Raw genomic sequence first — 72,089 nt, 5'->3', positions numbered from 1 at the left:
ACACACACTCTTTTTGCTACTGTAGAGAGACTGACAAACCCCCCAAGCCAGATTCCCAGTGAAATGCTCTCAGACAGCAAGTGCAGTGAGTTTGCTTCTTTCTTCTCTGAGAAAATCAATAATATCAGAAAGGTGATCAGCACATCCCTGAGTTGCGCTGGGGTCAGACAGATCAGACCACCTGAGAAAGTAGTTACTATGTCTGATTTCAAAAAAATGTATGGCAAAATTTTGGAAGAAACTAGGGCTGTAATGATACACCAAACCCACGATTCGGTTCGTATCACGATTTTATCACGGGGTGGGGTGGGTGAATGTTAATACCTAAGTAAAATAAATAAATAGCCAAAGCTATAACATTCATGTAACATGTAAGGGTGGCACTGCCAATAAAGCACCTAAAAGCTGTCACAAACAACTGGCAAAAGTAATGATTATGAATATGTAACATATAGCAAGGAGACATTTTAATTGTTTATTAATAAACAAGTGTTTTCTGTGTCAGTGTCAGCTGCAAAGATGAAGTTGATGATGCTGACTCGCGATCTTCGCAGTAGTGAACGCGCCAGAGAGAAATGCACATTTCATAGGGATTACATAGTTTTGTTTCGTTTTGAATTGTTCAAGAGATTTCAAGCTTTCTGTAGACAATAGATATATTTCTCAGGTCTGTCAGGCAAGTAGGCTACCTTATACGCTGAGTTTCGTATCATTTATGAGACGAGCTCCAGTTCACACGCCGGCGCCTCCGTGTCGTGATTATCTATTATCTGCTATATTTCTCATTTATTAAATCCAGGCAATTGGTTGATGAAATATTGATTAAAATTAACATACAATTAATACAAAACGAAATTCACTTTAAAGAAAGGCTTTGTGCTTTCTGTTTGAGGTCTCTGTGAAAGTTTTAAAGCAGTCTTTTAGTGCCGCTTTCAGAGCGCTCACGTCCGTAACCGGGAACTGACACGTCCGTAACATTGTTTTTCCTCATAAATGTGAACACGAAAAAACAAATATATATAATGTTCTGTGGAGAGCCAACCCTTCTTCCACCTAAAAGTAAAAAAAAAAATTTCACGTCCGTTACGCATGTATATTTCCCTCATATTAAATATAAAATGCATGTGTGGACTTATATTTTCTAATGTCTGGACTCCTTTATTAAGTGAGTATGGATATATAAACAGAAGTTTCAATATATTGGTATTAAATGCATTTTCTGAGAATTTATATTTCAAGTTTTGACTGCAAATGTCACGTCCATTATGCTGGAATTGGCCAATTTTAAATCAACTAGTTTTGTGGTGTAGGTCTACATATTTTATACTGTTAACTTCACATAATACTAATAGTAATTTGAAGATGTGGTAGCAATAGATCTGGATGGGAAGGATAACTCTGGGAGTTGGAAGGGGTGTGTCGTGATTCTGCCTTCTCACACCGCGACACAGGTTTGTGGATATGAGTATCGCGATTTCGGTTTTACATCGCGTATCGTTACAGCCCTAGAAGAAACCGAACAGCGCCTTAAAACATCAACCTGCGCTCTTGACACACTTCCCACATCTTCTTTCAAAAGTGTGTTAAACAGTTTAGAAGCAGATCTTCTAGAAGTGGTAAATGCCTCACTTCTGGATAACTTCAATCTGGATAAGACCATATTCAGCAACTATAGACCGATCTCAAATCTTCGACTTATGAATTTACACATGGTTTGTCTTAAAGCATATTAAAAACACCACATAGACACATAAACTACATTAAAAGCTGGATTTACACCACAGGGGGACTTTAAACACTCTAGATCAGTATATGTAGTGATCCGACTGGTGGGCTGGACAATAATAGAGCACAGATATTCACAAAAACACGCTAGTAATTTTGTTTTAATTGAGTGTTGGCTCGTAAACATACTTTGAAAAAAATTGAAATAACCTGTTAAACATGAATCATATGCAATCAATTAAGACATTTCTCCTTACTGTATTTATAAACTTTTTGGCATAAAGGGTTCTTTAAAATCAAGTCTAGAACCCTAAAGTTCTACACAGAAGAACCCCAGTGAGTGCTGTAGATGTGCTGTCTGTACACATGCGTTTAGGCTCTTTAACACTGAATTATTTAATGACGGCGGGAGAAGTTATAGATGGATTCCTTTCTGTCACGTGAAGTAGACAAGAGACGTAGATTCAAATGCAGAGTGATTTATTTGGATGCCAAACTGGAAAGGTACAAACTCCAACCCTAGGCATAAATGAGAGGCTACAAACTGGAACACGTAACAATACAACGAATCGGCACCAGACAGCAAACACAAGGAGATTAAATAGACTAACAAAGAAAAGAGGTAACAAGGCAGGCAGGTGGGGGAAATAAACCAATAACGAGATAACAAGATGGGCGGGGTTGACAATTAGACGAGAGCACATGGCACAAGAAACAACAAGACACTCATGTGCTCACACAGGACCAGACTGAACATAAACACATGACAAACCGGGCGTGTCACAGCCCTGTCACAAACCCATAAGAAAATCCAGACCGAGGTGACAGAACTGTGACACTTTCATTCTGATTCATATGTACATTTGTAAATTGTACTAAATTGTTTGAACCTGATGTGTAAAATTGTGTGATGCATTGTAAAATAAAATAAATCATTGAAAATATCTATCAATCAATCAATTGATCAAATCAATGATTGATTGATTGATTGATTGATTGATTGAAAATATGCAACATTGCATAAATGTCTGTGGTTATTAATTGAACATGAACGTGTTTCATGTCTTGTGAAATCTAAACTACACTATGTATAATAATGTTTAATTAACTTTGAATTGATTAAAAGTTAAAAAGGACAGTGTGCAGAAATATGATGTTTGTAATTGGATCTTTTGTCATAATGGTCTGTTGGGGTCGTCAATATGGAAGCTTGTTTCTGCCACAGAATAAAAGAATAAAGTCATTGCAACTTTTTATCTCAAAATTTTGACTTTTTCACAGATCAGATATAAAGTTAGATATGAACTCGCATTTGTGAGTTATAAAGTTAGACTTGTGTGATATAAACTCATAATTGTAACAAAATATGAATTGCAACTTTAAATCTTGCAGTTCTGACTTCTTAGAAATTAAATAAACTGGCAATTGTGAAAAAAGAGTCCGAAAAAGTTGCAATTAATTAAGTCGTAATTGCAGAAACATTTATGATTCTTCATCTCTTTTTTGTCCAGAAAGCTTATTTTATTTCATTTTGATGATATTTTTATATTTTGAATGCAAATTTTATTTACCTTTTAATTACTAGATTTGATAATAAATAATTTGAAATAATAAATAAAGTTATTTAAGCACATTCCTCACATTCTTTCAACTTAAATTCAAAAATAACTCACAATTTCATGCATAACCCTTTTAATTCAGCTTAGAATATTCCAACCTTTTGTTGAAAAAAATAATATAACATGATATTTCATTCATATTTCTCGATGGCCTTATAGCTCTATATGGAGCCAATGAGCTGTTCCTCTGGGTCCTAAAGTCAGTTCCTTCAGTATGCATTCAGATACACAAGTAGACATTACAAAAAAAGTTTGAGCATTTTTAGTTTGAATTTTGAGCATTTTTAGGTTTTTCTATGTGAACTGAAGCATTCCTCGCATTCCATTCATTCCTAAGGGGGTGAAATTGACCACAAAACTCCTTGAATCAATTAAAACATTTAAAAAAAAAAAATGTTTATGTATGTATTCGTGGTTCAAGTGCGACCAAAAGTCCTGATGAACACCCAATATTTTCCGGGTCAAAATGACCAGAGGGAAGGATGAAGGTTAAAACTAAATCCTAAAATGATCTCATAGTGGGAAAGCCTAAAATGTTCTTTATATTTTGAACCCTTTTCTTCTAAGAGTGTGTGTTTTCATGTCCTTCAGCAGTGTTTCCTCTATAGTTCGGGCTGTGTGGTGTTGAATCTCTCAGTGTTTCCTCTATAGTTCGGGCTGTGTGTTGTTGAATCTCTCAGTGTTTCCTCTATAGTTCAGGGTGTGTGGTGTTGAATCTCTCAGTGTTTCCTCTATAGTTCAGGGTGTGTGTTGTTGAATCTCTCAGTGTTTCCTCTATAGTTCAGGGTGTGTGGTGTTGAATCTCTCAGTGTTTCCTCTATAGTTCGGGCTGTGTGGTGTTGAATCTCTCAGTGTTTCCTCTATAGTTCAGGGTGTGTGGTGTTGAATCTCTCAGTGTTTCCTCTATAGTTCGGGCTGTGTGGTGTTGAATCTCTCAGTGTTTCCTCTATAGTTCAGGGTGTGTGGTGTTGAATCTCTCAGTGTTTCCTCTATAGTTCGGGCTGTGTGTTGTTGAATCTCTCAGTGTTTCCTCTATAGTTCAGGGTGTGTGGTGTTGAATCTCTCAGTGTTTCCTCTATAGTTCAGGGTGTGTGGTGTTGAATCTCTCAGTGTTTCCTCTATAGTTCGGGCTGTGTGGTGTTGAATCTCTCAGTGTTTCCTCTATAGTTCAGGGTGTGTGTTGTTGAATCTCTCAGTGTTTCCTCTATAGTTCAGGGTGTGTGTTGTTGAATCTCTCAGTGTTTCCTCTATAGTTCAGGGTGTGTGGTGTTGAATCTCTCAGTGTTTCCTCTATAGTTCAGGGTGTGTGGTGTTGAATCTCTCAGTGTTTCCTCTATAGTTCAGGGTGTGTGGTGTTGAATCTCTCAGTGTTTCCTATATAGTTCGGGCTGTGTGGTGTTGAATCTCTCAGTGTTTCCTCTATAGTTCGGGCTGTGTGGTGTTGAATCTCTCAGTGTTTCCTCTATAGTTCAGGGTGTGTGTTGTTGAATCTCTCAGTGTTTCCTCTATAGTTCAGGGTGTGTGTTGTTGAATCTCTCAGTGTTTCCTCTATAGTTCGGGCTGTGTGGTGTTGAATCTCTCAGTGTTTCCTCTATAGTTCGGGCTGTGTGGTGTTGAATCTCTCAGTGTTTCCTCTATAGTTCGGGCTGTGTGGTGTTGAATCTCTCAGTGTTTCCTCTATAGTTCGGGCTGTGTGGTGTTGAATCTCTCAGTGTTTCCTCTATAGTTCGGGCTGTGTGTTGTTGAATCTCTCAGTGTTTCCTCTATAGTTCGGGCTGTGTGTTTTCGTGTCCATCAGCAGTGTTTCCTCTATAGTTCGGGCTGTGTGGTGTTGAATCTCTCAGTGTTTCCTCTATAGTTCAGGGTGTGTGGTGTTGAATCTCTCAGTGTTTCCTCTATAGTTCGGGCTGTGTGGTGTTGAATCTCTCAGTGTTTCCTCTATAGTTCGGGCTGTGTGGTGTTGAATCTCTCAGTGTTTCCTCTATAGTTCAGGGTGTGTGGTGTTGAATCTCTCAGTGTTTCCTCTATAGTTCAGGGTGTGTGGTGTTGAATCTCTCAGTGTTTCCTCTATAGTTCAGGGTGTGTGGTGTTGAATCTCTCAGTGTTTCCTCTATAGTTCGGGCTGTGTGTTGTTGAATCTCTCAGTGTTTCCTCTATAGTTCAGGGTGTGTGGTGTTGAATCTCTCAGTGTTTCCTCTATAGTTCGGGCTGTGTGTTGTTGAATCTCTCAGTGTTTCCTCTATAGTTCGGGCTGTGTGGTGTTGAATCTCTCAGTGTTTCCTCTATAGTTCAGGGTGTGTGGTGTTGAATCTCTCAGTGTTTCCTCTATAGTTCGGGCTGTGTGGTGTTGAATCTCTCAGTGTTTCCTCTATAGTTCAGGGTGTGTGGTGTTGAATCTCTCAGTGTTTCCTCTATAGTTCAGGGTGTGTGGTGTTGAATCTCTCAGTGTTTCCTCTATAGTTCAGGGTGTGTGGTGTTGAATCTCTCAGTGTTTCCTCTATAGTTCAGGGTGTGTGGTGTTGAATCTCTCAGTGTTTCCTCTATAGTTCAGGGTGTGTGGTGTTGAATCTCTCAGTGTTTCCTCTATAGTTCAGGGTGTGTGGTGTTGAATCTCTCAGTGTTTCCTCTATAGTTCAGGGTGTGTGGTGTTGAATCTCTCAGTGTTTCCTCTATAGTTCAGGGTGTGTGGTGTTGAATCTCTCAGTGTTTCCTCTATAGTTCGGGCTGTGTGGTGTTGAATCTCTCAGTGTTTCCTCTATAGTTCGGGCTGTGTGGTGTTGAATCTCTCAGTGTTTCCTCTATAGTTCGGGCTGTGTGGTGTTGAATCTCTCAGTGTTTCCTCTATAGTTCAGGGTGTGTGGTGTTGAATCTCTCAGTGTTTCCTCTATAGTTCAGGGTGTGTGGTGTTGAATCTCTCAGTGTTTCCTCTATAGTTCGGGCTGTGTGGTGTTGAATCTCTCAGTGTTTCCTCTATAGTTCGGGCTGTGTGGTGTTGAATCTCTCAGTGTTTCCTCTATAGTTCGGGCTGTGTGGTGTTGAATCTCTCAGTGTTTCCTCTATAGTTCGGGCTGTGTGGTGTTGAATCTCTCAGTGTTTCCTCTATAGTTCGGGCTGTGTGGTGTTGAATCTCTCAGTGTTTCCTCTATAGTTCGGGCTGTGTGGTGTTGAATCTCTCAGTGTTTCCTCTATAGTTCAGGGTGTGTGGTGTTGAATCTCTCAGTGTTTCCTCTATAGTTCGGGCTGTGTGTTGTTGAATCTCTCAGTGTTTCCTCTATAGTTCAGGCTGTGTGTTGTTGAATCTCTCAGTGTTTCCTCTATAGTTCGGGCTGTGTGGTGTTGAATCTCTCAGTGTTTCCTCTATAGTTCGGGCTGTGTGTTGTTGAATCTCTCAGTGTTTCCTCTATAGTTCGGGCTGTGTGGTGTTGAATCTCTCAGTGTTTCCTCTATAGTTCGGGCTGTGTGTTGTTGAATCTCTCAGTGTTTCCTCTATAGTTCGGGCTGTGTGGTGTTGAATCTCTCAGTGTTTCCTCTATAGTTCGGGCTGTGTGTTGTTGAATCTCTCTGTATGGCTGAACAGCACAGCTGGAGACTGAAAAAGGACCATAATCACAGCTGTGTATCGCACTCAATCCTGCGATTAAACCCTTCCCGCCGAGATAATTTGCATCACCGTTTTTCCATTGTGCCGTACATTTTGCATCTTATTTTAAAACCACTGCATGTTTATCACTGCATGGCTGTTGTGGATGAATGCGTCTATACCGTATGTCTCTGGCGCTGTATATACAGACAGTAAATGCCAGTATCAGCCTCCTGCAGGGAGACTTAATCAAGCGCCAGGAAAAAACGCTCTAATGTGCGAGCTGGTTATGATTTCCCAATCACAGCAATCCAGCCCTTAATTAGCCCTTATTGTGCTCTTTAAACCTCTCTTTCAAAGTGATGCTTGAATGCACATCATCTCATCAAACTGATAATGCTATTAAAATAAGAGTCTTACAGTAAACCTGCATTACATTACATATCAACTGCATGACTTTACACTGACGCCTAGTGGTTGTTTTGTAATACTGCTGTATTTTTGTAGCTTGTCATTTATATACTGTATATACATTTTTCTGAATTATTTTGCATTGATTTGTTAAAAGGAACTGCCTCATGAGAGTCATTTGTTTGTGAATATTTAGAATAACATTTAAATTCAGATTGCAAGGTCAGATCCGCCAGACTGTCTTGTTTTGCTGTGATGTGATGTTACAGATTCAGTAGCAAAATCACAAGTTTTTCAGTTTTCCACCCCTTTTTGTGGAAGAACATTGTATTTGCATCTGGTTTTACAGTACGTATTTGTGTTTTTTGTACAGGAATCACTTTTCTTGAATGTTTGTCATCTGTTGATCACACAATCTTTCTGTATGTCGCTCTGACCTCTTAAAAAAAGGATTATTTGCATGGATGGTTCCATGAAGAACCTTTAACATCCATGGAACCTTTCAAATGTACCAAATGTTCTTTATAGTGGAAAAAGGTTCTGATTACTAAAATGTTCTTCATGCTAAAACAGTAGTTATTTTAAAGTCCCCCTGTGGTGTAAATCCAGCTTTTAATGTTGTTTATATGTCTGTGGTGTCTTTAATGTGCTTTAAGACAAACCATGTGCAAATTCATATGGAAGCTTGTTTCCGCCACAGAATAAAAAATAAAAAAGGTAATTGTGACTTTTTATCTCACAATTCTGACTTTTTATCTCAGAATTGCATGATATAAAGTCACATTTGCATGTTATAAAGTCACATTTGTGTGTTATAAAGTCACAATTACGTGATATAAAGTCACAATTGGGTGATATAGTCACATTTGCGTCTTATAAATGTCCCAATTGCGTGTTATAAAGTCACAATTGCGTGATGTATAGTCACAATTATGTGATATAAAGTCAGATTTGCGTGATACATAGTCACAATTATGTGATATAAAGTCACAATTATGTGATATAAAGTCGCAATTGCGTGTTATAAAGTCACATTTGCATGTTATAAAGTCACAATTGCGTGATATAAAGCCACAATTGTGAGATATAAAATCACATTTGTGAGTTATAAAGTCACAATTACGTGTTATAAAGTCACAATTGTGAATTATAAAGTGACAATTGCGTGTTATGAAGTCGCAATTACGTGTTATAAAGTCACAATTGCGTGATATATAGTCAGAATTGCGTGATACAGTCACAATTATGTGATATAAGGTCACAATTGTGTGATATAAAGTGACATTTGTGTGTTATAAAGCCACAATTGCGTGTTATAAAAGTCCCAATTGCGTGTTATAAAGTCACATTTGTGTGTTATAAAGCCACAATTGTGTGTTATAAAGTCACATTTGTGTGTTGACTGATCAACACTGCGCCTACGTCGCGTCTGAACGCGTTGTTGTCTTTGGAGCTCTATCGATTTGATTTATAATTCTTGATTTTTCTCTTTAAACTCACTTACAACGAACATTTTCTACTTTTCCTCTCTGAGAAGCACTACTGCTCAAACCTCATAGTTACAACACGGACTGTTGAGCAGACGCGTCTCAAGCCTTTAGTGATCCAACATCGGATACTCTTATAGGTTACTCCTGTGGATCACGGCTGAACGCGTCTTCTCCACACTCACTTACAAACAAACTTTTTTTTCGCCTATCGTGCGTCTACTCTACACCCTTACCACTAAAAAGACAGATTATATCCAAGACTTCAGTCATAAATTAGTATTAATATTGATAGCATCACTGGTAGCTTCGTTGCTAACTTACTGTCCATCTGTTAAAATGGCGAATATATCAGATGTAAGTAGTCTACCTTTTGATGCAGGTGAGGACACATTTGAGCTGCACGCACTGTAGTCTGAGCTGGAAGCTGTTGAGAAACAGATCCACGACCTTTTATTGAGACAAGCCGAGCTGATAGACCGGCGTTTGGCTCTTGAAACATCACGCACCGATGCACACAGATCAGTGATTAACGTTACTAACCCGCTGACTCCGACCTCGTCTACTCCGTGCGTTTCTCAGCATCAGTCCCGAGCGCCGAGGTCGCGATCAGCCATGGTCTCGTTCACTCCGGCTCCAACACCCAACCACGAAGCCTGGGTGGTTCCGCAGCGGAAGACGCGAGTCAGGTCTAGACCAAAGCCGCGTTTCCACCGCAGGAACTTTCCCCAGGAACTAGGGACTTTGGGCTGGTACTCGATGTGTTTACACCGCAGGAACCAGGGTCTAAATGAAGTTCCGGGTAAATATTTCCCCCTCCGATAGTCCCTGCTCATGAGGTAGTACTTTTTCAAAGTTCAGGAACTTTCAGGGGTGGGACTTGTGCGCTGCACAAGCTGATTGGTTGCGTTCACGCCGCATTTTGGTTGGATGATTCCACGCAGCATTTTATTTATTTTTAACCTCACTTTTTAAAAAATCTATTGCGGTTCGTGTCGTGGCTTCATGCAGTAAGAGTTGTCTGTCTGCAAATATGGAATTTAATAAAAAAAACTGGTGGACTGGCGACGAGTTTCAGGCTTTATTAAGGGTATTTGTGGAAGAGGAAACTTTCTGCGCGTTCGTCCCAGCCATCTCACGGTCAATGTCCGCAATAGCTGATAACATACAAATGTTATATCTAACGTTAGCATTACGAGCTTACTGAACACGCTTTATCAGTGCTCGTCTCTTTTCTGCCACAGCTTTTATTATTAAGTCATTATGTTTACACATTGTCATCTATTGCAAGGCACTCCAAACCATGTTACAAATTTACTATAACAGGATTGAAATAGCGCTTTGAGGTTAGTAACAAACAACTATTTACAAGACTATTCACTATTTATGATTGATAGACGGGGTTCGGGCTTTTTTTAAGCTTATTTGCGAAAGAGGATTTTTTTTTTGCGCGTTCGTCCCAGGCATCTCACATGATAACACTGATAACATACGTTGTCTAATTTTATACGCATACGAGCTTTCTGAACACGCTTTAGTATCAGTGCTCGTCTATTTTGTTTTGTGAATTACCTAAACCAATACATAACTGCAGCACAGTTTGAATCTCCTCCATACTTATAAATGTGGCGCTCAAAACTGATTACTGTCCGTCGCAGACTGGGAGGAGCAGTTGCGCGCAGTTTACCTTCCCGGTACTTTAGACCGCGGTGTAAACGCAAAAAGCAACCGGTCTGGGGCGAAAAAAGTTCCTGGGAAAAAAGTTCCTGGTACAAATTGTTCCGGGTAATTTCGGTGGAAACGCGGCTCAAGACTCTCTCCGACCCTCCCGGTTTTCGAGTTATCCACACAAAACCGCTTCTCCCCTCTTCGCGAAACAGAACGCGATGCTGTGATCATCGGCGATTCCATCGTTCGGCACGTACACGCTACGTTAGGTAAAAGTAAGGTGCACAGTTACTGCTTTCCTGGTGCTCGTGTTTCTGAAATCGCTGCTCGCGTTCCCGAGATCCTGAACGGTGACGAGCGCGTCGGAACTGTGGTCCTGCACGTGGGAGTGAACGACATCAGGCTGCGCCAGACGGAGGTTCTGAAGAAAGACTTCAGGAATCTGATCGATACGGTACGCAGCACATCGCCTGAAACAACGATCATTGTGTCAGGACCGCTTCCCACGTACCGACTAGGGCATGAAAAGTTCAGCAGATTATTTGCGCTAAATGAATGGTTAATGTCATGGTGCAATGAGCAGAAACTGCTCTTTGTAAATAATTGGAATCTGTTTTGGGAGCGTCCTAGGCTTTTCCGTGCTGATGGCTTACACCCAAGCAGATTCGGAGCAGATCTTCTGTCGGATAACATCTCCAAAATGTTAAATACCCTTTGACTAGTAACCAAAAGTCCAAATCATAGTCTCTGCTGCACCAATTTAACTGATATAAATACTAGTGTAGAACATTGCATTGAAACCGTGTCTATTCCTCGTTTAGTGAGATCAAATAATAAATCTACTGCAGGATCTAGGAAAAATCTAATTGTTATTAAAACAGAAAATGTTGCTATTAGTAAACAAAAATAATTTCTAAAGCTAGGTCTTCTAAACATTAGATCACTCACACCTAAGGCAGTTATTGTAAATGAAATAGTCACAGAAAATAGCTTCGATGTACTTTGCCTTACTGAAACCTGGCTTAAACCAAATGATTATTTCGGTCTAAATGAGTCTACTCCATCTGGATACTGTTATAAGCATGAGCCCCGTCTGATTGGTCGTGGCGGCGGTGTTGCAACAATCTATAGAGATATTCTCAATGTTACTCAGAAAACGGGTTATACGTTTATTTCGTTTGAAGTACTTGTACTAAATGTTACGCTTTTAGATGTTAGAAAAACATCCCTATTATCTCTTGCCTTGGCTACCGTATATAGACCGCCTGGGCCTCAAGCCTGGAACACACTAAGCCGACGGTCGGCCGTCGGGCAGTTTCCGTGCGTCGGCCGACTAAATCTTCTCAGTGTGTTCCGCACCGTCGGCTGAAATTGGTCCTCGTCGGCTTTGTAACGGCCGATTCGACATGTTGAATCGGCGTGGGGCCGTCGGTGAAAGAGGGAACTCTGATTGGCTGTTCAGCTTAGTGACCGAGTCAGTGCACGAGAATAATAGCAAAATAGCGAGCAAAGTCAAAACGGTACAGATAGAAGGCTGTTCTAATGATATGTCATCTTATCTGAGTGTTCCTTGGCGAATATTTCAATATTAACACGAGAGGAGTGGAATAAAGACAGTGTTTAGCAGGATTGATATTCAAAACGGTAAGCACGCACTGCTTTGTTTACGGTTTGTGTAACTGCAGCCGGCAGCGCCGGTTTCCCTTTTTGAATGACGAATATAGACGAATATATCTGCAGAAATAGACAGCTGTCTCATTTACACGCAGGCGCAGAACGCGCATTCTAGCTGACAGTCGGCTGTAGTTCTCTCGGTGTGTTCAAGTGCAGCTTTTTACCCCGACGCGAGGCGACAACACAGTCGGCTTTCATCAGCGCTAGTTCGTCTGCGTCGGCTTGGTGTGTTCCAGGCTTTACGCTGATTTCCTAAAATAGTTTGCAGATTTTCTCTCAGACCTATTAGTCAATGTCGATAAAGCATTTATTGTTAGAGATTTTAACATACACGTAGATAATCCAAATGATGCGTTAGGGGCTGCGTTTACAGATTTATTAAATTAATTTGGGCTCAAGCAAAACATCACCGGACCAACTCATCGTCTTAATCATACACTCGATTTAATTATATCACATGGAACCGATCCAACCGATATAGATATCATTCCACAAAGTGATGATGTCACTGATCATTACATGGTAACTTGCATATTATGTACTGCTGTAATATGTCATGCGGCGCCGCGTTATCAACCAGGCAGAACAATCCTTCCATCCACCATAGATCATTTCTCAAATTGCTTATCTCATCTGTCTCAGCTGCTGCCTGAACCCAAACAAACAGATGAACTAGAAGAACTAACTAGCACTATGAGCTCCATTCTCTCAAACTAATAGAAAATAACCAAAATAATCCAAGGTTTTTATTTAACACGTGGCTAGACTAACAAATAAACAGACGTCACCCGAACAAAATATCCCGTTACAGTTCAGTAGTAATGATTTCATGAACTTCTTCACTGAGAAAATAGAAAGCATCAGAACCACAATTGTAAACGTTCAATCTTCAATTGCGCCTTATAATTCAGCTTCAATTATCACCCCGCAAGAACAATTACAGTGCTTTACAACTATAGAACAAAAAGAGTTAAATAAACTTATCACTTCATCTAAAACAACAACATGTTTATTAGATCCTATACCAACTAAACTATTGAAAGAAGTGTTACCTGTAGTGGAAGAGCCTCTCCTCAATATTATTAACTCGTCTTTATCTTTAGGTCATGTTCCAAGAACATTTAAACTGGCAGTTATAATACCACTCATTAAGAAACCACAATTAGATCATAATAACCTAGCAAATTATAGACCCATTTCAAATCTTCCATTTATGTCTAAAATATTAGAAAAAGTGGTGTCCGCTCAACTGGGCTCTTTCTTGCAACAAAATGATATCTATGAAAAGTTTCAGTCTGGATTCAGGCCGCATCATAGCACTGTGTCACGGTTTATGAATTCACGGTCTCTCGTCTGACGTGCTGTTGTGTGTGTGTGTGTCTGTGGGCGTGGTCACTGATTATCAGTGATCAGTAGCGCCAGCTGGAACCAATTGTTTGTCCCTTTATATGTTAAGTAACTGGTGTCTCATGTTGTCAGATCGTTGTGGTTTCCCGGTGTGCTTCCCGAGCCTGTTCCTGTGTTCCTCGTGTTGTTTGGATTCCCGTGTCTTCGTCGTGTCATCTCTGGATTACCTGCACTCTGCACTGGATTATCGAGCACCACCACGAGGAATCATTCACTGCACCAGAGCACCGTCACGAGGGATCATCACTGGACTACAGCACCAGCACCTGTTGCCCACCGAGGTCCCTGCGTCACCATCCCATCAGCGTTTGTGTCCGCCCGCCTGTCCCGCTGTGTTGGCGACCATCTGTGCTCTGTATCCTGACCATTGTGTGTTTGCTAATAAAGAGCGTTATTGCATTTACATCCTGTTCTGTCATCCGTTACAGAACGATCTGACCATATTATGGATGTAGCAGGCGCCACGACTTGGGACGAGTTTGCAGCTCGAAGCATCGCGAGAATGGACACCCAAGAGGAGAGCATCTCCAACACAGGACGGGCGGTTCAAGCGCTTGTGACGCAGGTGTCCGAGCTCACCCAACAACTCCAACAGCTAAGAGTTCCCACTGCGCCGCCCACACCGCCCGTTCAGCCCAATCCACCGGAGCCGCCCCAGCAGCGCGAACCGAGACTACCGACACCAGAGGGATATGCAGGTGAACCGGAGTTTTGCAGAGCATTTTTGACCCGATGTTCTATGCACTTTTCATTACAGCCACTGACGTTCAATCAAGAACAGACCAAGGTGGCATTTGTACTGACGTTGCTGTCCGGCAAAGCGGCTCTCTGGGGAACGGCGGTGTGGGAGAATAAGGACCCATGCTGCGCCTTGTTCCAGGCACTCTCCGAGGAGATGAGAAGGGTCTTCGATCGTGCGGTGGCGGGTAGGGAGGCGGCCAGACTACTCGCCGATCTCCGCCAAGGTAACGGCTCGGTGTCGGAATATTCCATCCGGTTCCGCACCCTGGCCGCAGAGTGCCGATGGAACGAGGAGGCGCAGTGGGATAGATTCCTGCATGGGTTGGCTGACCGTGTCCAGAGGGAGATTTATATGCTGGACCTTCCTCGCAGTATAAATGGACTTATTGAGTTGGCGTTACGAGTTGATGCTCGGCTGAGCAGAATGGGTCGCTTCCAACAGAACCCTCCGTTTCGTGTCACGGAGACCCTGCGCTCTGAGAACCTGGACACGGTCAGTCCCGTTTGTGATCCCGAGCCCATGCAGGTGGGTAGAGCTCGGCTTTCCCGGGAGGAGAGAGAACGGCGGAGATCCCAAGGACTGTGCCTATATTGCGGGAAGGCGGGCCACTTCATCCATTCGTGCCCGTTAAAAGATCAAGCCCGGTATTAACAATGAGGCTACTATCGGGTGGGATCTCCGCCGAGAAGACCTCATCATCACCATCATCATCTACTCTCCTTCCGGTAAGACTAAGGTGGGCAACCCACACACACGACACCAAGGCTTTACTGGATTCGGGGGCAGAAGGTAATTTTATGGACTCAGAACTGGCTCACCGTCTTCACATCCCGGTTTCCCCTCTTCCGTACAAGATTTCCGTCAAGGCTCTAAATGGACAACAACTTCCTAACATTTCACACACTACTGAACCTATCACTCTCATCACTTCTGGCAACCACACAGAGACAATATCATTCCTCCTCATGAACTTACCCCTCGCACCTGTCATACTCGGTCAGCCCTGGCTTACACAACACAATCCCAGAGTCGATTGGGGTCACAACTCTGTTTCCATGTGGAGTAATAATAATAATAATAATACATTTTATTTATAATGCGCCTTTCACATACTCAAAGCGCTACAGCATACATAACAAAATAATCAAACAATCAAACAAACATTGCAGTAAAAAATCAGTATCATAAATACACAATTTATAAATTAAAAGCTTGACTAAAAAGATGTGTCTTAAGAAGTCTCTTAAAACAATCCACAGAATCAGCGTCCCTGATAGACGCAGGTAATGTATTCCATAACTTTGGCGCATTACAGGAAAAGGCCCTTCCCCCCATAGTTTTTAATTTACAACGAGGCTGACACAGAGAGAGAGAGCCAGCAGAGCGGAGAGAGCGAGCAGGAATGGACGGAGTAACCAAATCACAGATGTAATCTGGAGCCAGCCCATGTACTGCTTTATAAGTTAAAATCAGAACTTTAAAATCAATACGTGACTGAACTGGAAGCCAATGCAGTTGCTGGAGCACAGGTGTAATGTGATGGCGAGATGATGTGTGAGTCAAAACACGTGCGGCAGAGTTCTGTATATATTGCAACCTCTTAATAGAGTTTGCTGGTAAACCCGCAAAGAGAGAGTTACAATAATCAAGCCTTGACGTGATGAAGGCATGGATAAGCCTCTCTGCATCAGGCCTAGAGAGAAACGGTCTAATGCGCGCAATGTTTCTCAGATGGAAAAAAGCAACCTTCGTTATGTTTTTAAAATGAGAATTAAAAGTTAGCTGGGCATCAAAAATAACGCCCAAGTTACGAACCTGACCAGAAGGGGACAATTTGGTGTTGTCTACTGAAATACTAAAATCCTTACTTTTACTGACATTCAAAGGAGTGCCAATTAACAAGACTTCAGTTTTGGAGCAATTTAGTTTCAGAAAGTTGAGTTTCATCCACCCTTTAATTTCCATTAAGCAGTCAGACAGTTTTGAAGAGGAAGAATTAAGATCAGGCTGAGAGCTGATATAAATCTGGGTGTCGTCTGCATAGCAGTGATAGCTCAGGCCATATTTCTGAATGATCTGCCCAAGAGGCAACATATAAACACTAAATAAAATAGGACCCAAGACTGACCCCTGAGGGACACCCTGACACAGAGAAACAGTCTCAGATCTGTTTGAACCCAGGTAGACAAATTGTGAACGACCTGAGAGGTAAGATTCAAACCAGTTTAACACCGTTCCAGACAGACCGGTCCACTTATGCAATCTGTCCAATAATATATTATGACATATGGTATCGAATGCAGCGGTAAGGTCTAACATGACCAAAATGCCACATGCCCCAGAGTCAGCTATAATAAAGAGGTCATTCAGAACCCTGACCAGAGCCGTCTCTGTACTGTGTCCAGATCTGAACCCCGATTGAAATCTTTCTAATAGGCTATTCGTACGGAGATGAGTATGGAGTTGGCCAACAACCACACGCTCAAGCACTTTTGCCAGGAAAGGTAGATTGGAAATGGGTCGATAATTTGACATGTCAGTGATATCGCTACCAGCTTTTTTAAGAACTGGCGTAACTGCAGCCATTTTTAGAGCAGAAGAGACATTTCCTGTAATGAGTGAGGCATTTACAATGGTAGTGATGTGGGGTAAAATGACAGGCAGACAATTTTTTAAAACAGTCGTAGGGAGTGGATCAAGTATGCAAGTAGTAGAGTTCATAGACAAGACAAGTTTCGAAATAAAATCAGAGTCAACAGCACTGAAACTTGAAAAAACAAGACCAGAGAGATCAGGAGGATGCAATTCCACAACCTCAGAAGCAACCTCACAAGCAATAACGTTATGGATATTCTCAATTTTAGTTGCAAAATAATTGAGAAATGCATTACACTGCTCAATGGTGGAACAGTTAAAGTCACTCGGAGGTTTGATTAAATTATTGACTGTTCTAAACAGAACACGGGGATTAGAAATGTTGCTACTAATAATAGTAGAATAATATGCCCCTTTTGCAGCTTTGAGAGCATTTTGATACTCAATCTGATGCTGATTAAACATTAATCTATGAACTGTTAGACCAGATTTTTTGTATTTCCGCTCCAACTGCCTGCCTAATGCCTTCAATTTGCGCAACTCCGATGTGTACCAGGGTGATGATCTCTTAAAAGACACAACACGTTTTTTCAGAGGAGCAAACTCATCCAGAATGGATGTAAGTGCAGCATTATACTGATCAGTAGAGGCTGCAACTGGTAAATCGCCCATAGTATGACTAAGGAGATCAAGATCAATATCACTGATTTTCCTAAAACAGATAACACGTTCTTTCACAGTCTGCAAAGAAGGAGGAGTCAGATTGAACGTGATGAGCTTGTGATCACTTATACATACATCAGTACACTCAAGTTGTTCAATAAATACTCCTGAAGTGCAGACCAGATCTAATATATGTCCGTGTTTGTGTGTCGGAAAGTCAACATGCTGAGTGAAGTTAAAACATTCAAGTGCATCCGTGAGGCACACAGCATTATTGCAAGTCAAATTGTCAACATGAAAATTGAGATCACCAGTTAAAAGAATACCTGGACTGAGTGCACTGGCAAGTGTCAGACACTCAGTAAATTCAGAGAAAAATGCAGAGTTAAGTTTGGGAGGGCGGTAGATATTCAACATAAGAACTGATGAGAGACCAGTCAGCTTGAAAGCCAAGCATTCAAATGATGAAAAGCAAGGCAATGAAACCTCAGTTACTGCAACATCAGATCTATAAATGACAGCAAGACCGCCACCGCGGCCAGTGGAGCGCGGCCGGTCAAGATAAGTGTAGCCAGGCAGAGTACACATATTTAAATTGAGATAGTCATTAGGCTGATGCCATGTTTCACAGAGGCAGAAGAAGTCAAGTTTTTTATCCAAAACAAAGTCACAAAGTGAAGCCGCTTTGTTGTTAATAGAGCGAGTGTTCAGATGTGCAAACCTGATTGTGTCAAGACGAACACCACAGCTTGATGGAGTAGACTTCTGGAGGTAAGAGAAATTCGCAGAGCAGACATGACGCGAAGATAAATGGCGACGATCCAGACGCCTCTGAGACCAAATTGTGTTTATATCTGCTCCGCTTGAATGCAGGTTCCGGCGGGAGCCACGATGAACGTACTTTGGCCGTCGGAAAAGTTGTAGCGATCGCAGTTGTATTTCCAAACCACCAGTGGCAAGGGGCAGAAAATGACAAAGCTGTAAAAGTTCCGTGGCACAGTATTTTATCATAGTGGAGTACGAGAGGTAGTGAATCTTGCCGTAGACCTCAAATGATGCCAGTATAAAAACAAATAAAATCCAGCAAAGCTGCATATTAGCAGAAATCAGCCGATATAAAACCAGCAGCGGCACCTTAAAATAAACAATTTAACGCGCTGATGGAGAAGCGGCAGCCACAGTGCGCCAGCGTCCCCTCACACCTCCCAACGTTCTTTCCCTAATACGTGTCATGAGTCATGTCTAGTGTCTGCGTGTTCGTCTGTACCTGTGTCTGTATTCCAGGAGGAGGCGGTGAATTTGTCTAACGTGCCCGGGGAGTACCAGGACCTGAGAAAAGTGTTCAGTAAGTCTCGTGCTGCTTCTCTTCCTCCACATCGTCCCTATGACTGTGCCATAGACTTAGTGCCAGGTGAGTCTCCGCCTAAAGACAAGTTATATTCACTTTCTGTCCCAGAGAGGGAGGCTATGGAGAAATATATTTCTGATTCTCTAGCATCCAAATTCATTAGACCTTCCTCATCTCCAGCGGGGGCGGGGTTCTTTTTTGTGGGGAAGAAGGATGGATCTCTGCGACCGTGCATTGATTACCGAGGGTTGAACAACATCACGGTAAAGAATACTTATCCTTTGCCGTTAATGTCTTCAGCCTTCGAGCGGTTACAGGGAGCATCCATCTTCACAAAATTGGATTTACATAACGCATATCATTTGGTTCGCATAAGGAAGGGTGATGAATGGAAGACCGCGTTCAATACCCCCAGGGGGCACTTTGAATATTTGGTCATGCCGTTCGGGCTGTCCAACTCCCCAGCGGTCTTCCAGGCACTCATCAATGACGTGCTGAGAGATATGGTTGACCAGTTCATATATGTCTACCTGGATGACATATTGATTTTTTTCATCTTCTCTCCAGGAACACGTTCAGCACGTCAGACGAGTGCTTCAGAGGTTGCTAGAGAATGGGCTTTTTGTCAAGGCGGAGAAATGCGTTTTTCATGCACAGTCTGTTCCTTTTCTAGGGTACATCATCTCGTCTGAGGGAGTGCGTATGGATCCTGACAAGGTTAAGGCTGTGATAGATTGGCCAAGTCCAGATTCCCGTAAGGTCCTACAGAGGTTTCTGGGGTTTGCCAATTTCTATCGGCGTTTTATTCGCAATTTCAGCCAACTAGCCGCACCTCTGACTGCCTTGACCTCACCCAGAACGACGTTCAGGTGGTCCGATACAGCGGAGGCTGTATTCGCCAAACTCAAAAGTCGCTTTGTTTCGGCTCCCATCCTCGTTGCCCCTGATCCATCACGTCAGTTCGTGGTGGAGGTCGACGCGTCAGAGGTGGGGGTAGGAGCGGTTCTTTCCCAACGTTCTTCCACAGACGACAAGATGCATCCTTGCGCGTTTTTGTCTCATCGTTTATCACCTGCCGAGCGTAACTATGACATTGGTAACAGAGAATTTTTGGCAGTCAAGTTAGCGCTGGAGGAGTGGTGTCACTGGTTAGAAGGGTCAGGGGTACCTTTTATCGTATGGACCCTCCGCTCACGCCTTCGTCCAGACGTGTCGCCACACTTGGACTAGAGCCCGTGAGACTCTTCTCCAAGTGGGGGCGCGCACCAAGGCTAAGGCCGATCGCCACCGGTCGAAGCCTCCCGTATACGTCGTTGGTCAAAAAGTGTGGCTTTCAACCAAGAACATTCCTCTCCCCTCCGTTTCTAATAAACTTGCTCCCAAATTCATCGGCCCGTTTCCTGTCACCAAGATCATTAGTCCGGTGGCAGTCCGACTCAAACTTCCTCCTGCGTACAGGAGAATTCATCCCGCCTTTCATGTGTCAAAGATTAAACCGGTGTTTCGTGCACGCATTAATCCGCCAGTCCCGGTATATATATGATAATATATGATGTATATATGATATACAATATATATGATGCCACTTGGAAATATTATAAGGAAACATGGAATTAGTTTCCATTGTTATGCTGATGACACTCAAATATATATTTCATCACGGCCAGATGAAAACGCTAAATTTTCCAAATTGACAGAGTGTGTTAAAGATATAAAAGATTGGATGACGCGTAATTTTCTTTTATTAAATCCAGACAAGACAGAGGTAATACTTATTGGTTCAAAAAACCGCCCACAAAACCTCACACAATACAACTTTAACATCGTAGGATGTCCTGTTACTTTATCCTCTACAGTAAAAGACTTGGGTGTTATACTCGATTGCAACCTGTCTTTTGAAAATCATATTTCATATGTTACAAAAACAGCCTTTTTCCACCTTAGAAACATTGCTAAGCTACGTAATATGCTATCAGTTTCTGATGCAGAAAAGTTCATGCATTTATGACCTCGAGACTAGATTACTGTAATGCTTTATTAGCTGGTTGTCCTGCATCCTCAATAAACAAGCTACAGTTAGTCCAAAATGCCGCCGCTAGAGTACTTACTAGATCAAGAAAATATGATCATATAACACCGATTTTATCATCACTGCATTGGTTACCTATAAAGTTCCGTATTAATTACAAGGTATTGCTACTGACTTATAAAGCCCTAAACGGCTTAGCTCCAGTCTATTTAACGGATCTTCTATCGCCCTATAATCCATCGCGCTCTTTAAGATCACTAAATTCAAGGCTTTTGGTCATACCTAGGATATCCAGAACCACCAAAGGAGGGAGAGCATTTTCACATTTGGCTCCAAAACTCTGGAATAGTATTCCTGATACTGTTCGTTGCTCAGACTCGCTCTCCCAGTTTAAAACTAGATTAAAGTCGCATCTCTTCAGCCAGGCATTCATATAATATTTTTAATCTTACAGTTCAAACTACAATCCGGCCTCTAGTTCATAAATGCCAGAGGAGAACTGGCCCCCGACTGAGCCTGGGTTCTCCCAAGGTTTTTTTTCTCCATTAGGTCACCTGATGGAGTTTTAGGACACCATTAGGTCACTTGATGGAGTTTTTCGGTTTCTTGCCACTGTTGCCTTTGGCTTGCTCAGTTGGGGATATTTTGGGGATATTGAATTTAATTTTATCAATCAATAAATTCCACTAGAAACAAACCTTGTTGTATTATTTTAATTTAATACTGTGAAGCTGCTTTGATACAATCTGTATTGTGAAAAGCGCTATACAAATATACTTGACTTGACTTGACTTGACTTGTTATAAAGTCGCAATTATGTGATATAAGGTCACAATTATGTTATATAAAGTCACATTTGCGTGTTATAAAGTCACAATTGCGTGTTATAAAGTCTGCGTGATACAAAGCCACAATTGTGAGATATAAAGTCACATTTGTGTGTTATAAAGTCGCAATTACATGTTATAAAGTGACATTTGCGTGTTATAAAGTGACATTTGTGTGTTATAAAGTCACATTTGCGTGTTATAAAGTGACATTTGTGTGATATAAAGCCACAATTGTGAGATATAAAGCCACAATTGTGAGATATAAAGCCACAATTTGCGTGTTATAAAGTGACATTTGTGTGTTATAAAGTGACATTTGTGTGTTATTAAGTCACATTTGTGAGATATAAAGCCACAATTGTGAGATATAAAGCCACAATTGCGTGTTATAAAGTCACATTTGCGTGTCATAAATGTCCCAATTGCGTGTTATAAAGTCACATTTGTGTGTTATAAAGTCACATTTGTGAGATATAAAGCCACAATTGTGTGTTATAAAGTCGCAATTATGTGATATAAGGTCACAATTATGTGATATAAAGTCACATTTGCGTGTTATAAAGTGACATTTGTGTGATATAAAGCCACAATTGTGAGATATAAAGCCACAATTGTGAGATATAAAGCCACAATTGCGTGTTATAAAGCCACAATTGTGAGATATAAAGCCACAATTGTGTTATACAGTCGCAATTATGTGATATAAAGTCACATTTGCATGTTATAAAGTCACATTTGCATGTTATAAAGTCACATTTGTGTGTTATAAAGTCACATTTGCGTGTTATAAATGTCCCAATTGCGTGTTATAAAGTCACATTTGTGTGATATAAAGCCACAATTGTGAGATGTAAAGCCACAATTGCGTGTTATAAAGTCACAATTGCTTGATATAAAGCCACAATTGTGAGATACACCCACCCAAAGGATTATTAGGAACACCATACTAATACTGTGTTTGACCCCCTTTCGCCTTCAGAACTGCCTTAATTCTACGTGGCATTGATTCAACAAGGTGCTGAAAGCATTCTGTAGAAATGTTGGCCCATATTGATAGGATAGCATCTTGCAGTTGATGGAGATTTGTGGGATGCACATCCAGGGCACGAAGCTCCCGTTCCACCACATCCCAAAGATACTCTATTGGGTTGAGATCTGGTGACTGTGGGGGCCATTTTAGTACAGTGAACTCATTGTCATGTTCAAGAAACCAATTTGAAATGATTCGAGCTTTGTGACATGGTGCATTATCCTGCTGGAAGTAGCCATCAGAGGATGGGTACATGGTGGTCATAAAGGGATGGACATGGTCAGAAACAATGCTCAGGTAGGCCGTGGCATTTAAACGATGCCCAATTGGCACTAAGGGGCCTAAAGTGTGCCAAGAAAACATCCCCCACACCATTACACCACCACCACCAGCCTGCACAGTGGTAACAAGGCATGATGGATCCATGTTCTCATTCTGTTTACGCCAAATTCTGACTCTACCATCTGAATGTCTCAACAGAAATCGAGACTCATCAGACCAGGCAAAATTTTTTCCAGTCTTCAACTGTCCAATTTTGGTGAGCTCGTGCAAATTGTAGCCTCTTTTTCCTATTTGTAGTGGAGATGAGTGGTACCCGGTGGGGTCTTCTGCTGTTGTAGCCCATCCGCCTCAAGGTTGTGCGTGTTGTGGCTTCACAAATGCTTTGCTGCATACCTCGGTTGTAACGAGTGGTTATTTCAGTCAAAGTTGCTCTTCTATCAGCTTGAATCAGTCGGCCCATTCTCCTCTGACCTCTAGCATCAACAAGGCATTTTCACCCACAGGACTGCCGCATACTGGATGCTTTTCCCTTTTCACACCATTCTTTGTAAACCCTAGAAATGGTTGTGCGTGAAAATCCCAGTAACTGAGCAGATTGTGAAATACTCAGACCGGCCCGTCTGGCACCAACAACCATGCCACGCTCAAAATTGCTTAAATCACCTTTCTTTCCCATTCTGACATTCAGTTTGGAGTTCAGGAGATTGTCTTGACCAGGACCACACCCCTAAATGCATTGAAGCAACTGCCATGTGATTGGTTGATTAGATAATTGCATTAATGAGAAATTGAACAGGTGTTCCTAATAATCCTTTAGGTGAGTGTATAAAGCCACAATTGTGTGTTATAAAGTCGCAATTATGTGATATAAGGTCGCAATTATGTGATATAAAGTCACATTTGCGTGTTATAAAGTGACATTTGTGTGTTATAAAGTCACATTTGCCTGTTATAAATGTCCCAATTGCGTGTTATAAAGTGACATTTGTGTGTTATAAAGTCACATTTGCCTGTTATAAAGCCACAATTGTGTGTTATAAAGTGACATATGTGTGTTATAAAGTCACATTTATTATAAAGTGACATTTGTGTGTTATTTACATTTACATTTACATTTATGCATTTGGCAGACGCTTTTATCCAAAGCGACTTACATTGCATTATCCTATACATTTATACATAGGTATGTGCAATCCCCTGGGATCGAACCCACAACCTTGCGTTGTTAACGCAATGCTCTTACCACTGAGCTACAGGAAAGCTCAGTGAAAATGTTATAAAGCCACAATTGTGAGATATAAAGCCACAATTGCGTGTTATAAAGTCACATTTGTGTGTTATAAAGTCACATTTGTGTGTTATAAAGTCACATTTGTGTGTTATAAAGTCACATTTATTATAAAGTCACATTTGTGTGTTATAAAGCCACATTTGCGTGTTATAAAGCCACAATTGTGTGATATAAAGTGAGATTTGTGTGATATAAAGCCACAATTGTGAGATATAAAGTCACAATTGCGTGTTATAAAGTCACATTTGTGTGTTATAAAGTCACAATTGTGGGATATAAAGCCACAATTGTGAGTTATAAAGTCACATTTGTGTGTTATAAAGTCACATTTGTGTGTTATAAAGTCACATTTGTGTGTTATAAAGTCACATTTATTATAAAGTCACATTTATGTGTTATAAAGCCACATTTGCGTGTTATAAAGCCACAATTGTGTGATATAAAGTGAGATTTGTGTGATATAAAGCCACAATTGTGAGATATAAAGTCACAATTGCGTGTTATAAAGTCACATTTGTGTGTTATAAAGTCACAATTGTGGGATATAAAGCCACAATTGTGAGATATAAAGCCACAATTGTGAGTTATAAAGTCACATTTGTTATAAAGTCACATTTGTGTGTTATAAAGTCACATTTGTTATAAAGTCACATTTGTGTGTTATAAAGCCACATTTGCGTGTTATAAAGCCACAATTGTGTGATATAAAGTGAGATTTGTGTGATATAAAGCCACAATTGTGAGATATAAAGTCACATTTGTGTGTTATAAAGTCACATTTATTATAAAGTCACATTTGTGTGTTATAAAGCCACAATTGTGAGATATAGTCACATTTGCGTGTTATAAAGTCACATTTGTGTGTTATAAAGTCACATTTATTATAAAGTGACATTTGTGTGTTATAAAGCCACATTTGCGTGTTATAAAGCCACAATTGTGTGATATAAAGTGAGATTTGTGTGATATAAAGCCACAATTGTGAGATATAAAGTCACAATTGTGTGTTATAAAGTCACATTTGTGTGTTATAAAGTCACATGTATTATAAAGTCACATTTGTGTGTTATAAAGTCACAATTGTGGGATATAAAGCCACAATTGTGAGATATAAAGCCACAATTGTGAGTTATAAAGTCACATTTGTGTGTTATAAAGTCACATTTGTGTGTTATAAAGTCACATTTGTGTGTTATAAAGCCACATTTGCGTGTTATAAAGCCACAATTGTGTGATATAAAGTGAGATTTGTGTGATATAAAGCCACAATTGCGAGATATAAAGTCACAATTGCGTGTTATAAAGCCACATTTGTGTGTTATAAAGTCACATTTATTATAAAGTCACATTTGTGTTATAAAGTCACAATTGTGGGATATAAAGTCACAATTGTGGGATATAAAGCCACAATTGTGAGATATAAAGCCACAATTGTGAGTTATAAAGTGACATTTGTTATAAAGTCACATTTGTGTGTTATAAAGTCACATTTGTTATAAAGTCACATTTGTGTGTTATAAAGTCGCAATTGTGAGATATAAAGTCACATTTGCGTGTTATAAAGTCACATTTGTGTGTTATAAAGTCACATTTGTTATAAAGTGACATTTGTGTGTTATAAAGTCACATTTGTTATAGTGACTTGTGTGTTATAAAGCCACATTTGTTATAAAGTGACATTTGTGTGTTATAAAGTCGCAATTGTGAGATATAAAGTCACATTTGTTATAAAGTGACATTTGTGTGTTATAAAGTCACATTTGTTATAAAGTGACATTTGTGTGTTATAAAGTCACATTTGTTATAAAGTGACATTTGTGTGTTATAAAGTGACATTTGTGTGTTATAAAGTCGCAATTGTGTGTTATAAAGTCACATTTGTTATAAAGTGACATTTGTCTGTTATAAAGTGACATTTGTTATAAAGTGACATTTGTGTGTTATAAAGTCACATTTGTTATAAAGTCACATTTGTGTTATAAAGTCGCAATTGTGTGATATAAAGTGAGATTTGTGTGATATAAAGCCACAATTGTGAGATATAAAGTGAGATTTGTGTGATATAAAGCCACAATTGTGAGATATAAAGTCACAATTGCGTGTTATAAAGCCACATTTGTGTGTTATAAAGTCACATTTGTTATAAAGTCACATTTGTGTGTTATAAAGTCACATTTGTGTGTTATAAAGTCACATTTGTTATAAAGTCACATTTGTGTTATAAAGTCGCAATTGTGTGATATAAAGTGAGATTTGTGTGATATAAAGCCACAATTGTGAGATATAAAGTGAGATTTGTGTGATATAAAGCCACAATTGTGAGATATAAAGTCACAATTGCGTGTTATAAAGCCACATTTGTGTGTTATAAAGTCACATTTGTTATAAAGTCACATTTGTGTGTTATAAAGTCGCAATTGTGAGATATAAAGTCACATTTGCGTGTTATAAAGTCACATTTGTGTGTTATAAAGTCACATTTGTTATAAAGTCACATTTGTGTGTTATAAAGTCACATTTGTTATAAAGTGACATTTGTGTGTTATAAAGTCACATTTGTTATAAAGTCACATTTGTGTGTTATAAAGTCACATTTGTTATAAAGTCACATTTGTGTGTTATAAAGTCACATTTGTGTGTTATAAAGTCACATTTGTGTGTTATAAAGTCGCAATTGTGAGATATAAAGTCACATTTGCATGTTATAAAGTCACATTTGTGTGTTATAAAGTCACATTTGTTATAAAGTGACATGTTATAAAGTCACATTTGTTATAAAGTCACATTTGTGTGTTATAAAGTCGCAATTGTGAGATATAAAGTCACATTTGCGTGTTATAAAGTCACATTTGTCAAGTCAAGTCAAGTTTATTTGTATAGCGCTTTTCACAATACAGATTGTATCAAAGCAGCTTCACAGTATTAAATTAAAATAATACAACAAAGTTTGTTTCAAGAGGAATTTATTGATTGATAAAATTAAATTAAATATCCCCAAAATATCCCCAACTGAGCAAGCCAAAGGCAACAGTGGCAAGGAACCGAAAAACTCCATCAAGTGACCTAATGGTGTCCTAAAACTCCATCAGGTGACCTAATGGTGTCCTAAAACTCCATCAGGTGACCTAATGGTGTCCTAAAACTCCATTTGTGTGTTATAAAGCCACATTTGCGTGTTATAAAGCCACAATTGTGTGATATAAAGTGAGATTTGTGTGATATAAAGCCACAATTGTGAGATATAAAGTCACAATTGCGTGTTATAAAGCCACATTTGTGTGTTATAAAGTCACATTTGTTATAAAGTCACATTTGTGTGTTATAAAGTCGCAATTGTGAGATATAAAGTCACATTTGCGTGTTATAAAGTCACATTTGTGTGTTATAAAGTCACATTTGTTATAAAGTCACATTTGTGTGTTATAAAGTCACATTTGTTATAAAGTGACATTTGTGTGTTATAAAGTCACATTTGTTATAAAGTCACATTTGTGTGTTATAAAGTCACATTTGTGTGTTATAAAGTCACATTTGTTATAAAGTCACATTTGTGTGTTATAAAGTCACATTTGTGTGTTATAAAGTCCCAATTGTGAGATATAAAGTCACATTTGCATGTTATAAAGTCACATTTGTGTGTTATAAAGTCACATTTGTTATAAAGTGACATTTGTGTGTTATAAAGTCACATTTGTTATAAAGTCACATTTGTGTGTTATAAAGTCGCAATTGTGAGATATAAAGTCACATTTGCGTGTTATAAAGTCACATTTGTCAAGTCAAGTCAAGTTTATTTGTATAGCGCTTTTCACAATACAGATTGTATCAAAGCAGCTTCACAGTATTAAATTAAAATAATACAACAAAGTTTGTTTCAAGAGGAATTTATTGATTGATAAAATTAAATTAAATATCCCCAACTGAGCAAGCCAAAGGCAACAGTGGCAAGGAACCGAAAAACTCCATCAAGTGACCTAATGGTGTCCTAAAACTCCATCAGGTGACCTAATGGTGTCCTAAAACTCCATTTGTGTGTTATAAAGCCACATTTGCGTGTTATAAAGCCACAATTGTGTGATATAAAGTGAGATTTGTGTGATATAAAGCCACAATTGTGAGATATAAAGTCACAATTGCGTGTTATAAAGCCACATTTGTGTGTTATAAAGTCACATTTGTTATAAAGTCACATTTGTGTGTTATAAAGTCGCAATTGTGAGATATAAAGTCACATTTGCGTGTTATAAAGTCACATTTGTGTGTTATAAAGTCACATTTGTTATAAAGTCACATTTGTGTGTTATAAAGTCACATTTGTTATAAAGTGACATTTGTGTGTTATAAAGTCACATTTGTTATAAAGTCACATTTGTGTGTTATAAAGTCACATTTGTTATAAAGTCACATTTGTGTGTTATAAAGTCACATTTGTGTGTTATAAAGTCACATTTGTGTGTTATAAAGTCGCAATTGTGAGATATAAAGTCACATTTGCATGTTATAAAGTCACATTTGTGTGTTATAAAGTCACATTTGTTATAAAGTGACATTTGTGTGTTATAAAGTCACATTTGTTATAAAGTCACATTTGCGTGTTATAAAGTCACATTTGTCAAGTCAAGTCAAGTTTATTTGTATAGCGCTTTTCACAATACAGATTGTATCAAAGCAGCTTCACAGTATTAAATTAAAAAATACAACAAAGTTTGTTTCAAGAGGAATTTATTGATTGATAAAATTAAATTAAATATCCCCAAAATATCCCCAACTGAGCAAGCCAAAGGCAACAGTGGCAAGGAACCGAAAAACTCCATCAAGTGACCTAATGGTGTCCTAAAACTCCATCAGGTGACCTAATGGTGTCCTAAAACTCCATTTGTGTGTTATAAAGTCACATTTGTGAGTTATAAAGTCACATTTGTTATAAAGTCACATTTGTGAGTTATAAAGTCACATTTGTTATAAAGTCACATTTGTGAGTTATAAAGTCACATTTGTTATAAAGTCACATTTGTGTGTTATAAAGCCACATTTGTTATAAAGTGACATTTGTGTGTTATAAAGTCACATTTGTTATAAAGTCACATTTGTGTGTTATAAAGCCACATTTGTTATAAAGTCACATTTGTGTGTTATAAAGCCACATTTGTTATAAAGTGACATTTGTGTGTTATAAAGTGACATTTGTGTGTTATAAAGCCACATTTGTTATAAAGTCACATTTGTGTGTTATAAAGCCACATTTGTTATAAAGTGACATTTGTGTGTTATAAAGCCACATTTGTTATAAAGTCACATTTGTGTGTTATAAAGCCACATTTGTTATAAAGTCACATTTGTGTGTTATAAAGCCACATTTGTTATAAAGTGACATTTGTGTGTTATAAAGTCACATTTGTGAGTTATAAAGTCACATTTGTGTGTTATAAAGCCACATTTGTTATAAAGTGACATTTGTGTGTTATAAAGTGACATTTGTGTGTTATAAAGTCACATTTGTTATAAAGTCACATTTGTGTGTTATAAAGTCGCAATTGTGTGTTATAAAGTGACATTTGTGTGTTATAAAGTCACATTTGTTATAAAGTCACATTTGTGTGTTATAAAGTCGCAATTGTGAGATATAAAGTCACATTTGTGTGTTATAAAGTCACATTTGTGTGTTATAAAGTCACATTTGTTATAAAGTGACATTTGTGTGTTATAAAGTCACATTTGTTATAAAGTCACATTTGTGTGTTATAAAGCCACATTTGTTATAAAGTCACATTTGTGTGTTATAAAGCCACATTTGTTATAAAGTGACATTTGTGTGTTATAAAGCCACATTTGTTATAAAGTCACATTTGTGTGTTATAAAGCCACATTTGTTATAAAGTCACATTTGTGTGTTATAAAGCCACATTTGTTATAAAGTGACATTTGTGTGTTATAAAGTCACATTTGTGAGTTATAAAGTCACATTTGTGTGTTATAAAGCCACATTTGTTATAAAGTGACATTTGTGTGTTATAAAGTGACATTTGTGTGTTATAAAGTCACATTTGTTATAAAGTCACATTTGTGTGTTATAAAGTCGCAATTGTGTGTTATAAAGTGACATTTGTGTGTTATAAAGTCACATTTGTTATAAAGTCACATTTGTGTGTTATAAAGTCGCAATTGTGAGATATAAAGTCACATTTGTGTGTTATAAAGTCACATTTGTGTGTTATAAAGTCACATTTGTTATAAAGTGACATTTGTGTGTTATAAAGTCACATTTGTGTGTTATAAAGTCACATTTGTTATAAAGTGACATTTGTGTGTTTTTGACAAGCTATTTTAAGGCATGAAGAAATTTTTTTCGAGGAAAAAACTTTTAAATATGTAATTTTGGTGATCAAAGATGTTTTAAGGGATAAAATGATCGACTACAGGGGGACTTAAAAGAACTGACCCGAATGGAATCGCTGTAAAAACCCTCTTTGTCAAACCTGTATTTTGAAGAGTGTGGATAAGACTCACTGTAAATATGAATGTACTTGTAGTCAGAGCGTATATATACGTTTGAGCTGGAGGTTTGAGAAAGGCATGCATGGAAAGAAGATACAGAAAGTGTGAGGAACCCAGTGGCCCTCAGGAAAGGCCCACAGACCAAGTGGCAACATCTCCAAACTTGTCAGCACAAGCGGGTCGACAGCGTAGTCCTGCCCTCTATCCCCCGATCACAAGATCCACAAGGACGAGGCTGTTTTTCTTCTCGCACCACATCAACCTGTCAGGGGCCGAGGGAGAAAACCGGACCGGCGCAGACATCAGGTGTCCGAAACCTCACATCATCCTAACAACTCACAATAGCTCTAATGGCTCTTTCTGTGTTTCCTCGAGTCCTGGGTCTCTGTGTTCTGCTGGTGTCGTGGGGTCACTGCGGTCCGATCCCTCGTCTGGGAGAGCGGGACGGTGTTGTGGATAGTGTGGACATGCAGGAGGTTCTGGGTCAGTTCCTCCACATGCTGAACTTGAGTGATCCGGGGCCCGGATTGAAGCCGCGCTCCAGCCGCACCAAACCTCCCGAGTACATGCTGGAACTTTACAACCGATTCGCCAACGACCGAAGCGCCACGCCGTCCGCTAACATCGTGAGGAGCTTCAGGAATGAAGGTAACGAGATGCACTTCATTCGTTCAGTTAATCCTGGTTTGGTTCATAATCAAACGTTAGTTACAAAAAACAAAGGAATCAACGTTTTTTGTTTGTTTTTAACAGTATTTATAGCTTGTCAAGTTTATTTATATAGTGCTTTATATAATACAGCTTCACATTAATAAGCAATTAAATAACAAAATTCATCAATAAATACAGAAGAAGCTTCACATTAATAAACAATAAAATAACAAAATTCATCAATAAATACAGAAGAAGCTTCACATTAATAAACAATAAAATAACAAAATTCATCAATAAATACAGAAGAAGCTTCACATTAATAAACAATAAAATAACTAAATTCATCAGTAAATACAGAAGCTTCACATTAATAAACAATAAATTCATCAGTAAATACAGAAGCTTCACATTAATAAACAATAAAATAACAAAATTCATCAAATACAGAAGCTTCACATTAATAAACAATAAAATAACAATATTCATCAATAAATACAGAAGCTTCACATTAATAAACAATAAAATAACAAAATTCATCAGTAAATGCAGAAGCTTCACATTAATAAACAATAAAATAACAAAATTCATCAGTAAATACAGAAGCTTCACATTAATAAACAATAAAATAACAAAATTCATCAAATACAGAAGCTTCACATTAATAAACAATAAAATAACAATATTCATCAATAAATACAGAAGAAGCTTCACATTAATAAACAATAAAATAACAAAATTCATCAATAAATACAGAAGCTTCACAATAATAAACAATAAAATAACAAAATTCATCAGTAAATACAGAATGCTTCACATTAATAAACAATAATATAACGAAATTGATCAATTATGAAACGAAATGAGCAGCTGTTCATAAGACAATAGTGCCATTAATCAGATCAGTTCAGTTTAATAACTGTCAATCTTACTAAGTTCATTAATTGTGATTTATAAATTGAGTATTTCTGTGTATTGTGCATTTTTCCCCATCCTGTTTCCATGCTTTTGTACTTGTTTCAGAAATAATTATAAGATTTTTCTTTAAAAACTTGAATGAAATTAATTTTGCAATTTATAATTTGAAATGATAATTATCATTTACAATTATTATTAGTATTATAATTATTTAACCATTCTTTAATAATAAAAAAATTATGTGATCATTATTTTAATATTTTTTAATATTATTAGTCTTATATTGTTTAATAAATATGATTATTAATATTTGTAAATATTTTTTTTATAAAATGATGATTATTGTAATCATTTATATTATTAGTATTATAATAATAAATATATGAATTAATATTATTATTTTAAGTCTTAATTATTTATTAATTTATATATAATATTACTATTGTCATTATTTATTTTTTTACAGTTAAAACCAATGATTATTTTAATAATACTTATTATTATTATTAATAATATTATTTAACCATTCTTGTTTTTCTCCTGGTGTTTGTATTATAATAATAATTGATATTGTTAGTATTATAATATTTTAATAATGTATACTATTTATATATATAATATTATTGTCATTATATATATTCTTTTTACAATTATAACCAATGATTATTTTAATAATACTATTATTATTTAACCATTCTTTAAATAATTTTTTTTAATGTTTCTTGTTTTTCTCCTGGTGTTTGTATTATTATAATAATTTATATTATTAGTATCATAATATTTTAACAATGATATGAATTATTTTATATGTAACATTATTATTGTCATTATTATTATTATTCTTTTTACAATTAAAACCAATGATTATTTTAATAATACTTATTATTATTATTATTATTTAACCATTCGTTGCATTAAAAATCTAAATGTTTCTTGTTTTATCTCCTGCTGTCTGTTTGTTCCTCATCCAGACTGACATCAGACAAATGGTGTCGGGTTTTTTTAAAAGTTTAATTTCTCAATGAAACGTGTCTTTTCCACAGACCACACCTCGAGCAAGAACCTGCGTACCCACCGTCTCCTGTTCAACCTCTCAGTGCCGCAGCACGAGCGCGTGGTCAGCGCCGAGCTGCGTCTTCACACACTCCTCGAGAGAGACTCCATCCAGCGCATCGGATCCGGGTGGAAGGTGAGCGTATTCGACACGCATTGGGGCGGACGCTACGGCCCAGGTGAGAGAGATCCGCTGGCGTCGAAGCACGTGCACCGTAAGGAGAGCGGATGGGAAGTCTTTGATATGACGATCGCTGTTCAACATTGGCGAAAGCTCAATATCGTGACCCCTAGGCTGGAGGTTCACATTGAAAATCTCAACGCGTTTAGAAATACGAAGGTAGAACTTGACATTGACAAGAATCCCGATGGACAACACGAGCCGGTGCTAATCGTCTTCTCGGATGACGAAAACGAAAACTATCGTATGATGGAAGAGGACAACGAACTGAGGACAGATGAAGAGCAGGTGCGCTCAATCAACGACGTCTCGAGAGTTCGGCGCAGCGCTGAGACTAAACACTGCAAAATAGCCGAGATGCGAGTGAATTTTAAGGATATCGGCTGGGATAAGTTCATCTTAGCGCCGTCTGAATATCAGGCGTACACTTGTCGTGGTGTGTGCAAATATCCTCTCGCTCGCGAATTGACGCCCACCAAACACGCCATCATCCGAGCGCTGCTCGATGCGAAGAGTTCTGGCAGCGCCTCGGAAGTTTGCTGTGTGCCGACCGAGTTAAAGCCCATTTCCCTCCTGTATGAGAACGAAAACGGCGTTGTGGTTTTAAATAATAAATACGAAGGAATGGTGGTCAAGGAATGCGGATGCAGATAGTCCGAAAAACTGTTTAGTGTATAAACCGTCCGTGAACTGAACGTCCAGAATCTAACTGCATTTAATTTAGGTCTCATGTATATTTACTTGTTGTAAATTACTCTGTTTTCTATTGCACATCCTACTTGTAATATACAACACACTGCTAATCATTTGTCACTTATAATGAGAGAAGTTCAAACTAAGTGGTAACACTTTACAATAAGGTTCATTAGTTAACATTGGTTAGTGTATTAACTAACATGAACTAACCATGAGCGAGACATTTGTTACAGTATTTATTAATCTTTGTTAAATGTTAGTTAATAAAAATACAGCTGTTCATTGTTTGTTCATGTTTTTCATGCACTGGTCAGTTTTTGGACTGTTTAGCTTTTCATAACGTGTTGTTTCAAACTAGTTGAAGAAAGCATCCAAAATACACTGTGTTTATTTCATTGCACTTAATCTATTTGCGTCTGTAGGTTTCAATTCCAATGCAAACTCTAATATGTCAAAACTAAATAATTTTGACCAAATTGAACTTAATTTGTTCAACGTTCTGGAAATGTATGCAAATGAAAGCATATTTAATAACTAATAATAACTTTAACAAAACTAAACAATTTTGACAAAATTTTACAAAATTTTGAATATGGCTTTATCCAATGTTCTAGAATAATATGCAAATGAAAGCATATTTAATTAGATAATGCATAATTTGCATATTCAAACATAACATTTCAGAAAACTTAAAAAAATAAAGGTTCCAAAAATGTTTTTTCTTTCACACTTTCACAGTGATGCCATTGGGGAACAAAAATGGTCCTTCAAAGCACCTTCCAGTGATCAGTTCTTTAAAACAACCATTTTTTTCTAAGTTCAAAGAACCTTTTTCCCAAAGAAAAGGTTCCATGGATGTTAAAGGAACCATCGATGCGGAGAAAGAAACTTTATTTTTAAGAGTGAGCATCTATTTATATCTGTGTAACTTCCACTGCACACAGTCAAATAACATTGATTGTAACCCAAACGTTCCTCCTCTGAGCGCTAATGTTCTCTCGCCCCTGACGGCCGCATGCCATGCGAGCCACAAACACGTTCTCTTCCACAGCTGAGATAAGGAGGTGTCAAAAACCGAGAAGTGTGCGACCCCTCACTCAGGATGAGACCTCATCCCAAGTGGTGTGTCGCTGGAGGCGAGAGCCGTCAGATTCCTGAGCGCCAACAGCAACCGTTTCCAACGATGCCTTCGCTTCCGCTGGCCATCTAATGCGGTGATGAGCTACAGTAATCCAGGGTCCAGTGACCCTCTTAGAGGAAACGGTTCCAGATGGAACCTTTAAAGGAGTAGTTCACCCAAAAATTAAAATTAGCCCATGATTTACTCACCCTCAGACGAACACAATCGGAGTTATATTAAAAAATATCCTGGCTCTTCCAAGCTTTATAATGGCAGTGAATGGCCGTTTCTGTTTTGAAGTCAATAAAAGTGCATCTATCCATCATAAAAGTGCATTTATCCATCATAAAAGTGCATCTATTCATCATAAAAGTGCATCTATCCATCATAAAAGTGCATTTATCCATCATAAAAGTGCATCTATTCATCATAAAAGTGCATCTATCCATCATAAAAGTGCATCTATCCATCATAAAAGTGCATCTATTCATCATAAAAGTGCATCTATCCATCATAAAAGTGCATTTATCCATCATCATCATAAAAGTGCATCTATCCATCATAAAAGTGCATCTATTCATCATAAAAGTGCATTTATCCATCATCATCATAAAAGTGCATCTATCCATCATAAAAGTGCATCTATTCATCATAAAAGTGCATTTATCCATCATCATCATAAAAGTGCATCTATCCATCATAAAAGTGCATCTATTCATCATAAAAGTGCATTTATCCATCATCATCATAAAAGTGCATCTATCCATCATAAAAGTGCATCTATTCATCATAAAAGTGCATCTATTCATCATAAAAGTGCATTTATCCATCATCATCATAAAAGTGCATCTATCCATCATAAAAGTGCATCTATTCATCATAAAAGTGCATCTATCCATCATAAAAGTGCATCTATTCATCATAAAAGTGCATCTATCCATCATAAAAGTGCATCTATTCATCATAAAAGTGCATTTATCCATCATTATCCATCATAAAAATGCACTTTTATGATGGATAGATGCACTTTTATGATGATAATGATGGATAAATGCACTTTTATGATGAATAGATGCACTTTTATGATGGACAGATGCACTTTTATGATGGATAATGATGGATAAATGCACTTTTATGATGATAATGATGGATAAATGCACTTTTATGATGGATAGATGCACTTTTATGATGATAATGATGGATAAATGCACTTTTATGATGGATAGATGCACTTTTATGATGATAATGATGGATAAATGCACTTTTATGATGAATAGATGCACTTTTATGATGGACAGATGCACTTTTATGATGGATAATGATGGATAAATGCACTTTTATGATGAATAGATGCACTTTTATGATGGATAGATGCACTTTTATGATGATAATGATGGATAAATGCACTTTTATGATGAATAGATGCACTTTTATGATGGACAGATGCACTTTTATGATGGATAATGATGGATAAATGCACTTTTATGATGATAATGATGGATAAATGCACTTTTATGATGGATAGATGCACTTTTATGACGATAATGATGGATAAATGCACTTTTATGATGGATAGATGCACTTTTATGATGATAATGATGGATAAATGCACTTTTATGATGAATAGATGCACTTTTATGATGGACAGATGCACTTTTATGATGGACAGATGCACTTTTATGATGGATAATGATGGATAAATGCACTTTTATGATGGATAAATATGATGGATAGATGCACTTTTATGATGATAATGATGGATAAATGCACTTTTATGATGGATAGATGCACTTTTATGATGATAATGATGGATAAATGCACTTTTATGATGGATAAATATGATGGATAGATGCACTTTTATGATGATAATGATGGATAAATGCACTTTTATGATGGATAGATGCACTTTTATGATGATAATGATGGATAAATGCACTTTTATGATGGATAGATGCACTTTTATGATGATAATGATGGATAAATGCACTTTTATGATGAATAGATGCACTTTTATGATGGACAGATGCACTTTTATGATGGATAATGATGGATAAATGCACTTTTATGATGGATAGATGCACTTTTATGATGATAATGATGGATAAATGCACTTTTATGATGGATAGATGCACTTTTATGATGATAATGATGGATACATGCACTTTTATGATGGATAGATGCACTTTTATGATGATAATGATGGATAAATGCACTTTTATGATGGATAAATGCACTTTTATGATGATAATGATGGATAAATGCACTTTTATGATGGATAGATGCACTTTTATGATGGATAAATGCACTTTTATAATGGATAATGATGGATAAATGCACTTTTATGATGGATAGATGCACTTTTATGATGGATAGATGCACTTTTATGATGATGATGATGGATAAATGCACTTTTCGGATGGATAGATGCACTTTTATGATGATAATGATGGATAAATGCAGTTTTATGATGGACAGATGCACTTTTATGATGATAATGATGGATAAATGCACTTTTATGATGGACAGATGCACTTTTATGATGATAATGATGGATAAATGCAGTTTTATGATGGACAGATGCACTTTTATGATGATAATGATGGATAAATGCAGTTTTATGATGGATAGATGCACTTTTATGATGATGATGGATAAATGCAGTTTTATGATGGATAGATGCACTTTTATGATGGATAGATGCACTTTTATGATGATGATGATGGATAAATGCACTTTTCGGATGGATAGATGCACTTTTATGATGATAATGATGGATAAATGCACTTTTCGGATGGATAGATGCACTTTTATGATGATAATGATGGATAAATGCAGTTTTATGATGGACAGATGCACTTTTATGATGATAATGATGGATAAATGCAGTTTTATGATGGACAGATGCACTTTTATGATGATAATGATGGATAAATGCAGTTTTATGATGGATAGATGCACTTTTATGATGGATAAATGCACTTTTATGATGGATAATGATGGATAAATGCACTTTTATGATGGATAGATGCACTTTTATGATGGATAGATGCACTTTTATGATGATAATGATGGATAAATGCACTTTTATGATGGATAAATGCACTTTTAATAATAAATAATAATAATACATCACATTTGTATAGCGCTTTTTTGGACACTCATAGACGCTTTACATGGGGAATAAAACAAAACAAAACAAAAGGGGTTTTAAGGAAAAGTTTAAACAGGTGGGTTTTGAGTACTGATTTGAAGTTTGGTAGTGAGCCGGAGTTTCTAATGGTTTAGAAAAATGGCTTTTGTGGACTTCAAAACAGAAATGGCCATTCGCTGTCATTATAAAGCTTGGAAGAGCCAGTAAGAGCTAGGATGGCTTCAGGGTGAGTAAATCATGGGGTAATTTTCAATTTTGGGTGAACTATCCCTTTTATTTTTAAGAGTGATGGGGTTAAAGCAAATGTCAGTGAACTTAACGAATAATGCACAAAATTACAGTTAATTTCTATGGATTGTGTTTCTTACAGTGCGGTGTTATGATGATCTGACATGAAACGTATTTATTCTTGACTGACGAGCCTCTCTGTGTGTGTGATGTGAATAACCCTGCAGATACTCGCTCCAGCAAACCCTCTGGTGTGTCCATGAACTCACACTGGCCTCTAGACTGGATGTTGTATCTGAAGCACTAAGTGTTTCAATGTAAAGACCTTTATGAGTGGAGATAAGAGGCATATCCAGAACACACACCACTGCGGGAAATCATTCCTCAGCACTGCTCGGAAAACACACACACACACACACACACACACACACACACACACACACACACACACACACACACACGGTATGGATATCATCATCATCAAGACTTATTTTGGGCCTCATTTGATTATAATAACTGATAAAGGTGTAGGCTGATACCATAGCTTATTATTCCTACATTTTTGTCATTATAATTCTAAAAAGTGTCTCTTTCACTACTAGTTTTAATCGATCTAATCTATTGCTGTCTGTATCATATATCCATCAGTTTATCATCACTCCATCCATCCATCCGTTTATCCATCTCTCATCCATCCATCTCTCTATCCATCCATCTCTCTATCCATCCATCCATACATCTCTCCATCCATCCGTTTATCCATCTCTCCATCCATCCATCCATCCATACATACATCTCTCCATCCATCCATCTCTCCATCCATCTCTCTATCCATCCATCCATCTCTCCATTCATCCATCCATCCAACCATTCATCCATCTCTCCATCCATCCATCCATCTCTCCATCCATCCATCCACCCATCCATCTCTCCATCCATCCATCCATCTCTTCATCCATCCATCTCTTCATCATCCATCTCTCCATCCATCTCTCCATCCATCCATCCATCCATCCATCCATCCATCCATCCATCTCTTCATCCATCATCCATCCATCTCTCTACCCATCCATCCATCTCTCCATCCCTCCATCCATCCATCCATCTCTCCATCCATCCATCCATCCATCTCTCCATCCATCCATCCATCCATCCATCCATCCATCTCTCTATCCATCATCCATCTCTCCATCCATCCCTCCAACCATCCATCCATCCATCCATCCATCCATCCATCCATCCATCCATCCATCCATCTCTCCATCCACCCATCCATCTCTCCATCCATCCATCCATCTCTCCATCCATCCAACATCCATCCATCCATCCATCTCTCCATCCATCTCTCCATCCATCCATCCACCCATCCATCCATCCATCCATCTCTCCATCCATCTCTCCATCCACCCATCCATCCATCCATCTCTCCATCCATCTCTCCATCCATCCATCCATCCATCCATCCATCTCTCCATCCATCCATCCACCCATCCATCCATCCATCCATCTCTCCATCCATCTCTCCATCCATCCATCCATCCATCCATCCACCCATCCATCCATCCATCCATCCATCCATCTCTCCATCCACCTCTCCATCCACCCATCCATCTCTCCATCCACCCATCCATCCATCCATCCATCCATCCATCCACCCATCCATCCATCCATCCATCCATCCATCCACCCATCCATCCATCCATCCATCCATCTCTCCATCCACCTCTCCATCCACCCATCCATCTCTCCATCCACCCATCCATCCATCCATCTCTCCATCCATCTCTCCATCCACCCATCCATCCATCCATCCATCCATCCACCCATCCATCTCTCCATCCATCTCTCCATCCACCCATCCATCCATCCATCCATCCATCCATCCATCCATCCATCCACCCATCCACCCATCCACCCATCCATCCATCCACCCATCCATCCATCCATCTCTCCATCCATCTCTCCATCCACCCATCCATCCATCCATCCATCCATCCATCCACCCATCCATCTCTCCATCCATCTCTCCATCCACCCATCCATCCATCCACCCATCCATCCATCCATCCATCCATCCACCCATCCACCCATCCATCCATCCATCCATCCATCCACCCATCCACCCATCCATCCATCCATCCACCCATCCACCCATCCATCCACCCATCCATCCAAACAGTTACATAAGACAAGATTTCCTAAAACTTTCATACATTCGTAAATAAAAACAACATCAATGCAATTGTTTCATGTATTACATATATAATTTTTCATTTCTGAGTTATGTTTATTTATTTATTTTGCAAAGTGAACTACACATTCTTTATTTCTTGCCACAGTTATTCCACAAGGAATGAAGAATGCAGAATGAGAAGCTGGACATTTGATCTTGGGAGAATTTGATTAAAAATGTTCAATTGAACTTTTGATTTCTCCAGAAGAGACACATGTGGCATTATTACTGTTCATCTTTTCTCAGGAGAAGCATTTGAGAAGAAGAACATCAGGCAAAAGACTTCACTTTCTCTATTATCCTTTTGCTGTCTAGGAGAAACAAATGGGATTTTAAAGAGTTCTTGTTAATGTTTTCCACTCTTCCTCTCTCTTTTTGATCTGATCTTCTGAGTTCAATATCTAAGCTCTATTAATTTTTCTCAGTATTAATGGGGTCTTTATACATGAAAATATGTAGTTGCCTTTTAAATGTTAGGATTGGGGTCCCTCATGAGGATGATCTTATTCGGGGATCAATGGCATCTAAAAGAACTGAACAACCCTTACAAGTACACTGACATTACAAAACAAAACACACACATAATGATTCTGTCTCAGAGACACTAACAAATGACCGTAACATGATAAAGAATATGGATATGATGCCCATACTTGCTTTCTGAGAATGTGGCAAAAATGTTGTTGACTTGGAATAAGACGCGATGCCCAAAACAGCTGAATATATATATATAATCAGCTCTGTGTGTGTTTTTATTTTATTTTTTAATTTTTTTTAATGTTTTTTTTATAATCCAATGGAATTTAGTAGTATACAATATAGCATGATATAGTAAACATGACAGAGTGTACAAATTGATTAATTATATATATATATATATATATCCATCCATCCATCTCTCCATCCATCCACCCATCCATCCATCCATATATATATATATATTCATTAAAGATATGACAAGTCTTTCTTGCTTTCTTATTGATAATGTTCTCCAGACTGGTGCAATAATTCTATAATTCTAAAATTTGGCTTGAATACTGAACATTTCTTCTTGTGTATATGAAATATTCCTAAAATAATAAAAAGTTAAATTATTATTATTACTTTCATTGGAATAAAACATACATATATTAAAATTATTTAATTTAATTATAACATTTGTTTTCCTTCTAATGAAATTTTCCACATCCACCAGATAAAACGTTGTGTAAAACTCTATAATAGATTATTTTTCTATTGAACAAAAATCACATGAATAATCATCAATATCTAAATTAAACCTCTCTAACACACTTTTAGCTGGATATATACCATGTAAAATGTTAAATGTATACTCCTTCACTTCATTTTAACAGTATGCTTCACAAACACACCAAGTTTGTATTTCTAAATACACACTGGTCCACAATGAGCTTTTATGAGTGGCTGTTTCACCTGTTAAAATTATTCCCAATATGTTTATTAGTACAATTGTGTTTCAGAATATTAATATCTCCTAGAAACATGCTGTGTTTAACATATATTGCCTCACAAGAATCACTTCCACAAGTTCTTATAAAATGTATAACTTGTTGAGGAATGGCGCCAAATACAACAGCATAGCTCGGTGTGTTTTGAGCGGGTTTGAGGCACAGTGCGCATGCGCAGTTCGCCATATTGCGCAGCTGGGCGTGAGATAGTGCGTCGAAAACATCGCGGCGACATTGTTTATTTTCGTTGCGCTCAGTGACTGTTTTCACTCTGTTGTTAATAAATATTATGCGAAACCCCAGTCTAACAGGGTTATCGCTCAAATGAACAACTCTTGTCGCTTTAAACCGTTTCAGAGATCAGCTAAACGCGTTAGTCCGGCTGAAGTGTGTTGACGCTACGCGCCGTAGACGCTAACAAGATTCACATCAAAATCCCCCCACACTGGATCCACAAAGACAGATTCATTCCTAGGAGACCCAACAGGTATGTCATTTAAACACCAACTTTGGCATTTAAATGTGTTTTATTACTCTATTGTAGAAGTTAAAGTCTGAAGTAAGCGCTGTTCGTGAGCTAGCATCTAGCAGGATGTGCTAGCACAGATCTCGCGTTGTTTACATTCTCTTGAACTCTTTTATAAATCACTGTCATCGCATTCATGAGTTCACTGCACATCTCCACATGTGTAAGGCTTCGCACTCGGGCTCAAAGCAAGTGTGTGAAGGATTGTTGGGGTGTGAGACGCTTTATCTAACGTAACGTTAATGAAAACATTAGTAAACACGATGTCCTCCGTGTTTTGATAACTTTATGCTTTTTATTTTTTTGGGTGCTTTTATTTGCTTTAAACATCAGGTACAACATATATTGTATGTTAATATACACAAGCTTATATATATGTTATATGTGTGTGTATGTATATGCTATTATATTTTTATATATTTGTACACACACAGTACGAGTCAAAAGTTTGGAAACATTACTATTTTTAATGTTTTTGAAAGACTGTATTTCTTTGATCAAAAATACAGAAAAAAACATATAGTGAAATATTATTACAATTTAAAGTAATGGTTTTCTATTTGAATATACTTTAAAATATAATTTATTCCTGTGATCAAAGCTGTATTTTCAGCATCATTACTCCAGTCTCCAGTGTCACATGATCCTTCAGAAATCACTCTAATATGATGATTTATCAATGTTGGAAACAATTTTAATATTTGAATGAGTAGAAGACATTAAAAATAGTTACTTTTCCAAACTTTTGACCAGTAATTTATATATTATATGTGTGTGTGTAATTATTATTACCCCTCAATATCTCACTATTAATCTCAATCTCAATCCTCCTCTCAGGGCGAGTGAATGGACGCTTCACTGACGGCGGTGTCTTGCTGAACCGAGTTTATCCGGCACCGGGAGCCTCGGTAACACCGAGGCCGATAACCAGCGCATGATGTCCATCACAAACACTCCCACCAGTAACGACGCGTGTCTGAGCATCGTCCACAGTCTGATGTGCCACCGGCAGGGCGGCGAGAGCGAGACCTTCGCCAAACGGGCCATCGAGAGTCTGGTGAAGAAACTGAAGGAGAAGAAAGACGAGCTGGACTCTCTCATCACTGCCATCACCACTAACGGCGCTCATCCCAGCAAGTGTGTGACCATACAGAGAACGCTAGACGGCCGGCTGCAGGTACACACACACATCTCACACACTACCAGTCAAAGGTTTGGGATCGGCAGGGTTTTAAAGTCTCTTCTGCTCACCAAGGCTGTATTTATTTGATTAAAAATTCTATAAAAATAAAAAAACAGTAATATTGTGAAATATTATTCCAATGTAAATCATCTGTTTTCTATGTGAATATCTAGTAAAGTGTAATTTATTCCTGTGATCAAAGCTGAATTTTCAGCATCATTACTCCAGTCTTCAGTGTCACATGATCCTTCACAAATTACTCTAAAATGATGATTTGATGCTCAAGAAACATTTATGATTATTATCAGTGTTGAAAACAGTTTTTTACATTTTTATTTCAGGATTCTTTGATGAATAGAAAGTTCAAAAGAACAGCATTTATCTGAAATATAAAGCTTTTGTAACATTAAACACTACCGGTGTTCAAAAGTTTGGGGTCAGTAAGAATATGTATCTTATTTTTGGGGGAAATAAATAAAAGAAATCAATACTTTTATTCATCAAGGATGAATTAAATTGATCAAAATTTACAGTGAAGATATTTATAATGTTACAAACGATTATATTTCAAATAAATGCTGTTCTTTTGAAGTTTCTGTTCATCAAAGAATCCTGGAATAAAAATGTTTTCAACAAATGTTTCTTGAGCATTAAATCCTCATATTAGAATGATTTCTGAAGGATCATGTGACACTGAAGACTGGAGTAATGATGCTGAAAATTCAGCTTTGATCACAGGAATAAATGACACTTTACTAGATTTTCACATAGAAAAATTGACATAATATTAAACAATATAATTTTTTGTTGTTGTATTGTTAATCAAATAAACACAGCCTTGGTGAACAGAAGAGACTTCTTTTAAAAACATTAAAAATCGTACCGATCCCAAACCTTTGCCTGATAGTGCACATGCACATCTGTATTGGTGCTGTTTAACACATACTTCAGTCTGATTGGCTGTACTCTAGTCTTCTGCTTGTGTGTGTTCAGGTGGCTGGTCGTAAAGGATTCCCACATGTCATCTACGCACGGTTATGGCGATGGCCTGACCTTCATAAGAACGAGCTGAAACACGTCAAGTACTGCCAGTTTGCCTTTGACCTCAAGTGTGACAGCGTGTGTGTGAACCCCTACCATTACGAGAGAGTCGTGTCTCCGGGAATCGGTCAGTGGATGTTTAACTTTTGTTAACTTTTGCACATGCACAGTCCTTTCAGTTTCGGTTTTCAATCCGATCAAGTGTTCACATGTTCTCTCGATCGCATTAGAAAAGGAATAAACCCCTTTCAATCCGATGGAAGTTTCATTGGGATCGAGCTCAGTCGGATCGATTAAGGCGTTTTACATGAAGGATTTTCAGTGCGATTGAGGCGTCAGTCCCATTACTAACGGATGATTTGGTTGCATGTAAACGTAGCCACTGCGATTTGGTTTGTTTTAAAAGCGTTAAGCTCATTCATCATGTCCTCTATGTATAATTCATCTATCCTGTATTTTCTTCTAATCTAGATTTATCTGGACTCACACTGTCAGGCTCTGGTGAGTGATATATTCTCTTGCAAAATACTTTCTGGTTGGTTTTGCTGTGTTTTGAATAGATTTAAATCAAAGTCAACATGAAATCTTTTTATTTATAAAAAAAAAAAATTATACATTCCTTGTAGGGCTGACCAAAATTTTTTAAGTCCCCCTGTGGTGAAAATCCAGCGTTTAATGTAGTTTATGTGTCTATGTGGTGTGTTTAATATGCTTTAAGACAAACCATGTGTAAATTCATGTGTAAAGTCGACAGCATTGCTGAGTATTTTCTCCTTAAAACTGCAGTGAACCAAAGACAGTCTCAAACACACACTTTGAAATCGCTGGTGTTTCTGACGTCACAAACTACCTTGTAACCAATCAGATCAACGTGTGATCGTCAACCAGTGGATCTCTGAGCTGAGTGAGTGAGTGGAGGCGGGGCTCATTTGCATATTCTTAGAACCGCACATACTAAATGAGGCGAGGGTGTCGAGTTATATTCAAGATATTTTATGGCATGAAGAATTTTTTCAAGGAAAACATTTAAATATTTAATTTTGGTGATCAAAGATGAGTTTTAAGAGATAAATGATCAACTACAGGGGGACTTTAATGCACAATATGAGTATTTATTTAACAATAATATTTCAGAGTTAAATTTCACAAATTTAATTTAATTTAAAATGGCAATTTTGAACACAAAAAATGTAGGGCGGGGCTTGATTGTGTCTGTGTGGAATTGATTGGTTGGTTGTGGTTTGCTATTGGCTAATCTCATGTGAGTGACAGGTTGCCCCGCCCTTGTCATCCAAGAAGGGAAGAGATGCTGCAAGAGGAAGTCATTCTGATTCAAGATTATTAAAAACAATAATGATGTGCACCGATAAATCATTTACAATAAAAACTATATTACAATAAACACTATATATAACACAAAATAAAAAGTGCCAATTTTGATTTCATGGTGACTTTAATGACACAGACAGCCGTGGGTTTATTAGGCTACTGTCACTTTAAGACTGAATGCACTGTTCTAATATACCGATACACGTGATTAACCATTCAAAAGTTTTCTTAAAATGTCATTATGGAAGTAAAATGTGTTTCATATGCATTTTTATACACTTGACATGGAATGTGCATCTCTATATGATGTCTTTCAGGTCCATCAGCCCTGATGGTGAAGGATGAATATGATTACGAGACGCAGCAGTCTCTGCCCAACACTGAGGGACACATGCAGACGATCCAACACCCCCCCTCGAGACCGGTGGCCCCGGAGCCCTTCAACACGCCGGCCATGCTCCCGCCACCAGAGGGCAGCAGCTCCGCCTCCAGCTCCGCCTTCTCCAACATCGCGGTCGGATCCGCAAGTACGACACACACACACGAAGTATATCACGTAATCGCATAGGCCATGCTGAAAAGCTTTCTCGTTTGTGTAGGCGTCATATTTAGGGATGCACGGTATATCGGTATCAGCCGATATATGTTAATTTTCAACCTTATCGGCCCGATAAGAAAATTTGGCCGATGTATTAAAGCCAATAAATAATGTATTATTTCCATCAGATGTGCACTGTTCAACATGATGATTCTGAGTTGCTTGAAATATGATTGAAATCACTTCATAAAGGAAAATGCAGTTCAGTGCAACATGTGCAGCGCAAGTCTGTCATATCGGCTACAGAACATTATAATGAGAACATAGTAATTGTGGGCTTAGGATGTGGCTTTTAATGATGAGAGTTTTGTTTTTGTGATCAGGCTCTCAAAATTATATGAAACTTTTAGATTATACGACCAATATATCGGTTATTGGCTTTCAAATATAAAGAATTATTGGGTATCAGCCAAATTGTTCATATCGGTGCATCCCTAGTCATATTCTTCATCGGTGTCTAATAGGGCTGGGCGCTATGAGCGGAGAGATTCAGTGTGATCACATGATCAGCACTGGCTGTTACTCACGCATGAGAATGACAAACAAACATGGACTAATGCACAGATACCAAGTGGGATGTGTTGAGCAACTTCCTGCATATGTCAGTGTATACATTTACATTTCTGCATTCGGCAGATTTACATTGCATTGAAGATATTTGACTTTATTATTAGTGATGCACCGAAATTAATTTTTTTCTGAGACCAAAATAAAAGTTTTCGTTTAACCAATTAACCAAAAACGAAAAGAGTTTATTTAATAATCAATTAATCAGATTTATTTAAAAATAAATACTAACATAAAAACTGAACTTTATATAAAAGTTTAAATTGCACATAAGGCAATTTATTTTTAATTCAACTTTTTAATAGGAATATTTGTTGTAATATTCAAACGGTGGCTGTAAATAAAACTGGTGTATATAATGAATATGTAATATAGTGCATATATTTATCAAAATGCTTCTCTCTAGAGTTATTCTTCTGGCTGGCTATCGAGTTTATGGTCATTGAACGGCTTTATTGACGTCTTTCCGCGGTTTGATGGATTACATGAGACATGATCAGTTTCAGGAAGTTGTTCTGAATATTTGCTGCTGTAGCTAGTAGTAAAGAGGAAGAGTTGATCGGTTCATCTGTCACACACAAACACACATTTACTGACTGAAAAAGAAAAAAATCTCTTGATTCTGTTTGAATTAAGAATTATTTTATTTTATTTTTTGCTTTAAGCAAAAACTCACTTAATTTTCATTTATTACCCCAGAAAACAAGACATAATATCTTATGGCGTTTTACTACTTTAGTAAATGCATCTTGATTTAAGAATTTGTAGATATTTGAGCTGGACACAAGACATAAATACTAAGTAAGAAAAGCATTTTTTACAGTGTATTGTTAAATTATTGTATACAATTAATTTAAATATTATTATTATTATGATTATTTTAAATGTATTACTCCAGAGTTTGCCATTAATATATATCTTAAACCCTTAAAGTCCCTCTGTAGTCAATCACTTTATCCCTTAAAACTCATCTTAATCACTAAAATTACATATTTAAATGTTTTTTCCTTAAAAAAAAAAAACTTAATGCATTAAAATATCTTGAATGTAACTCGACACCCTTGCCTCATTTAGTATTCGCGGTTCTATGAATATGCAAATGAGCCCCGCCTCCACTCACTCACTCACTCACTCAGCTCAGAGATCCACTGGTTGACGATCACACGTCTGATCTGATTGGTTACATGATAGTTTGTGAACTTTGTTCGTGCAACTCAAAAGTAATTCGCAGTTGCTGAAATTTCGGTGCATCACTATATATTATGAGTTGAAACACTGCCATAGTTATTAAAGCAGCTGTGCTGTGATGCACGCTTGTAGTCCTGCCGCCCAGTCCCAGTGTTTAATGGTGTGTGTGTGTGTGTGTTGATGTGTGCATGCCGCCTCTCTCCCCAGCTCAGCCCGGTAGTGTTCTGACAGCAAGCCATAGCAGTGAGAGTCTGCTGATTGCATCAGGGACAGGGCAGGGCTCTCAGCAGAACGGCTTCCCTCCAGGCCAGACCTCCACGTACCATCACAGTAAGCCATCAGTGAACCTCCACCCACTGGCTATAGGGTTGCAACGGTATGACAAATATCACCGTATACGGCATTAAAGCGGGGGTATAATGCCCTTTTCACAAGATGTAAAATAAGTCTCTGATGTCCCCAGAGTGTGTGTGTAAAGCTTTACCTCTAAATACCCCACAGATATTTTTATATCACATGTTAAAATTGTGACTTTTTGAGGGTGAGCAAAAACACACCGATCTTGTTACTTCACAGTGCAGTAACTAATGTTAACAAATACAACTTTTGATTTCAATAATATAGGCTCCTAGTAAATGGTGAAATGAACATTTAGTTAAGATTAATTAATGCTGTAGAAGTGCAGTTTATTAATATTTATGTTAATTAATGTAGTTAACTCGAGTTTAATAAATGGAACATTATTGTAAAGTGTTACTGATCTGTTATACACTGATTCAGACGTCGTGTGAGTCTCGTGAGCTCAGTGTCGGACAGATCAGGGCTGCGTTCAGCCCCGACAAAAAGTTGCACAACGTTTTTTAAACAGAAACGGTGATGCGTTGATGACGCAAGAGTTGCAACTATGGCAGCTGAGAAGGCCATTCTTTGTGTTCTTTGTGAAGAATTTTCGGAGCCTGATGAAGTCGGTATAAATATGTGTTTAATACTACAAAATATGGCCGATGTTACAGTTACTGCACTTGCCGCCCAGAACAAAAGAGAACATCCCAATCGAGTGAAGGGATTGCTGAAACTGAAATGGAAGCACACATCTTCCCTAATTCAGACTAAAACACATCTATTTAGCCTCACATACTGACTTTATTTGTAGTTCATACTGTTTTAATACCCTGTATTTTCTTTCTCATTTTTAGGAAAAGCACTTAATTACCATTGTTTATTTCTATACCAAATCATACACTTGCAATGAAGCTAAAAATATAAACAACTACATCATTATGTTGATATCCTATATTTTTACAATAAAACTTACGACAAACATGTCTTCTAATATCCTCAGTTGTTGCGTATACCGAGCTGCATCCAACACATTTGTAAATTACTTTCCTTGAAGCCATTGTGCGAGTTCACTTTAATACCGCGTGCTTTATATACGCTGCTGATTGGACTGCAGTTCTGACACACCCACCAAACAAGAGAAAACATATCTCAAACCCCGGTGCACACCGCTTCCAGGAAACATGACGTTCAACCCGGAAACCGTAGCAAAACATTGCACACCGTTTTGAACTTGAACGTGCCCCAGTTGTTTTAACCTTCATTAAAGTGAATCGGTTCAAAGGAGTCATTAGTTTGTGAATCGGACTAGGGCTGTAGCTATCGATTATTTTAGTAATCGAGTATTCTACGGATTATTCCATCGATTAATCGAGTAATCGGATAAAAAATTGTGGTAATAAAAATAGATCCAAGTGAACAACAGCCTTTAAAATTACTTAAAGACAAATAGGTAACACTTTACAATATGGTTTGTTAGTTACTCAGAATGAACAATATTTATTTCTACAGCATTTATTAATCTTAGTTCATGTTAATTTCAACATTTGCTAATACATAATTAAAATTAATGGTTGTATTTGTTAACATTAATGTAATGAACTAACATGAACAAACAATGAACAGCTGTATTTGTATGAACAAATGTTAGCTATTGTTCATTGTTAGTTCATGTTGATTAATACATTAATGTTAACTAATGAGCCTTATTGTAGTGTTACCCAAATAACAATAACAAGCAATAATTATTGGTTCAAATAAAGTATCAAAGTAATCATATGGGTTTTATTGAACAACGCTGTTAAAATACACCATGTAAAATATATGATAACTAATAAACATAACATTTAATTCAAATGTCAACTTAATCTTTCATATTTGGTCACTTCTGTACGATAGAAATGCAACAGCTGCCGTAATTTCTTGAAAAGAACATGTGCACGTCAAAACATGCAAGCAGTGCAAGGGTTAAACTTTTATTTTGAAATCGCGATGAACAACAATTCGCACATGAGAATATATGCGATTGCGAATATATTTCTGAATATATTCAGAAACATACTTATGTATTCTCCTGTGTTGGCGAAGATTTATAAATGAGCTGCATTACGAATCTTGTGAAACGGCGCAGACTGCGTGCAGATGAACGTTATAAGCCACACAAACTCACAGCATGCAAAGATGGAGTTTGAGAAACCCGAGACGCTCCACGCATATAAATGATGACAGTAAGTTACTATGAAACACGCGTCCGGGGTTTTGCGTTCCCAAATGCACATTATTGGAAACTTAAACAAACAGCACATGCAGAGACTGAGTATACGTGTGGAGCAGCGTTTACTGTGAACGGAGCTGAGGTAGGCCTACTTTTAACACAATCTGCACGCATGTAAATAATTCAACCGTCATGCTTCTCTGTGGGAGAAAAAAAACAGCGCATATATTTATTTAACTTAATCTTAGCCTTTGTGATTTCACAATATCATGATTGTAAACAGTTAAATATATCGCGTAGCCTTAGAAAACTGTGTAATGCGGTTCATGGACTCTCGTCTGTGGAATGCGCCACTTCCGGTATTTTGCCGGTTACTCGACACGGGTAAATTGCAATCGAGGATTTTTTTAAATCGAGTACTCGACTTTAATCGAGGAATCGTTACAGCCCTAAATCGGACGTGACATTAGCGGACGTGTCATTAGCGGATCATTAGCGGACGTGTGCGCGCTGTGGGATTATCTCGGCAGTTTAGGACATCGCACAAGATTTGTGTCAAACACAGAAAACATTTCATCACTGGATGGGTTTTTTGGTTTATTGACAGTGTGGTGTGTGTCAGCTGAGTGTGCGGAGCGCTCTTGTTACGCCAGAAGATACGCCAATGTTTTTTGCAGCACAATTCACACTCAATGGTAATCCAGGAAATACATCTCCGAATGCGACATGTAAAACTTTGGTCTTCCGACCTTCTACCATCGTGTTGATTGATTTTGATTAATAGGAGCGAGTGAGAGAGAGCAAGAGTGGAGAGAGTGTGTGCGTGACCGGGTCTCTCTATCTCTCTATCTCTCTCTATCTCTCTATCTCTCTCTCTATCTCGCTCTCTCTTTCTCTCTATCTCTATATCTCTATCTCTCTTTCTCTCTATCTCTCTCTCTATCTCTCTCTCTCTATCTCTCTCTCTATCTCTCTCTATCTCTCTCTATCTCTCTCTATCTCTCTATCTCTCTCTATCTCTCTATCTCTCTCTATCTCTCTCTCTATCTCGCTCTCTCTTTCTCTCTATCTCTATATCTCTCTTTCTCTCTCTTTCTCTCTCTATCTCTCTCTCTATCTCTCTCTCTCTATCTCTCTCTCTCTCTATCTCTCTCTCTCTCTCTCTATCTCTCTCTCTATCTCTCTCTCTCTCTATCTCTCTCTCTCTATCTCTCTCTCTATCTATCTCTCTCTCTCTCTCTCTCTCTCTCTCTCTCTCTATCTATCTCTCTCTCTCTCTCTCTCTCTCTCTCTCTCTCTCTCTCTCTCTCTCTCTCTCTCTCTCTCTCTCTCTCTCTCTCTCTCTATCTCTCTCTGCTCGTTCTTTCAGTCAACATGCGCCCTGTCACAAGCACAGCAGTCAGTCATCGATCACTCACCGATCAAATAAGACTTTGGCCGGCCAAAAAATTTCAATGCAGGAAAAACCCTGCCAATATAAGCAAACGTGTGATGCGTTTCCTCCTTTTGCAGCCACTTTGCGTCCACATTTTTTGCAAGTTAAATATCTATCCTCTAGGACACCCACGTGTTTGTTTTTCTACATCAAGTATTCCCATACTGCAAATTATAACAACTTCTCGACGGGGGGGACAGATGTTTGAGAGAACTCTCTCTGTCTCTGACATTTTTTCTCGCTGTACGCAAGTTGAAAGTCTATTTTTACCCAATACTGTAGATAAGCAAACGTGCACAACATGATAATCGTACATGTTCATACGGTGATACATCATCATACCGTTACAACCCTGGCTCCTTAAAAACTCTTACATCTAGTCTGATCAAATTTAAGGTCATAGAAGTCTTGGATATCTTAAATGGTGTAAGAAACGTCTTAATTACAAGAGGTTTTTAGATTTGGGGATGGAAAAACACGCTATGGCTTATGCGATGATGTAAATGAATGTGAGCACTGCATGTTTCAGAGTAAAAGTGGTTTGTTCTCGATCCGTGAATTCCACTCATTCATGCCATGCGTTTGCTTTGATCTGTTGATGAATTATGACAATAATGTTTATATGAGACCTGACAACTCGTCACCCATCAGTGAGGAAAGTTTACATGGCATCATCTTTTCATATTACCTCTGTGTATTGCCTAATAAAGCTTTGTTTACAGAGGTTTGTTTATTTCGGCACTTCCATAAGGCACATTTTTGTTCAGACCAATCAAAGATATAATATTTTTATGCAGCTTACATGCAGTGTTGGACATTTTAACCAGTGGATTGATTAGAAAGTATTTTCTGCTTACCAAAGCTGCATTTATTTGATCCAAAATACATTATAAATGTCTTTACTGTCACTCTAGATTAATTTAATCTATTTAATCTGTCATAAAATAAATTTAATGTCTCTTTGCTGAATGAAAGTATTAATTTCTTTCAAAAAAATGACCCAAACATTTGAACAGTAGTGTTTAATGTTCTACTTCAGATAAATACTATTGTTTTGAACTTTCTATTCATCAAAGAATCCTGAAGAAAAAAAAATTAACAACTGTTTTTCAACATTGATAATAATCATAAATGTGTCTTGAGCATCAAATCATATTATACTGATTTGTGAAGGATCATGTGACACTGAAGACTGGAGTAATGATGCTGAAAATTCAGCTTTGATCACAGGAATAAATTACACTTTACTATATATTCACATAGAAAACAGATGATTTACATTATAATAATATTTAAGTTTTTACTGTTTTTTATCTAATAAACGCAGCCTTGGAGAGCAGAAGAGACTTTAAAAAACTTTTAAAAGAGACTTTATTTATTTAAATGTATTATTTGAACTGTAAAGTTGTTTTTACGGTTCAGGATGTCATCATAAACGTTGACCTACATCCCCTCCCCAATACGGTGTTCACTTGATTTGTGCAGGTCTTAAAAAGCCTTAAATTTGATTTCAAAACCGAAAGCTTTTCAGCATCTCCTGCTTCCAGCACATTCAGGCATGAGTGAAGTCTGCTTGATGACAGCAGGTCCGGTGTCTCTTCTTCTGTCCACAGACGCCACTTCCACCTGGACGAGGAACAATAACTTCACTCCCAGCGTTCCTCACCATCAGAACGGGCATCTTCAGCATCACCCGCCCATGGCACATCCGGCACACTACTGTGAGCACCTCACGACCAGCACAGCAAGAGACCCAACACACTCACTCAGACCCAACACGCTCGCTCAGACCCAACACGCTCGCTCAGACCCAACACGCTCGCTCAGACCCAACACGCCGCTCGCTCAGACCCAACACGCTGCTCGCTCAGACCCAACACGCTCGCTCAGACCCAACACGCTCGCTCAGACCCAACACGCTCGCTCAGACCCAACACGCTCGCTCAGACCCAACACGCTCGCTCAGACCCAACACGCTCGCTCAGACCCAACACGCTCGCTCAGACCCAACACGCTCGCTCAGACCCAACACGCTCACTCAGACCCAACACGCTCAGACCCAACACGCTCAGACCCAACACACTCGCTCGCTCAGACCCAACACGCTCGCTCAGACCCAACACGCTCGCTCAGACCCAACACGCTCACTCAGACCCAACACGCTCAGACCCAACACGCTCAGACCCAACACGCTCAGACCCAACACGCTCAGACCCAACACACTCGCTCGCTCAGACCCAACACGCTCGCTCAGACCCAACACGCTCGCTCAGACCCAACACGCTCACTCAGACCCAACACGCTCGCTCAGACCCAACACGCTCAGACCCAACACACTCGCTCGCTCAGACCCAACACGCTCGCTCAGACCCAACACGCTCACTCAGACCCAACACGCTCACTCAGACCCAACACGCTCACTCAGACCCAACACGCTCGCTCAGACCCAACACGCTCAGACCCAACACACTCGCTCGCTCAGACCCAACACGCTCGCTCAGACCCAACACGCTCGCTCAGACCCAACACGCTCGCTCAGACCCAACACGCTCGCTCAGACCCAACACGCTCGCTCAGACCCAACACGCTCACTCAGACCCAACACGCTCAGACCCAACACGCTCAGACCCAACACGCTCAGACCCAACACGCTCAGACCCAACACGCTCAGACCCAACACGCTCAGACCCAACACGCTCAGACCCAACACGCTCAGACCCAACACGCTCAGACCCAACACGCTCAGACCCAACACACTCGCTCGCTCAGACCCAACACGCTCGCTCAGACCAAACACGCTCGCTCAGACCCAACACTCTCAGACCCAACACACTCGCTCAGACCCAACACGCTCGCTCAGACCCAACACGCTCAGACTCAACACACTCACTCGCTCAGACCCAACACGCTCACTCGCTCAGACCCAACACGCTCACTCAGACCAAACACGCTCGCTCAGACCCAACACACTCGCTCAGACCCAACACGCTCGCTCAGACCCAACACGCTCAGACCCAACACACTCGCTCGCTCAGACCCAACACGCTCAGACCCAACACACTCGCTCGCTCAGACCCAACACGCTCGCTCAGACCCAACACGCTCAGACCCAACACACTCGCTCGCTCAGACCCAACACGCTCAGACCCAACACGCTCGCTCGCTCAGACCCAACACGCTCGCTCGCTCAGACCCAACACGCTCGCTCGCTCAGACCCAACTCGCTCGCTCAGACCCAACACGCTCGCTCAGACCCAACACGCTCGCTCAGACCCAACACGCTCGCTCAGACCCAACACGCTCGCTCAGACCCAACACGCTCGCTCAGACCCAACACGCTCGCCCAGACCCAACACGCTCGCTCAGACCCAACACGCTCACTCAGACCCAACACGCTCGCTCAGACCCAACACGCTCGCTCAGACCCAACACGCTCACTCAGACCCAACACGCTCGCTCAGACCCAACACGCTCAGACCCAACACACTCGCTCGCTCAGACCCAACACGCTCGCTCAGACCCAACACGCTCACTCAGACCCAACACGCTCGCTCAGACCCAACACGCTCAGACCCAACACACTCGCTCGCTCAGACCCAACACGCTCGCTCAGACCCAACACGCTCGCTCAGACCCAACACGCTCACTCAGACCCAACACGCTCGCTCAGACCCAGCTCGCTCAGACCCAACACGCTCAGACCCAACACGCTCAGACCCAACACGCTCAGACCCAACACGCTCAGACCCAACACGCTCAGACCCAACACGCTCAGACCCAACACGCTCAGACCCAGACCCAACACGCTCAGACCCAACACGCTCAGACCCAACACGCTCAGACCCAACACGCTCAGACCCAACACACTCGCTCGCTCAGACCCAACACGCTCACTCAGACCAAACACGCTCGCTCAGACCCAACACACTCGCTCAGACCCAACACGCTCGCTCAGACCCAACACGCTCGCTCAGACCCAACACGCTCGCTCAGACCCAACACGCTCGCTCAGACCCAACACGCTCAGACTCAACACGCTCACTCGCTCAGACCTAACACGCTCACTCGCTCAGACCCAACACGCTCACTCAGACCCAACACGCTCGCTCAGACCCAACACGCTCGCTCAGACCCAACACGCTCGCTCAGACCCAACACGCTCGCTCAGACCCAACACGCTCGCTCAGACCCAACACGCTCGCTCAGACCCAACACGCTCGCTCAGACCCAACACGCTCGCTCAGACCCAACACGCTCAGACTCAACACGCTCACTCGCTCAGACCTAACACGCTCACTCGCTCAGACCCAACACGCTCGCTCAGACCCAACACGCTCGCTCAGACCCAACACGCTCGCTCAGACCCAACACGCTCAGACCCAACACACTCGCTCGCTCAGACCCAACACGCTCAGACCCAACACACTCGCTCGCTCAGACCCAACACGCTCGCTCAGACCCAACACGCTCAGACCCAACACACTCGCTCGCTCGCTCGCTCAGACCCAACACGCTCGCTCGCTCAGACCCAACACGCTCGCTCGCTCAGACCCAACACGCTCGCTCGCTCAGACCCAACACGCTCGCTCGCTCAGACCCAACACGCTCGCTCGCTCAGACCCAACACGCTCGCTCGCTCAGACCCAACACGCTCAGACCCAACACACTCGCTCGCTCAGACCCAACACGCTCGCTCAGACCCAACACGCTCAGACCCAACACACTCGCTCGCTCGCTCGCTCAGACCCAACACGCTCGCTCGCTCAGACCCAACACGCTCGCTCGCTCAGACCCAACACGCTCGCTCGCTCAGACCCAACACGCTCGCTCGCTCAGACCCAACACGCTCGCTCGCTCAGACCCAACACGCTCGCTCGCTCAGACCCAACACGCTCGCTCGCTCAGACCCAACACGCTCGCTCGCTCAGACCCAACACGCTCGCTCAGACCAGACCCAACACGCTCGCTCAGACCCAACACGCTCGCCGCCCAGACCCAACACGCTCGCCGCCCAGACCAAACACGCTCGCTCAGACCCAACACGCTCGCTCAGACCCAACACGCTCGCTCAGACCCAACACGCTCGCTCAGACCCAACACGCTCGCTCAGACCCAACACGCTCGCTCAGACCCAACACGCTCGCTCAGACCCAACACGCTCGCTCAGACCCAACACGCTCGCTCGCTCAGACCCAACACGCTCGCTCAGACCCAACACACTCGCTCGCTCAGACCCAACACGCTCGCTCAGACCCAACACGCTCAGACCAAAAACTATTCAGACACCTTCAACATTTCTCACATTATCACAGTTTATTCGCCATAGTTTAGTAAATGGTAATAAAATATGAGCAGAACTCAGTTGATATTTGACTGGTTTTGTCCGTCCTTCTGTTAGACTGTCTCACACATGAATTATGTTGAATATCTGTCAGCTGTTAAATTTAACTACACAATTAGATAATACCAGTTTAGCTCAACCAATCACCAAGCAATGCTTCATTTTGTTCAGTCTGTGTGTAAAAAGAGCATTAGCAATTAAAGAAAAAACACTTCAGTAGAACATGATCAGGTCAGAGTGTCTGAATCATTTTTGGTCCCACGTCTTCATAAATGTCACTGGTAGTCACTGTATGAAGACTTTTTGGGTATAATGTGTCACATTTGACTTTATTTTGCTCTCCTCACTTACATAAATGAACTATATTGTCCTGCACACACTAGTAAAGAAAATATGAAACATTATATCTGGTGTCTGAATAATTTTTGGTTTGACTGTATGCATATGCACTTTCTCCTCAGGGCCTGTTCACAATGAAATCGGATTTCAGCCCCCGATATCCAACCATCCTGGTAAGAGTTTCACTCCTATGATCGTATTCCAGTCATAATGATCACTGGATGTCTCATGATCCTCTCGTCTGGAGCAGCTCCTGAATACTGGTGCTCCATTGCTTATTTCGAGATGGATGTTCAAGTGGGCGAGACCTTTAAAGTCCCCTCCTCCTGCCCAATCGTGACGGTCGACGGATACGTGGATCCCTCAGGAGGAGATCGCTTCTGTCTCGGACAGCTCAGCAACGTCCACAGAACAGAGGCCATCGAGAGGGCGAGGTAGCACAGCGATCGCGATTTATTGTAGATGTTTGATTACAGTAGGGGTGTAACAATATCGTGTCACAATATATAGCAATACAAAAATGCAACAAAATGTATCATGGCTATTGACAATATGTATTTTATACGTTTTCTGAGTTTTAGTGTCAGTACTACATTTAACTGCTATATATAATGTTGAATATAATGTGTCATAATGCAGTGAGGGGATATTTGTGGGTCCTGATAATGCCAAATGTCTGATGTTACCAGTAAAAGTGGCCTACATTATTTTAAAAATATCTAGTTAGTGACAGAGCTCAAGAATATTCATCTACAATAATCCTGTATTTTCATCTTCAGAATCATGAATATTGTTACTCTGGCGTCTCTATTGTTCATTGGGTTTCAGCACCAAGTCCATCCTATTCATTTACACACACAATGTAATATCAAATTTAGCATTTTAATCAACTTTTATCACGTGTCTTGGAGTATCGCAATAATATGGTATTGTGAGTTCAGTATCGTGATATGTATCGAATCGTGAAGCGAGGGTATCGTTACACCCGTGTTGATTACTGTTCGAGCTGATCTGATGCCTGTTTTCAGACTGCACATCGGGAAAGGCGTCCAGCTGGAGTGTAAAGGTGAAGGAGATGTTTGGGTTCGCTGTCTCAGCGATCACGCCGTGTTCGTCCAGAGCTACTACTTGGACCGCGAGGCCGGCCGCGCTCCTGGCGATGCAGTGCACAAGATTTACCCCAGCGCATACATCAAGGTGAGAGGAACGCCTGGTTTAAGCCTTGAAAGATACGCTTAGGTAGTGAAAATTTAATTTTGCATCTCAGGAAGAAATTGCATTTTAAATAGTCAAACCAAAAATTATTCAGACACCGGATATATTTTACTAGTGTGTGCAGGGCACTATAGTTTATTTATGTAAGTGAGGAGAGCAAAATAAAGTAAACTGTGACATATTATAGCTAAATATTCTTCATACAGTGACTACCAGTGACATTTATGAAGATGTGGGACCAGAAATGATTGGGACACTTTGAGCTGATCATGTTTTGCTGAAGTGTTTCTTCTTTAATTGCTAATGCTCTTTTTACACACAGACTGAACAAAATGAAGCATTGCTTGGTGATTGGTTGAGCTAAACTGGTATTATCTAATTGTGTAGTTAAATTTAACAGCTGACAGATATTCAACATAATTCATGTGTGAGACAGTCTAACAGAAGGACGGACAAAACCAGTCAAATATCAACTGAGTTCTGCTTATATTTTATTACCATTTTCTAAACTATAGCGAATAAACTCTGAGAATGTATAACTGAATACATTTGGTTTGACTCTGTTCAAATATTTAAATTGTAATAATTTTCACTATTTTTACTGTATTTTTAAACAAACAAACTCAGCCATGGTAAGCAGAACAGACTTCTTTCAAAAACAAAGACGACTTTTAAAAAAGTCAATGCATTGTGTGTGTAAATATGCAATACTGTTGATAGATTTTGGATGCAGTGTTGCACTGACACCGATACTGATCTCAGAGGTCTGCAGTATGTTGATCCGTCACTAAACGCAGCATTGATGCGATCTGTTGTGCGTGTCCTACAGGTGTTCTCTGTCTCCTACAGGTGTTTGAATGTTCTCTGTCTCCTACAGGTGTTTGAATGTTCTCGGTCTCCTACGGGTGTTTGAATGTTCTCTGTCTCCTACGGGTGTTTGAATGTTCTCTGTCTCCTACAGGTGTTTGAATGTTCTCGGTCTCCTACGGGTGTTTGAATGTTCTCTGTCTCCTACGGGTGTTTGAATGTTCTCTGTCTCCTACAGGTGTTTGAATGTTCTCGGTCTCCTACAGGTGTTTGAATGTTCTCGGTCTCCTACGGGTGTTTGAATGTTCTCTGTCTCCTACAGGTGTTTGAATGTTCTCGGTCTCCTACAGGTGTTTGAATGTTCTCTGTCTCCTACAGGTGTTCATGGTCTCCTACAGGTGTTTGAATGTTCTCTGTCTCCTACAGGTGTTTGACCTGCGTCGCCATGTGTTCTCGGTCTCCTACGGGTGTTTGACCTGCGTCGCCATGTGTTCTCGGTCTCCTACAGGTGTTTGACCTGCGTCGCCATGTGTTCTCGGTCTCCTACGGGTGTTTGACCTGCGTCGCCATGTGTTCTCGGTCTCCTACGGGTGTTTGACCTGCGTCGCCATGTGTTCTCGGTCTCCTACGGGTGTTTGACCTGCGTCGCCATGTGTTCTCGGTCTCCTACGGGTGTTTGAATGTTCTCTGTCTCCTACGGGTGTTTGACCTGCGTCGCCATGTGTTCTCGGTCTCCTACAGGTGTTTGACCTGCGTCGCCATGTGTTCTCGGTCTCCTACAGGTGTTTGACCTGCGTCGCCATGTGTTCTCGGTCTCCTACGGGTGTTTGACCTGCGTCGCCATGTGTTCTCGGTCTCCTACGGGTGTTTGAATGTTCTCTGTCTCCTACGGGTGTTTGACCTGCGTCGCCATGTGTTCTCGGTCTCCTACAGGTGTTTGACCTGCGTCGCCATGTGTTCTCGGTCTCCTACGGGTGTTTGAATGTTCTCTGTCTCCTACGGGTGTTTGACCTGCGTCGCCATGTGTTCTCGGTCTCCTACGGGTGTTTGACCTGCGTCGCCATGTGTTCTCGGTCTCCTACGGGTGTTTGAATGTTCTCTGTCTCCTACGGGTGTTTGACCTGCGTCGCCATGTGTTCTCGGTCTCCTACGGGTGTTTGACCTGCGTCGCCATGTGTTCTCGGTCTCCTACGGGTGTTTGAATGTTCTCTGTCTCCTACGGGTGTTTGACCTGCGTCGCCATGTGTTCTCGGTCTCCTACAGGTGTTTGACCTGCGTCGCCATGTGTTCTCGGTCTCCTACAGGTGTTTGACCTGCGTCGCCATGTGTTCTCGGTCTCCTACGGGTGTTTGACCTGCGTCGCCATGTGTTCTCGGTCTCCTACAGGTGTTTGACCTGCGTCGCCATGTGTTCTCGGTCTCCTACAGGTGTTTGACCTGCGTCGCCATGTGTTCTCGGTCTCCTACGGGTGTTTGAATGTTCTCTGTCTCCTACAGGTGTTTGACCTGCGTCGCCATGTGTTCTCGGTCTCCTACGGGTGTTTGACCTGCGTCGCCATGTGTTCTCGGTCTCCTACGGGTGTTTGAATGTTCTCTGTCTCCTACAGGTGTTTGACCTGCGTCGCCATGTGTTCTCGGTCTCCTACGGGTGTTTGAATGTTCTCTGTCTCCTACAGGTGTTTGACTTGCGTCAGTGCCACAGGCAGATGCAGCAGCAGGCGGCCACGGCTCAGGCAGCGGCGGCGGCTCAAGCAGCAGCAGTGGCTGGGAACATCCCCGGACCCGGATCAGTCGGAGGAATCGCTCCTGCTATTAGTGAGTCTTCCAACACGTCTACAGAGCTGCAGTTTAAGTTTCCCAAACCTGGAAATTCAATCATTTAGTCTCATCCCTACAGAACTCCTAATCTGAAAAATGTTGCGAATGCAAAGTTTAGGGATGCACGATATAGCGGTCATTATATCGGTATCGGCCGATATATGTTAATTTTTAATGGCCCAATAAGAAAGTTTGTCCGATATATTAAAGCCGATTAATGTATTATTTCCTTCAGCTGAGACACTTCAGATGTTCAACATGATGATTCTGAATTGCTTGAAATATGATTGGAATCACTTCAAAAAAGGAAAATGCAGTGAAGTGCAACATGTGCAGCGCAAGCCTGTCATATCGGCTACAGAACATTATAATGACTACATCATAATTGTGTGTTTGGGACGTGGCTTTTAATAATGAGTAATAAAAACTTGGGTTTAGATTTATCAGCCAATATATCGGTTATCGGCTTTCAAGTATAAAGAATTATCGATTATCGGCCAAAATTTTCATATCGGTGGATCCCTAGTTACGACACTGTAAAATCATTATTGCGCATTGTCTTAGTCTTGCATTATTGCGCATTGTCTTAGTCTCTTGCATTATTGCGCATTGTCTTAGTTTTAAGAACATTTACCCTGCAGATGAAAATCATTACAGTAATGTTGTTTTGACAGGTGTGTGGAGATCCATGAAACAGGAGTGCTTCTGAGTCTGTGATAGTTGCCAGATATTTTCTTTGTTTTATTGGTACCACTTTACAATAAGGTTCATTAGTTAACATTAGTTAATGTATTAACTAACATGTACTAACAATGAGCAATACATTTGTTACAGTATTTATTAACCTTTGTTTATGTTAGTTAATAAAAAATACAGCTGATCATTGTTCATGTTAGTTCACAGTGCATTACCTAATGTTAACAAATACAACCTTTGATTTTAATACGTATTAGTAAATGTTATAATTAATATTAACTAAGATTAATAAATGCTGTAGAAGTATTGTTCATTCTTAGTTCATGTTAACTAATGAACCTTATTGTAAAGTGTTACCGTTTTATTTTATATTTGTGACAAAATGGCTCTAATTGTAATCTTCTGGCTCGTCAGGCTTGTCTGCGGCGGCTGGCATCGGTGTGGACGATCTCCGCCGGCTCTGTATCTTGCGCATGAGTTTCGTGAAAGGCTGGGGCCCGGATTACCCCCGCCAGAGCATTAAAGAGACGCCCTGCTGGATCGAGATCCACCTGCACCGGGCCCTCCAGCTGCTGGACGAGGTCCTGCACACCATGCCCATCGCAGACCCCACGCCGCTAGACTGAGACACGCCCCATCGGGGTCAGAGGTCAACGCCACACGGATGCATATGCATCGATTTCATTGAAAGATTTATTTAGTTTTTGCTTTTTTATTTTTCATTTCCCCTCTTCGGCCCCAGTAACGCCGTGCAGAAAGTGCTCCAGTTACCACATTTATCATCTAAAAAAAGTTGTGCATGAAAAAGACGTGAGCTCCTCAGAGGTGCATGCTGGGATTGGGTTCGGTCTTCAAAAGCCGTTTTAATGAATTTGACATTCTCTAGCTTCCCAAAATGGCTGAAATGGGTCTAATTTCCAGAGTCTCACAGGTTGAACGTTTGATGAATCATGCAGAAGTTTCGTTCACTCTTTCACATGCGGTTCGGATCGCGTGTACATTAAACATCAGTTTCCTTTAGAGCTTCAAGCTAATCGGCTTGACCGTTGTTAACCCTCATAGTACATGCTAAACTCATACATGCACCTGCTTTATTTGTGTTCTGAATGCTTGTCTTTTTTTTTTTACTTTCTTTTTTTAGCCGAGTACATGTTCTAGCACTTTCTTTTTTTCTTTCCATTTTCTCTTTGCAGCTTGTGAATAAAAAAATATCCTGCACCTCTTTTACAAACATGAACACGTTTATGAACTGAACTCAGTACTAAGATGATTGTCCTTCATTATTATTGGTTTAATGCAGCTGATTTAATGGTTAAAGGTCACAAGGGCTCCATTCGACTCGTAATGATAATGCCTTTAACAGGAAACTCATGCATTAACAACTTTTATACCATTAGTCTCTCTGATGCCCGAGAATATCAGTTATTCATATAGTAAATGACGGTCATGTTTTGATATGAGATGAACTGGAACCGTGTGTTTTGATGTGAACATTGGAAGCCACATGACAAGAACATTATGGAAAAGGATGTCAGTATTATTCAGAGCTTGTGAACCGACAGACTTGCTCTGGAAATGCCATACGGTGACGGTTCAGCCTTTGCATGTGTCGAGTGAGATCTGATGACCGAGTCATACTTCTGTTGAGCCTGATTTCATTTCACTGTTTGAAAGGAAATAGGAAGGTTCTGGAATGGAAGATTCCTCAAATAGCTCGTACTTTTAGCAGTTTATCAAACACAGAATGCTATTAAACTGATTTTGAAGTCTTGTGTATTTCATGTTCCATTTGTTCATTTTCACAGACACTTTTTGCACGTTTCAGAGCAAAATCAGAGACAATAATCATTAAAACCACAATATGTGGCTTCACCTCATTCTATTATATATGCATTTATGTGTAAAAATATTTTTTCATTGACTCAAATGTAATGATAATATCAGTTAATGATTATATTTTAATGTAGTGGTTAATTTGTGGATTTTGCTATTTAGTATAAATTGCATATTCTTGTATTAAAATACTACTCGTGCGTCTCTACGTCAGCAGTGTCGTGCATGCCTATATTAATATTCATGTGGTGGGCGTGGCCTGTCACTTTAACACGTCATTACGAAACAGTTATTGATCTACAAGTGGCTGGACTAAGTTATAAGGACAAATTAACGTGCTTCCTGGTTAATTTTGGGTAACCTACGTTAATTTTAGCTAACAAGCCTCACTAATTAGCCTCAGCTCTCCTGAGGTCAAAGTGTCTCGCGACTCTCGCCTCAGTGATTCGCGCCATTCCTGTCAGACGCGCGACGAAGAAGTTCGACAGGATTTTCATTGTAGAAATCGTCTTAATCATCTCATCAGGTTAGTAAAACAAAGTCCTCTGATATCTTGTAACTTTATTAGGAAATTTGACACTCCTTTTACATTGTAAAAATATTCAGATGTATATATAAACCCGTTGTCCTGGTTAAAAAAAAAAAAAAACTACTTATTTGCGTTCGACTTGTAAGTAACGTTAGGCTATTTTAAACTTATTTTGTACGACTAATTTAGACATCCTTAAGTAATGCCAACAATTTACCATGTAAACTTGTAAATTATGTACACTTTATTAAAAATTAAGGTTCTAAAAGAGGGTTTTCACAATGATGCCACTTTGTAATGACTGATGAAACGATTCACAATAAGACTAGGAACATACTAATAAAATATTTGCTAAAAAAAAAACAAGCTTGATTTCAGATAGATAGAAGAATCTTTATTTTTAAAGGTGCAGTAAGCGAATTCTGAGAAATGCTGTTGAGCTCCAAAACACACCTGTAGCCAATCAGCAGTAAGGAGCGTGTCCACTGAGGGGGAGGTGTCTGTTGCAGAGCGTGTTAGTGGATTTGGGGGCGGAGCTATCAAGATGGGGCGTTTTTGTGCTTTCATCATGTATAAAATGACTAATTACTCTTCCTCAAACTGAGCTCAAGTTAATAATCTCAAAAACTCAAACATAACTAAGAATATCTTCTAAGTTTAACAGAACATGAACAAGTCTCCTTCATTCTTCCTGCTCTAAAACATAAAAATAATTTAAACTCTTCTAGGTAATTCCCATAAAAAAGCATGCTGGGAATTAGAAATCCCCTACTCTATCTATTTGTGCACAAGATTAGGCAGTGAATAAATGTTCAGTGATTATTTTGTATTAGCTCGTTTAAATCTAAGCAAATTGAGCAAAAATGAAAATCATTTTTCTAAAGGTTAGTTTGCGCTAAATCCCTTTAAAGCCTCATACAGTCAAGCCAACAAACAAAGGGTTTTCCCTGCTGTTCTACTAGTTTTCTACAGAAATATTTTTTTTTAGGTTTTAACTACAAGAAAACACTAATTCAGTAATTCTACGTCTCAATTTTATGTTTAATTCTCTAATTATTTGTGAAATTTACAAGCAATTTACTAGTATTTCTTAAACGTGTGCATTTTCTTTCAAAAAATAAAAAATAAAATCTCAGATTCTTCTCCGAACATTTCTCCTTTTGTCTTCCACAGAAGACCACGACAGCACTGAGGTTCGTCGAAACACGAGGCGGGGGTGAGTAAACTCTGTGACAAGTGAACACAACAGCTCTTGTTTCAACAAGAAAAAGGTTTATTAATTGAAAGACAAGCCACAAATTTAAGAAAACAACACTAATAAGCTAGCCTGAGCTCAAGTCTGAAATATTCAGAAAAAACAAACTACATGTGTCTTGGATAATTCCTATATTTTCCTCATATTGACACACTAAATGTTAATATATCATTTTATAAATATAAAAGTTCCCCAGTTTTTGTTATCCTTCATGTAAAATACACAATACAAATCACTCTACACTTATTAGTAAGCTTTTACCAATTTTCAGAGGATATAATTTACTAAGAGGTAACACACAAAAAAAGAAAAAGAAAAAAAAATACATATGTACTGTATATGTAAGGTACATCATCCAAATAAAACAGTAGAGAGGAGAAGGGGATGAAGGTGGATCACAATTTACACTTTCAAACATATCTGTCATTAAAAGTAAGGGACTGTAAATAAATATCCTTCCATTTTTATCTCAATATTTACATCTAGGACTTTGTTCTGAGTTTTCCCTCAGAGTACCACGATGCTTGTGCTTGCATTTGAACGCGCTACAGCAATGCCACGACTCACTACGTAAACAGTCAAATGGCACTTAAAAGCCCCCCGAAAATAAGACCACATTGAAACCAAGCGTGTCACTCTACGCACAAGAGAAAGAAAACTCGTGATGACGATGATAGTGCAGTGGAATCCCAATATAGTTCTGTTCATGTCATCAGGTTAGGGTGCCTTTAAACTGGGGTGTGCATATGTGTCTCAGGTGAGTGTGGCATGATGGGATACGAGCTCCGTTGGCTTGTACTGGTTCTGGAGGTCTTGGTGAAATCAAAGGCACTGAAGTCTCTAGTCAGTGAAGCTGCCTTCACGCTCCTCAGGGCTTGATATGTCGATATCAGAAAGAAGGGCAAGTTTCTTTTCCTAGAAAAGCTTGCATTGATATCCAGAGTAAGGTTGCAAGTAGGCGGAGCCAATTTTAGTGTCAAAAAAAAGAAAGAGAAAAGCACAGGCAAGACGTGGAAAAGTATGAATCTTTAACTGCGTTTTGGCAAACTTTGAGTAGAAACAGGCATGTGGTTCTGGAATCAGCGCACTGAACGGTTCTGCACTTCCTGGCACGTCGTCCAGGAGAAACGGAGAAGCGGATTCGTGATATTCTAGCAGCACAAGAAAAGGCATGCAAGACCAAAGAAAGCACTTTGAGTAGTGATCAACACATCTACCGAACTATCCAATAGTGACGAGCCGTCTGTAGTCCAGGCACGGAGACGGAGGGAAAAACAACGGAGAACGCAAATCAAGTACAAAAAACCCCCAGTAAGAATCTGTAGTAAACCTGCTGGTTATGGTTCAGAAGGTGCCGCTCACAGATTGCACACGGAAATATAAATCACGATTATCAGAACCTTGGACGCGTCGTGTCAGACTGAATCAGGAGGGGGTTTCACTTTTAAAAGGTTATCCTCGTTACAACCACGTTAAAATTAAGATTCATAATACATTTCCATAAAAAAGATGCATAAAACGTACGTGAGAGAGCGCGCGCACAGTCAGTCGTTGAAAATAAAATCAAGTTTTAGTGAAGAAAAAACGCTTTTTTTCCAACTACAAAAATGTTCCAGTGTTTTCCATAATAGTCGAGCGGTTTTGATGACGGGGTCGAGAACGAGACGACTTCATCCGCCATCACAGCAGGATCACTTCCTCATTCCCAGTTCACAGTAATCAAACAGCAAACAAAACTAAACAAACAATCTAGAGCTAGTACCAAATGAAACTCCACCCATCTATACATGCAGATTAAAACATAAACTAATAAAATCATAGTTCTCCCCAGCTAACGTTCCCAGAACAGAAGTTATGAGCAAACGTTCTTCCAGCAACGTTAATGAAACGTTTATTCTGCTCTGTAATAATATTACCACAAAAACATTTATGCATTGTTCTTGCAAGTTTTTTTCTTAAACGTTTCAGTTGGACGTTCGTCTAACGTTTTAATTTTTTTAATGTTACAGAACGTTCCGAGAACATTCAAAAGTAACGTTACCACAACGTTTGTATAACCAAGAAAAAACTTCTTTTTTTTTTTTCAAAGAACAACGTTTTCATAACTTAAAATGAACATTAAGCGAAATGTTCTTGGAACATATTTTCGTTAGCTGGGACGTTTATGAAACAAAAGCAGTTTTGTAAAATCATCCTGGCGTAAATCATCACAATTTTACGTAAATGCTTTTAAAAACAATTCATACTGAATGAGACCCAGTGTATAAACTCTTCATCATCATCATCATCATCATCATCATCATATACTTCTATACCAATATAGATATTTATCAACTTTTGGTCCACGATACAGTGACTTTTTGTGATTTTTTGGAGGGCAACCGATGTGAAATTAAAATGACGGGTCAGCAAAGAAGAAACACATTTTGTGTTTTTTGTGAGGTAGGGCGACAAGATACACACGTAACACACACCTCGGCCAAATTCACGCTTTCACACACACACACACACACAGGCCTTGACGTCGGATAGGGAGCGATAATCGAGCGACAGATCCTGAACGTGATCAAGAGTCGGATCACTAAGTCCAGTGGCAGATGTCTACGCAAGACTATGAATATTCTCTGGTTGTCAGTGCAAACCTTCACCAGTTCAGACGAAATGAAAAGCTGTTGTTTTGGGTTAAGGCACTAAGATGAACCCGAGGTACATAAAATCCCTGACATTCGCTCTGCAACGAGAGGCAACGAAGGACAGCCGGTTGTCTCTCACTCTTGTGTTTTTTGGTCCAATCGGTACAAAAAAACCCAGACCCACGACACACGGTTCACACATGCAGCATATTATGTACAACGACACACACTCCTCTTCAAGCTACCCAGCGACTACATCTACGAACAGAAGGCAATTGGAAACACTCAGACTGCAAAGTAAAGACGGTGAAAAGGCAAGCTCATGACGTGTCTAAGCCTGCTTGGGTTATAGCAGCACAGTTATACAGCGAGACCTTCCCTAATCACACGGCACACAGTTCAACAGCACACGTTTGGCCAATTACATGTTCTAAACAAAAGACTGTAAACAATGACCAGTACAGTAATAGAGAAGTGATAAATATATTGACTAGTAGTAGGCAAATGGTATTTTCCAGAATTAACCGTTCCCTGGCTTGTATTTGAGTTCTAGAATAAAACGTTTTCTATGAACTTCAGGGCTTTAAACGTTACAATCAGCATCTCGTCAAATCCTTATATTGATTTAGTAGTTGATGGGACCTTTGTGTCGTGTCTTTCCATGATGTCTCGCAGACAGATGTAGAGATGGAGACAGAGCGACACGCGTCATAATCTGAAAACCACACGCCCACACCCGTCTCCGTTGACTCTGTGTCGTGTGAAGCTGCTTACTTGTCATTCATTTCTGACTTATAACAAAAAACAAAACGGAAAGCTGAAAGCTGCTATGTGACGAGGTGGACAGCAAACAAGCTTCAAGGGATATTCCACTTTTGTTGGAAATTGGCTCATTTTACAGCTCCCCCAGTAAACAGTTGTTTTACCGTTTTCGAATCCATTCAGCCGATCTCCGGGTCTGGCGGTACCACTTTTAGCACAGCTTAGCATAGATCATTGAATCGGACAGGACCATTACAACTCTCTCTCAAAAAAATGACCAAAGAGTTTCATTATTTTTCCTATTTAAAACTTGACTCTTCTGTAGTTACATTGTGTACTAAGACCGACGGAAAATGAAAAGTTGCGATTTTCTAGGCTGATATGGCTAGGAACTATACTCTCATTCCTGCGTAATAATCAAGAAACTTTGCTGCCGTACCATGAGTCCAGCAGGCGTAATGATATGACGCAGCGCCTGAAAATAGTCGACCCTATAGTCTACCGAGCTGGGGACTATTTTCAGGCGCTGCGCCATTGAAGTAATGAATACGTCAGTCTTATATATTATATTTCTGTAAGCTATCCTGTCGCCGATTACGTTTGAACTAAGTTAGTTCTCAGAGTAATATATCACGTTGCTCTGTCTCAATTAGCCTGTATCCACTTTTGTGTCTTTAAACGCTATTTTTTTGGGGGGTCGACAGCTTATAAAAGCTTATTTCTGGGGTTTTTAGCTTGTTTGCCACATAGCAGCTTTCAGACGCTGTTTTGTTTTTGTTACAAGTCAGAAATTACAAGGAGGCAGTTTCACACGATACAAAGTCAATGGAGACGGTTGGATCGTCCTGTCCCCCCCCCCCCCCCCCCTGTGGGCGTGGCCTAAATGCTCTCGGTCTCTATGGGACTGATAGAGATGGATGGGATGAGAGGGAAACGGATAGGCTTTCACACCGAGGCGTATGTGTTTCCCACGTGGCGGATGGTGCTGGTCCCAGTGGAGCTGAGCATGTGTTCGGTCGGGGGTAAAGCGCTGAGCATGCTGGGATTGACGACTCCCACCACAGCACTGGTGCCGTCCTCCATGGCTCCGACCTGAAGCACCTGAATCACCTCAGTCTCCGCTTTCTCCCGCTTCGCTAGAGGCTCGTCCGACTCCTCGATGTCCTCGTCCAGATCGCTGTCCATCTCGCTCACGTCATCTATCGGACATCACAATGTTGCTTTCAGTTAAAAGGCACACAGTCATTTAAGAACCTTTTCATTCAGTGTTTCAGGGCTCAAAATTAAGCCTTTTCATGTGCTTGTCCAGGTGCTTTTTTCGTGTGTTATAAATCTAATTTATTCTGAAGAAATTTTCTCATCAGCTTTGACATATTTAAATATGAATACTTATGATATGTTTACCTTTATAAAGGGCTTTTTTTTATTATTAAATATGCTTCATCTTTCATTTTAAATTCTTAAATTTGATCAATAAATTAAATTAGAATAATAAGACACTGAAGGGCAAAAACACTAAATTATTTACACTAAAAAATTACGACTGAATGAAATAATGTTATGAGATTGTTTTAAATATTTTAATATACAAATAAGGAAAGTTGGAAAGAATCTTACTTTTAAACGCGAAACTAAACCACCAGTAGGTGGCGGCAGGTGACCGTCTTAATGAGCGAGTCATTGAGTCATTCATTCAAACGATTTGTTCAAACAACTGATTCGTTCAGGAATGAAGCAGTTGTTTATGAATGAGTCATTGAATCTTTGACTCCACCGATTCGTTCAAAAAGCTGAATCATTCAGACGCATTATGGTTCTGCCGTGATCTTTGTTTGGAACTATTTTTGCTGCTAAAATAGAACAAA

The 72,089-nt window shown here is 39.6% G+C and overlaps 3 protein-coding genes across 6 annotated transcripts in view; 2 read left to right on the top strand and 1 right to left on the bottom strand.

The window, feature by feature from the left end:
* Window positions 1–31,014: 31,014 nt before the first annotated feature.
* On the top strand, window positions 31,015–34,662 carry bmp10l (bone morphogenetic protein 10, like). The gene is made up of 2 exons (XM_082158387.1): window positions 31,015–31,524; window positions 33,489–34,662. Exons 1-2 carry the CDS (start codon window positions 31,227–31,229, stop codon window positions 34,331–34,333), a joined length of 1,143 nt encoding a protein of 380 aa, XP_082014513.1. The 5' UTR covers window positions 31,015–31,226; the 3' UTR covers window positions 34,334–34,662.
* An 8,098-nt stretch (window positions 34,663–42,760) lies between these two features.
* On the top strand, window positions 42,761–64,988 carry smad4a (SMAD family member 4a). Of its 2 annotated transcripts, XM_082158666.1 has the most exons (12): window positions 42,761–43,063; window positions 43,940–44,279; window positions 45,279–45,453; window positions 45,798–45,827; window positions 46,973–47,182; window positions 49,216–49,338; window positions 54,611–54,718; window positions 58,800–58,850; window positions 58,928–59,111; window positions 59,706–59,874; window positions 62,375–62,513; window positions 63,627–64,988. In XM_082158666.1, the coding sequence occupies exons 2-12, from the start codon at window positions 44,037–44,039 to the stop codon at window positions 63,836–63,838; spliced, it is 1,644 nt and encodes a 547-aa protein (XP_082014792.1). In that variant the 5' UTR covers window positions 42,761–43,063; window positions 43,940–44,036; the 3' UTR covers window positions 63,839–64,988. The 2 variants fall into 2 exon arrangements, with proteins under 2 accessions (XP_082014792.1, XP_082014793.1); XM_082158667.1 differs by lacking the exon at window positions 49,216–49,338.
* Window positions 64,989–66,826: 1,838 nt separating this feature from the next.
* Window positions 66,827–72,089, bottom strand: part of rfx3 (regulatory factor X, 3 (influences HLA class II expression)) — a 49,195-nt gene continuing 43,932 nt past the window's right edge. For all 3 annotated transcript variants that reach the window (XM_082158638.1, XM_082158640.1, XM_082158639.1), the window contains one exon: window positions 66,827–71,423. In XM_082158638.1, the coding sequence (XP_082014764.1) occupies window positions 71,170–71,423 (254 nt within the window). In that variant the 3' untranslated portion in view covers window positions 66,827–71,169. The remainder of the gene's footprint in view (window positions 71,424–72,089) is intronic.

The sequence above is a fragment of the Leuciscus leuciscus genome (assembly GCF_965113295.1).
Source record: "Leuciscus leuciscus genome assembly, chromosome: 24".
NCBI classification, from domain to species: Eukaryota; Metazoa; Chordata; class Actinopteri; order Cypriniformes; family Leuciscidae; genus Leuciscus; species Leuciscus leuciscus.
This window is presented reverse-complemented; position numbering and strand designations above follow the sequence as displayed.

Coding starts and splice junctions, on each gene's coding strand:
- smad4a (XM_082158666.1), top strand. CDS start 44,037: ATGATGTCCATCACAAACACTCCCACCAGTAACGACGCGTGTCTGAGC. Junction 45,454..45,797: donor AGTCGTGTCTCCGGGAATCG/GTCAGTGGATGT, acceptor CTTCTAATCTAG/ATTTATCTGGACTCACACTG. Junction 58,851..58,927: donor CCCGATATCCAACCATCCTG/GTAAGAGTTTCA, acceptor CGTCTGGAGCAG/CTCCTGAATACTGGTGCTCC.
- bmp10l (XM_082158387.1), top strand. CDS start 31,227: ATGGCTCTTTCTGTGTTTCCTCGAGTCCTGGGTCTCTGTGTTCTGCTG. Junction 31,525..33,488: donor GAGGAGCTTCAGGAATGAAG/GTAACGAGATGC, acceptor TCTTTTCCACAG/ACCACACCTCGAGCAAGAAC.